The sequence below is a fragment of the Carassius auratus genome, chromosome 32 (genome assembly GCF_003368295.1).
Source record: "Carassius auratus strain Wakin chromosome 32, ASM336829v1, whole genome shotgun sequence".
Classification (NCBI taxonomy): domain Eukaryota; kingdom Metazoa; phylum Chordata; class Actinopteri; order Cypriniformes; family Cyprinidae; genus Carassius; species Carassius auratus.
This window is the reverse complement of record NC_039274.1, coordinates 28,557,126-28,629,214: the sequence shown is the minus strand read 5'-3', so window position 1 is coordinate 28,629,214 and position 72,089 is coordinate 28,557,126. Positions and strand designations below refer to the sequence as shown.

Below are 72,089 nucleotides of genomic sequence, written 5' to 3'. Positions count from 1 at the left end.
GGACCCTTCAGGTAAAAAAACTGTCCAGTGTTTACATCATTTTAATGTGATGTGTGTCATTTTTATATGTTGAAATACTTTTACCTATCTCTGAGACAAGTAGAGTATATGTTAACAGAAATACAAAGACATAGCAATATACATTGCAATAGTCGTGTTTTTATAAATTATATATATATATATATATATATATATATATATATATATATATATATATATATATATATATATATATATATATATATATATATATATATATATATATATATTAGGGCCATGACTCGATTAAAAAAATTTATCTAATTAATTAGAGGCTTTGTAATTAATTAATCGAAATTAATCGCATTTTAATCGCATTTTAATCGCATATAAATGTAATGTTATATATATATATATATATATATAACATACATTTATTTTATTTCAGCTGTTTGTCAAAGCAGCATTTCTCATTTTCATTTAGTTTAATTTGATGTACTAAAATAACTATAACTAAAACTGAATTAAATTAATAATAATAAATGTATGTATGTATGCATTACTAAAACTGACTAAAATTAAAATGGAAATTAGAAAATTAGAAATATTATATGATTATAATAATTAAATTTAATGTATTAATAAGTTAAAATAATAATACTTAAAATGAATAAAAACTATAACAGCACTTTAAATTATTATTTATTAAATTTTTTTGCATTGATGCCCAGACTGTACATTTATATTATGATATTTGACTGCAGGACAATTCAGCATTAAGAATCATATTTTAGCACAGTATAAGAATTATTTATTATTTATGTGAAAACACATAGCTGCCTTTCTTCATGTCTCATCTACTGCTCTGTAGTGGCCAGGAGAAGATTTACGACATCATCTCCGAAACCATTTCCAATGACTTCCCACTGTGGTTCAGTAAAGTGATGAGTTACGTCACCAGTCCTGTGGTGGTGCTGCCCGCTTTGCTTCTGCTCTTGTAAGTACTTCAGTCTACACTGGCCTTAATTACCACACAGAAAATAACTAGAAAAAGGCAGTCTTATCAGCAACAAATATAGATGTTGCCTTGACAAGATTAGTTTCTTCTTAATATGTTATTGGTGCTTATGCATAGCTTGGTGGTCTTTGTTGTCCACCAAGGCTGCATTTATTTGATCAAAAACAGAGTAAAAAGAGAAGTATTGTGAAATATTATTAAAATTTAAAATAGTTGTTTTCTACTGTGATATATTTTAAAAGATAATTTATCCCCGTGATACAAAGCTGATTTCACAGCATCATTACTCCAGTCTCCACTGTCACATAATCCTTTAGAAATCATTGACACACACACACCCACACACACACACACACACACACACACACACACGTTTGTTTTTGTGAAAAGTGTGTTCATCCCATAGGCGTAATGGTTTTTATACTGTAGAAACTGTATATTCTATGGCCCTACACCAACCCTACACCTAACCCTCACAGGAAACTTTGTGCATTTTTACTTTCTCAAAAAAACTCATTCTGTATGATTTATAAGCGTTTTGAAACATGGGGACATGGGTTATGTCCTCATAAGTCACCCTCTCCTTGTAATACCTGTGTCCTACCCATGTCATTATACAGAGTTGTGTCCTGATATGACACAAGAACACACACACACACACACACACACATATGTCCACCCCCTCCCTTCCCCCCTCACAACAATAAGTGGGATATATGTTATGTAAGGAGTTTTTGATAGTCTGCTTTAGGAAAAACACAGGTTAATTCAGCATAGCTTCATTGCTGTTGAGTTTGGAGGGTTTAGATTGAAAACTCTAGGAGTTACATCTACAATGTTTGGTCTATGGTATCCCTTCCCTTGTTTGTACAATATCAGCATGTTGGTTTCGTCAAGCGGACATAATTCAACCAGGCGAGCGGGACAAATGCCTTCAGTTACTCAACCTTGTGCTGTTTGTCACTGTCTCTTTCAGCATGCTGATCTACTACCTCCAATCCATCGCTAGATCACTCAAAGTCACCAACAGCCAGCTGAGAATGCAGCTGCAGACCGTGAGTTACTTTGGATTGAATATCATCATGATGTATTTCAGTTCATTTAACAGATCCGTGATTTACAACGCGGAACCCGAGCGAAACAGGATAAGGTCTTTGGATTTCACATAATCTCATTTCTCCGGCAGTTTATTTTATAACGCCAATTAAATCTCCTGTTGCAGGAACGCACGGACGACAAGAAGAAAGTATTTCAGTTGGCCGCAGGTATTTTGTATATTAACTATCTTCATTACAAATACAAGAGAATGTTTCGGACACATTTCAGTTCCTGACAAAGTTATGTACTCTCAATATATAACGTCATAAGCCAATATCAGCTTGTCACCAGTTGGCTGGACGTTTGGGTGTGATTTACAGCGCGTCTGCAGGGACCTGAGGGTGGTGATAAAAAGTCAGAACAAGAGAGCGACATTACTAGTATGGAGTCGTCCGCCCGCTCTGCCTCCCCTCCACGCCGCAACGGCAGCATCACCAACTTCGAAGCTCCCGTCCGCCCGGGCAACAGCATCCGGACCATAACGCAGTCGGCTTCACGTCCTGACATCCCTAGAGCTGCTGGAGCGACGCAGAGCCCCACTGTCCCTGTGCGGCAGAAACACAAATCTGAGCCCATGGCCAGTAGGTCTGTGCTGCTCTCTGGGTTTATTTTTCCCTGCTGCTTAGCTTCCATACATCTGCAGTTCATTAAGCTTCACTGCCCTCCATTTTTGTCCATGTAGTTCTTTCAGAATGCACAGCAGTCCTTCAGTTCCTCAAAGACAAGTACGACGAGTGGAGTACATACCCATCAGGTTTGGCATCTTTGTGAAGCTTTATTATGAATAAACATAATTCTGCAACTTGTTTCTACCTATGACAGTAATCTTTTAAAGCATTGCTCCAGAATTCAATTCAATTTAAAAACAATGTGGCATAATATACTGTAGATTAATGCATAAAATAATGTCTGTCTTCATTTATTCATTATTTATTTATTTTAAAGTGCAAATCATGATTACAGCAGTGTTGTTAAGTATAATTGAAAATATTTTAAAAAATCCTAATTTTCATAAAGCTGAAATTAAATCTAAATATTAGATGATGAAAAACGTAAACTTTAATTCATTTAGTTGCCACATAACATTTTTGTTTAAGCTGAAGTGTTAAAATTAATACAACTAAATATAAATATTAAAACAAAACACAAAAATGACAAAAGCACTTATTAAAACTAAAATTGTAGATAAAAACTGCAAATGCTGTGGACAAATAAATGTATTGGAGAAATAATAATATAGCGCCTTTAAAAGTAGCATCTCAAAGCGCTTTACATAAAAAATATGAAATTAAAAGATTCACATGATAGTGCAGGCAGTAAAAAACTAACCAAACAATACAATACAAATCCAATATAATAACAAAGAAAGTAATCACAAATCACATAAAGGCTACCCTAAAAGAGTACGTTTTAAGGGACGATTTAAAAACACTAAGGGATTCTGCAGTAATCCATATCAGTAATTCATAACCAGATGTTCATACACTTAGAAAATTAGTCCTAGCTCAAAAAGTATGATTTAGACAGCTTTACTGACCAAACAATAAACTGTATTAAAGTTTTCCTGAATAATTAATGTTAAGTGCTTTAACAGGATACAAAATTTATATTTCTGGTCTTAAACCCTTCAGAACATTGGCTCGCTTGACTTAAATTGTTTATGGGCATTACTGTAAATGTGCTTTTTCACTTAATTTGTTTTTAAAGACAAGAGAGAGACAAGTCAAAAACTTGTACTTTTCTTTATTTCACTTTATACTTGGAATTGTGAGATCATGGATAAGGACTTCAGTACTTGCACTTTGAGAGTAAAATTTCTTTTGGCATCACCTTTCATTCCATAAAATGCAATTCACTTCATACTCCTTAAAGGGACAGTTCGCCAAAACTGGAAACATTCCAAACCTATATTATTCTCTGTTTTATGTGGGTAGATTGCTTTATGTTGCTTTAAGTCCTTGACAGTAAAAATCACCATCCAGTTTTTAAAATCTCCTTTTTGTTTCACAAAGAAAGAAAAATACAGGTTTGGAATGACATAGTAAATAGAAAAAGTGCAGTTTTATGCGAACTATTCCTTTAACATAAATTACAAGCTGCATCATAAAGGTAAATGTCTGTTTCTAGAGTTTATAAAAGATAGGGTGAATAAGTACAAGCATACATACCTATATGTTGCATTCTGTGATATCCAGGCATTCTGGGTACTTGGGCAGCACCAGCAGTTCCTGCCGCTCCAAGTCCTACCACAACATGGCCTACAACCCGTGTACACGTTATGCTGAAAACATCCACTCCGATCCACAGTTTCGGAAGACCCTTCGGCCCATGCACACTGAGCCCGCCGTAATCACAGCTCAGAGCTACGTGGGCCACCGGGCACATTCGACACGTTACATCATTGTCAATGAACACGAAGCTCGCAAGAAGCTCATGCGCTCAAATACACGCATACCGAGACATTACCGTCTCGCAGACGAACCAACGGAGATCGTAGAGCTCTATCCACGTAACGTGAAATGTTACATTCCTCGTCCTCTTCACCGAAGCCACCAGCCACACCTCAACGAGGAAGAGGAGGAGGAAGATCCAAAGAGCAGCACGAAGAGGGCATCGTTCAGACAGTCGAAACGTCCACGACCACTGTCGGATCTCCATCAGACCGCGCGATTCTACATTGGCGATACAACAAACAGTCAGTTGTCTATGGAGCAGGGTTTATACTGCGATGAAGAAGAGGATGATCATGAAGAAGATTGGGTGAACGACCCTCAGACAAACATTCGAGGTCCAGAATCGGCTCACAGGTGCGGTGAACCATACGTCAAGCCCAAGACCAAGCATAAAGTGGAGCCGTCTCTGACCGAGTCAGATTCAGCATCGCTGGCGTCCAGTAGTGACCAACAAAACAGCAGCACAGACCAGTACATCCAGGTCATTCACAACAAAAAGAAGTACCTGAAGTCCAGCGCCAAGCTGACCAAAACAAAATCCAAGAGCAGTGTTAAACTCAATGTTCCTGGAACTAATGATCTTGTCTGCTCCAACGTTTAACCTATTTAGAGATTATGGCTCTGCTCGAAAACACCGTCAAGCTTTCTGTGTAGGAAGCATTTTAGGTGTACACTAACACCAAGTCTGTTTCATGAGGCAGGATGCAACATTATCCTGCCTTCTAAAGGCTGGAATACATTAGACGACTTTTAAAATTGGAATACATTTCTGATGACTTTTAAGTTGTTCCTAGTCGTTGCTAGGAGACATGTGACAAATGAAAACAATATGTGTTCTAAAATCGGCTCAAAATAACAAATACGTTTGATATCCGCCAGCTGGAGAAAATCAGTCAGCGACATCACCACTTCGCAATTTACTGTGAACTCTGACTGCTTACAATCTACTGAATGACTCTGATTTTGGCAACTATGGTCCACTTGTCTAGACTGTGAATCAGGGCTAAACTGTGGTCAAAAGTATTCAAACCTTAAAAGGCCTTCTTCTGGCCAAATTGTAAAGCAGCCTTACAGGTGATGGTCATATAATTAGAATATCATAAAAAAGTTGATTTATTTCACTAATTCCATTCAAAAAGTGAAACTTGTATATGTATTCATTAAACACACACTGATATATTTCAAATGTTTATTTCTTTTAATTTTGATGTTTATAACTGACATCTAAGGAAAATCCCAAATTCAGTATCTCAGAAAATGTGAATATTGTGAAAAGGTTAAATATTGAAGACACCTGGTGTTACACTCTAATCAGTAAATTAACTCAAAACACCTGCAAAGCCTTTAAATGGTCTCTCAGTCTAGTTCTGTATGGTACACAATCATGGGGAAGACTGCTGAATTGAAAGTTGTCCAAAAGATGACAATTGACACCTTTGCAAAAGGAGGGCAAGACACAAAAGGTCATTGCAAAAGAGGCTAGCTGTTCACAGAGCTCTGTGTCCAAACACATTAATAGAGAGGCGAAGGGAAAGAAAGTATGTGGCAGAAAAAAGTGTACAAGCAATAGGGATAACCGCACCTTGGAGAGGATTGTGAAACAAAACCCATTAAAAAATGTGGGGGAGATACACAAAGAGTGGACTGCAGCTGGAGTCAGTGCTTCAAGAACCACTACACGAAGACGTATGGAAGACATGGGTTTCAGCGGTTGGATTCCTTGCGTCAAGCCACTCTTGAACAATAGACAGCTTAAGAAGTGTCTCGCTTCAAAAAGGACTGGACTGCTGCCGAGTAGTTCAAAGTTATGTGCTCTGATGAAAGTAAATTTCCTTTGGATATCAGGGTCCCAGAGTCTGGAGGAAGAGAGGAGAGGCACACAATCCACGTTGCTTGAGGTACAGTGTAAAGTTTCCACAGTCAGTGATGGTTTGCGTTGCCATGTTATCTGCTGGTGTTTGTCCACTGTGTTTTCTGGGGTCCAAGGTCAACAAAGCCATGTACCAGGAAGTTTTAGAGCACTTCATGCTTCCTGCTGCGGACCAACTTTATGTAGATGCAGATTTCATTTTCCAACAGGACTTGGCACCCTCACACAGTGCCAAAGCTTCCGTTACCTGGTTTAAGGACCATAGTATCCCTTTTCTTAACTGGCCAACAAACTCGCCTGACCTTAACCCCATTGAAAATCTATGGGGTACTGTGAAGAGGAAGATGCGATATGCTAGACCCAAGAATGCAGAAGAGCTGAAGGCCACTATCAGAGAAGCCTGGGCTCTCATAACACCTGAGCAGTGCCACATACTTATCGACTCCATGCCACGCCGCATTGCTGCTGTAATTCAGGCAAAAGGAGCCCCAACTAAGTATTGAGTTCTGTACATGCTCATACTGTTCATTTTTTATACTTTTTAGTTGGCCAAGATTTCTAAAAATCCTTTCTTTGTATTGGTCTTAAGTTTAATTCTGATTTTCTGAGATACTGAATTTGGGATTTTCCTTAGTTGTCAGTTATAATCATCAAAATTAAAATAAATAAACATTTGAAATATATCAGTCTGTGTGTAATGAATGAATATAATATACAAGTTTCACTTTTTGAATGGAATTAATGAAATAAATAAACTTTTTGATGATATTGTAATTATATAACCAGCACCTGTATGTGCATCCAGAATGCACCATGAGTAATTCAGCATTCCAAACAACTTGAATTCTCCCATAGACATGCATACATACTGTAGATGCCTCGTTAGTGGCTATGTCTATGGGCCACTATACTGTATGTAACTCACCTCCATATTGTTGGGGTCATAGCCGGACCATGAAAACTTGAGAGTAAGTTGGCTGTGCATCTGCAACCGCTGTTATACGCATATGAATATCTATACCTGCAATAGACTTAAGCAGACATTTTTTTAACCAACAGAATACAAGAAGATGAAGCCATTAGCTAACACAACATAAAAAAAAAAAAAAACTTGATTAAAACTTGTTAAAAGCACAAACCAACATATTCTCACCTGTAAAAGTTTATCCTATTTCTTAAGGAATTAAAATTTTGGTGGTTTGTAACAACCAGAGGCTGCGCAATGTTGTGACATCTTAGAAAACTCGTTGATTTCTACTGGAAGTGATGAAACATTGACCATTCTAAGACTGCGGACACATCGACGTGCCGTAGCAGTCGAATGTGGCATCTACCTATACATGTCTATGAGATTCCCCGACTTCTACTTAAAAATAACCAATTGAATGGTGCTCGAGGTTAGATATCCAACTCATTCAGAGCAGGTCAATCAATCCCTGATTCAAGAAGAATCAAAGTTGATGGCAACTAAAGTTGATTTTCCATTGGTTATTTTAAGTGGAGGTGAGGCAAGTTGTTTGGAACACATCATGATTATAAAATGTTTACGTTACAATTGGGGAACTTCAGTATTTCGTCCTCCAGCTACATCTGAAACGCAGCATAAATCCATCCAAGATGGTGGATAAAGTTTAGAGAAATGTTTATTGCAAATATAGTGCATTTCATTCAATAATGAGAAATATATTAATTAAAATAAATCTTAGCATATAGCATAGCAACATGCAAATGACAGACACTGAGTGTCAGTAGCTGTCTATGAGATGTGTTCTAAATCCATTATTTATGAGGTTCCACTATATTTCAGCTGCTTATGTAGGCAGTAGACAGCAAAGCAATTTATTCAGTGTAATACAGTTTTATCATATAAAAGTTGCAGTTCTGCCTTGTAAAGCACAAAGAAATGACTAGTCTATATGAGTGTTCTTTGCATGTCTAAATGTGATATAAATATATATAAATTATAATGTTTGGACATTTGTTCTGTTGTGTAATGCAAGGCTGCAAAAATCTTCAAGATTAGGTGTGTATTAAAATAAAATACATTTAAATAAAAAATTTGAGAATCAACCAGTGCAAAACACGTCAAGCAGACTGGGTGTAAAAGGCTGGCACTATGGACCATGAGGCAAACATATAGGCTAGGGTGACGTGCCCTTATGCCCAGACGTGTCCCTGACAGGATTTAGCAAATAGGGAAGATTGGTTCTAGCTGTAGAAAGCATCCACTCTTGAATCGCTCCTGCTGTACTTCTATGCCAAACACTGTTTGGTCTCCACAGCTCAACCCTCCAGGAATTGAGTTTGATGTAGGGTGTCCCATTCATCATTTTAGCACACACTCTTTACAACTGATTTGTGATCAAAAAGCTTGTGAATCCATTCATTATAACAAACAAAGCATAGACATGATGTAAATAAGAGATTCATTGTGTGACATAAATATGACTAAATGAGTTTAGTCGATGTCAGCACTGAGAACTGTGAGTTGTTCTTTACTCAAACGCTCACTCTGAATAGAGGATTTATGCACTTCATGTGGTAACTTACAATCACGGTAAACGCTCCGAACAACTAATTCTATATTGCTACTTCTTTATTGTTTTCTATTCAGAGAAAAAATATATATATATAATAATAATGCATAATTTTTACTGTGGCTCTTTTGGGGGAATGCATTAACCAAAAATGGGTGAAAAAGTTTCTTTGGTCAAAAAAGTTTCCTGACCTTAAGGGTGCCATATGCAAAAATTGAGGTAAAAATATCCATAACATGACCTACACGCATCAAAAGAATGAGAAGAAATAAGGGTGATGATGTCATTAAAAAAATGTCAAGTTATAGTGCTGCAGAGATATCAACCTTAATTAGCATTAGCATTACTAGCCCCGGCCCGACAGGTGTCGTAATACCAGTTTCGGCCATGGGAGGCGGTATGCGGGCAACATAACCACCAGCCAACCTGCAATACACGAATAACTCGCACGGTTTGTGGGCGTGTACTTAAACCTGATGTCAATCATGTGGAAAGTACAGCACAGTATTTGATTTCAGTTCAGGGAAGAGAGAGAAATTATGGGTCAAGCCCTTGGCAAGAGACCACCACCCACTACAGGGAAACAACCGCGCTCGGAATCACTAATCAAATCCGATAAGAAAAGGAGCCAAACCAGAGTAAACATCGGCACTGCTTTCAATCGCTGGAGACAACTGATGGACTTGAACCTGCAACATTTCTTTTCGATTGGTAAGTTAGATGCTGTTAGTATTTCGCTAGAAGTTTGTTTTATATGTTTGTGTATTTGTTTTTGGGAAGTTATAACATAGAAATGTATCGAAGGCTGTTCGATGAACGTGCTAATGTTAGCGATGGCTAACTGTAGCTGCGTTTGATAATTAGCTAGCTATAACTTAACGTTACCCATTTTATTATATCATAACTAACCTGCTCTGTTTAGTCTGTTGGTCTCCGTGTCCTGTTTGCTTCGTGGTTTTTCTGTGCGTGAAAAAATTGATGTGTGCCGTGAAAGCGTGTGAAAAGAGTCAATAGCGTGTGTCTCTCGGTGAATGCTTGAGAGTTGGCACATTATTTCCCAAGCAGAATAAAGGACAGGTTGATTATTGCTGTTTAGCGTTTGCATTAATCTATGATGTGTCCCTGTTTGCGTACAAGGACATAAAAAATTAATTAAAAGTGATACGTGGACCAAGGTGTCTGAGATGAAGTTCATTTTAATTAAAGGATCATAATATTTCATCCACAACAATATTTAATGAGGTTAACTTATAACTCCTTGTGGTTAGTCTGCACGAGATCAACAAGCTTGTTTGCTTTGCGGCCGCTTTAAATACAAAATAAGCATTCGATCTATGTTACAGTGTCTGAGCGCTCACAAATCTTTCTGCAGCGTCGTGAGCAGAGCGGAAAGAGCGATTTTTGACGCTCTCGACGCCGGCGGAGTGAACGCACAGTTAGGCTTCGGCTATGGCTGCAGTGTTGTTGTGAAAGTAGGGGCGGAGCATAGAGACTATGCCATTTCTCCTTTGTTACTCTAGAGTAGACCAATTCACTTTATTGAGGCATATTGCCCCCATCTGGTATGGAATGTGGAGTATGACTTGATTTTATTTTTTTCAAACATTACAGATGGCACCTTTAATGTACTGTAAAAGGATCGACCCAGAAAACTCTAATTCCCATAATGCAACATTATTCCGAGGACAGACTGAGGAAGTTTCCTTTTACCCATTCATTTTTTTAAATGAAAATTATTTTAGTGCTGTGAAATGGAATAATCTCATCCAAAATAGTCACACCTTCAGCTGCTATGGGTATAATATCACCTCGAGATTTTGTTGATGTCATTTCCATCAAACGCTATGAGGATGGCACAGTTTCATCAAATGGTAGACACAGCCTTTCTCCTTTAACTGGATCTGAATCCGACATTGTTCTGAGTAGGATTATTATAAATAAACATCAGACCTGATATCTATCTTAATAATGCTGTTATTGATAATTTGTAGCCACCAATGTAAGCCATCCAAACTGTCCTCCTCAACCTGGCTATGTCAGAGGCTTCAACCATCCGTGTGGCTGTTCTTGTGTTCCTGTTCCTGGGTGAGTTTCTCACGTCTTTGGTTGATGTAATTGAACCATCAGACAGCAGATGGTGGCAAAAAACTACATTGGAATTTTTCATCAATAGCATACAATTTCTACCCACTAGTATGGTGGAGTTTTACAGCAACCTGACCAAAGCCGTAAAATCACTCAAAATGTGAATATTTTAATAATCGGATGCACTTAATTGCATTTAATCAAGCTTTAGCAGAGAGTGAATTTACTTTTAGATTTATTCCTGATTCTTCCAATACACTTTGGACTACACATGTCCAGACACACTTGCACAAAGCCAGTTTTATATGTACAGAGTACTGGTATGTTTTGTTTGCCATATAATTTCAGAAAATCTGAAAACTTGATTCAAACGATGAAATATTTCACAAACAGTTATGCATTTGGCACATGCTTTTTATTTTTTATTTTTTACAGGATTTCCACTCATATATGTCTTAATTCACTCCTACACAAATTAATGTCTTAAACAGGTGCAGAAAGTTAATTAAGTTATGGCATTAACTGTTGCATGCGTTGCATGCACTGCAAAAATGTATCATTTCCTCCGTATTTTTGTCTTGATATTGTGGCTGATCAAATATCTGAACATGCTTCATCAAGATACATCAAATGCAAACTGAATATACGAAGTATGAAACCAAACTTAACTGGACAAAATGAAGTGAATTTATGCTAAAATCCAAAGTAACACTCCTAAGAGAAAGGAAAAATTTAAATCGCATCATATGACCCCTTTAAAACATTTGTTAGATGTTTGCATTGAAAAACAAGACAAAATAACCGAAGAAGAAATAAATAAAATAACCTCTATTTTTTTTTATTTTTTATTTTTTATTTTTTTTTTTTGCAGTGTGATCAGAAGTTACAATAAAGGTTATTTCCAGTTTTGTTGGAAGTTTCAAACTGTCACAACCTAGACATTTACATTTAGAGAGCATATTTAGGTTTTGTGATCATTTCACTCTATTCCATAAATTTGTGACATTGTCTTAAAATGTCTTAAATGTACATAGAAACCTGCAGAAACTGCATCTGCTTCAGGAGCGTGTGTTTTATTTCTGGCCTAAATAGGCAGTTCACTAGTAACAGAGTCTTATTTTATTAAGCTGTTTTTAGAATTTCAGTAACATATTTGAGGAAAGTTGTCTTAGATCGGAGATTCAATTTTATTTGAATAATTGAGCTCTTGATAGATGCCCAAGCTTGACTTATATCATATCAAGTCTGGTGGTTAAATATGCTGAAACTTTCCATAAGTATTTCTGTATTTTAATAGTGATATTTTAGCACATACATGGCTGTGGCACATTTAGTGTTTACTGACAGACACATTTCTTCAGACGCACTTGAAGAATCGCATTTGCTGCTGTTCTCGGTTAACATAACTGAGTTTATGTACTGTATTTTTGAGACTGACAATAAAAAAAGGCCAGAACAATTATGACAGAATTATGATAAAATAAGAACCCACAGGCTCATGGTTTAGCTGGTTAGCATGACTCTGTTGGCCCCTGCTGGTGATTATGTAGTCAGTATAAAGCATTTTTCTCCACTAATAGCCAATTAAAACTATATGAAGTTTAATTAACAAGGTTTGGGAGGAGCACGTTAGATACTTAGCCTAATTAGCACAGGTGGAGCACAGTTAAGATAATCAACCCCAGGGTTTAAATACAGCTGACTTACCTGTCTCCATTGATGGTTTATCAGCATCCCCCCTCCACCCCATCGCCTCCACTTAGAGTACATTTTACACTTTTATATACGGGGTACTTTAGGTTCGGGCCATTCCCGAGCTCGGAGCCCTTCGCCGGACAGCACGCCAAATATGCATTATAATACTTCATCTAATTATATGTAAGTGTGAACTCGTGCACCTTGTGTTTGTGTATACAAGTGTCCACAGGGTTCTGTGCAAGCCAGAACAGCAACTACTATAAAGATGATTGGGAATCCTGATGGAACAGGGAGATGAGTGGAATCCTGTGTGGAATTTGAATAATTAAGAATGATTGAAATTCCTCTTTTTTTTTCTTCTGTATTTAAACTGAGGTAGAGAACCGGATGGAGCGTTTGAATTTGAATTTATATAAGTTTTATTAAACAATTATGTAAAGAAGTCCTTATATTACATACTTTTACATAATTACATAATCATTTCATGGATCATGGTGGAAGCTATAGTAGCGTAGGGATAGTTTACCCAAAAATGTAATATTTCTGTCATTATTTACTCACCCTTTAGTTGTTCATCCATTAGTGTTACTCTAATGGATTCCTCTGTTTCACTATGTTGAATCTCAATTCCACTATTAGTCATTTCATTCGAAATTCTATTCCAGTTTTGCAACCTGTGGGGTTTGGCCAATTCCATTTAAATGTGCACATATAAATGAAAAGGGAGTTCTTCTTAAATTCACATTTTCTTTTTTAAACATTCCAAAAATATGGAACTAAGACATTTTTCTACTATAAGTGCATAGAAATGAATGTTATCACACATGGACAAAGGCACTGTTTACTGCTTTGTATATCACTGATATGACTGACCTCGGAGAGAACCTAGTGTGCTTCTTTTTGATCTCTTTAATTACTGTCTGTGTCTAGCTGCACGATTTTCCTGACATGTGTCTTAACCAGTAGGTACTTTGTATTTTTTTTATGCCTGTATGACGTCAGTGAAATTACTGTGAACGCATGCTCATGGCCTGGAGATGTGTTCTGTGCTTTTGAAATTCATTTTTATATAATGTAAATTAGCAGTATGCTCTAGTGCATTTCAGGATTATTTTGGGAATCAAGATTTTGTGCTTGACTTTAGTATTATTGTGCAAAGTTCTCTATGTCTTTAATCGTGCACTCAGATTTACATTCCAAAAGCAGTGTATTCAGTTAGTCAATTCTGTCAAGCAGAATGGACTGTCGAGTTTTTGATTATTTCAGATTACAAAAAAAAATAAAAAATCTTGAAGTCGACAAGAAATGTCATTCGCAAGCCATTTTACTTCTGTAAACTGTATTTAGAATAAACCATTTGGTGGTACTTGATTTTATCCTCCTGGAATTTATTGGATGGTGAAAAGTGGGCTGTACAAGCCAGAATGGAGGCAGATGATTGGATGGGAGAAGTCAAACAGTATGAGGGATTTGTAACAGGAGACAAAAAGAAAAGTCATATACTGTAAGAGGTGGAGTAAGTCAGTATGTTTTCATAATACATCCTTTTTCAAATCATGCAGTGATGGACCTGGAAATATGTATTGAAATCAGGTCATTTCTCATTTCATGTTGACTTCAAATATGTTTTTTATCTGTTTTTGCTCAATGCAGTTTATTGTATGTCCACCTGCCTTTGACTGTGGGACATCTGTGCACTGTTTGTTAATACCCAAAAGAAGCAAAAACGGAAGAAACTGCACTTTGAAAAACCCATTGTATGATTCTCTTTTTAGATTCTGTTTTCAGATATTAAAAATGACCATATTTATAATTTGTGTCATCCTTTATTTGGACATTACAAGCCTTAAGAAATCACATGTAAAACATTTGTGCTGACACAATTTCAGTATATTAAGGCTGTTTGTAAGGGGGAAAACGACCAGAATATTAGAGGCACAGTACTTGTTCTCAACTGTAAAAATTGGATTCTGTTGATAATAGATTTTTTTTTTCTTCTAAATAACAAATTAAAATATTTATTATTTTTAAGCCTTTGAAAAACTAGAGAACTATATTGTTAGGGGGAGCGTTTGGCAAAAAAAAAAAAAAAAAAAAAACAGGGGAAATATTCTATTTCTAATCTCTTGAAAACTTTGTGCCACAAATTAATTGCGACATGATCGTTACATTCTGCTTTGGTGAAATAGTGTAGAAATATATCTGACATTATTTACAGGCTTGTGCAAATCATTGCATAAAAACAGGCAGACTTGACTTTTTTTGTTATTTTAATTTTTTTATGAATCCCTGATTGTGACAGTAAAACAGTAGAATACCAGCTCAGTGATGCGCTATAAAACTCTGCTCAGAAAAACAAGCTTTCCTGATTATGTAGTACTACATCATACGGTGATGCACATGAGAGATGAAAGTCATACTGTCAAAATGCATTAATGGCAAAATAGAGCAATCAAGGCAACTGATCCCAGAAGGGTTACAACAGTCATGGAAAACCTGGAAATATCAAGGAATGGGATTCCCAGGCTTGCAAAACTCAGGAAAGTGGTGGGGAAAACCATGTTAATGTTTAGTGAAAACATTTTTCTTGCTCAACTCCAAAACTCTTAATTGGATAGAATTTTTTTTTTATTATTTAATTTTTTTTTTTTTTTTTTTGTTTTGTTTTGTTTTGTAGTCTCTGTAAGAAAAGTTAAATAAAACTGGATTGGTTGAAAAACGTTTGGTCAAATCATATGGGAACCCAGCTTTTAAGAAATTTTGCAATATCTTGTAATGTCTATTATTTTTAGCAAGTGGACGCTGTCCTCTAGGCCTTAAATTAAGTTAATATAATAATTTAAAGTTGATTCAAATTTGGAATAAGTCCAGTATTTTCTTCTGGGTGCTTCTGAGTGGAGTTTAGCTCTATTCACATTTTTTTCTCTTAATGATGAGTGTAAATGGCCCATCATCAAGGCCTTTGATGAGTGTCCAGGCCTCAAAGCGCGTGAGACCCTGCAGAGACGAGTCCTGTATCTGCAGTACCTCATCACCAGACGTCAGCCCCTTTTGCTCAGCATCACTCCCTGCCAGAGAAAATACAGTATAAACTTAGATGATTCATGTTACAAACTGATTTGTAGACCCACATGAAATCTGATCCCACATAACTTCACAAAAAGATGTTTGCAGAATGGGAAAACCACCAATTCAGTTCTTCACATTCCCTACACCATGTTTGTTGGTTTATCAAATATTTTGATTATTTTGATTTTGCTTTCAGCTAACTGAAAATAATTAGATTTTGAAAAACACTTTTTGTCCAGAATTTTACAATCTGAAAATGTTTCACATTTTTTCCAAAGAAACAAGCAACCTTGAAATAAACATGACATTTTCAAGCAGAAAGACTGAAATAGTATTTCCTTGTCAAGTGTATTATATAGTTCCTTCTTAGAAGAATTTTTTTTTACAGTGCAGTAACCTAAACACAAATTTAGCATTGCATCACTTGCTCAACAATGGATCATCTGCAGTGAATGGGTGCCGTCAGAATGAGAGTCAAAACAGCTGATAAAAACATTTTGCTTCACAGGATATTAACTGGAGGACTGTTGTGGCATGGGTTACTTGTGAATTATTGTGATGTATTTATCAGCTGTTCGGACCCTCATTCTGACGGCACCCATTCACTGCAGAGGATCCAACAGTGTACGAGTGATAGAATGCTACATTTTTCCAAATCTGTTCTGATGAAGACACAAGCTCATCTACGCCTTGGATGGCCTGAGGGTGAGTACATTAAGCAAGTTTAAATTTTGGGGGGAGTTTTTCCTGTAAGGTTCAGTCATAGTCTCACCTGTAAATATTCTGTTGACGGTTAGTGGTCTGTCTCCATTAATGGAGCCTTTTCCTCCCTCAAGACTAAATCCAACTCCCCCTGCGTTCTTCTCCAGCTCGATTGTTACAACTTCACCTCCATCGTCCCCTAAGAGTCATTTGTGGAATCAAAAACCGTACAGAATTAATTTACGCATATTTTGCATATTTATATTTGTGCACTGTTTGGATAAGATTCATTTTCTAAAGGACATTTGAGTAACAATTCTTAAAATGCTGCATCCAGATACATCATAAAACCCAAAGAAAATAGTAAAAGACTAAATCCATAATGGCAGCACTAGACATTTGGCTTTCATTATAAATTATTGTGTAAAAATAAAATTCCATCAAAGTTATCTACAACTGTTCATTTTCTCTGCATTTTCTATCAAAGTTGTGTACGAACAACTAATGTGTTGGATATGGATAGAATTAGTACGTTTGTGAAACATGAATCCTCAGTGAAAACTAGTCCAGTTTTTTTATTTGACTCTAGTCATAAAGTTTTTTTATTACACAACATGTAGCTCTTGTAACATTCCTGTATTGTTTTTGTGCCCTATCAAACGTTGCCATTAAACATTAAAGCCATCTCTGTGGTGACGTCAGTGATGCTGGCTCACCTGTGACGCTGCTCTCTGCCCCGCTGCTGCAGCTTGACTCAATGTTAGTGCCTTCCTTCCCTTCTGCATCTTTGTTCTTGGACACCACTATCACCGCTTGCTTCATGTTGCGGGCCTGCCTGAGAATTGCCGTGGCATCGTTGTGTGTGATGTTTTTTAGTGTTTGGCCGTTAATGGACAGCACCTCATCTCCTTTTTCAATGGTGCCCTCCTGAGCAGCCAGACCACTGGGGAACACCCTGTGAACCTGAAGGAAGACGTTTGGGTACATATACAGTAAATAAAATGAACTATTGTTTTGTTAGCATTAACTGTATACATTTTGCATTTACAGATACAGTGGAACCACTGCGCATTTGTAACTGTATCCTAAATTATTCTAAAAGTTTAGGGTCAGTATGATTATTGGAAAGAAGCCTTTATGCTCACCAAGGCTGCATTTATTTGGTCAAAAATACTATATTTAATTACTATTTAAAATAACTGTATTCCATTTGAATAGATTTTAAAATGTAATTTATTCTTGAGATGCAAAGCTGAATTTTCAGCACCATTACTCATTACAAAAAAACTCTTATTATTATCAATGTTGAAAACTGTTGTGCTGTTCATTTCAATCTTTTGTAACATTAATGTATTTAATGCATTCTTGCTGAATAAAAGTATTATTTAAAAAAAGTGAATTTTTTCCTTGTACAAGATTGTAAGAAAACACGGTCAATTTTTTTTTTTTTTTTTCATACAAAAAAAGTGCATGATGATATTCACTGTCAAGCTCAAAAAAAATGCCCTCAGAAGTAGTGTACTGTGACATACGATTTTGGCTAAGAAACAGACCAAAATCATCCCTTCTGGTAAAGATTTCACATTTCATGTGCAAAAATAAACGTGAAAGCATAGGGATCGATTTTTGTCAGTGACATCAAATCTTTCTTAATTGAGTGCACACATGAATGAGATTTCCAGAGGTTTTAAAGCTTGGATATTCTACCCAAGATCTTAATTTGTGTTTCAGGGAAGCAAGAAAGTAATACCGATCTGCTTGTGAGCAAATGATGACAAAATGAAAGAGGCTGTGTCTCCTGTTGACAGGTGAAGTAGATGAGCTGTGGTGTGGGGTTTATGGAGATAAAGAGACGTCACTCACTGTAGTTGCTTTGTTCTCCAGATCAATACCGCCAGCAATGCTGAAACCCAAGCCAGCTCCTTCTTCTTTATGGAGAATCACAACGTGGATGTCTTCCAGTTGCTAGTGGACATTAAGAAATCCAAATCAGCCTTATTCTGTGGTTCAAAAACACTTTTGCAGAACTGCATTTAGCATAGCAGTTATTCTTGAACATGCTTTGTAAAGAACAGCTGCCTCAAGGATTTGGCGGGCTGAATCCTGTTCCCACTCTATTACATCATGCAGTTTGAGAGAAATATAGAGAAATTGGCCTTCCCTGGTGTTAAATAGCACATAAGCATCTCATTAATAATTATTATGTCAAAATCACATGAGCATCTGGCACTGTCTTAAAAGATGACACTTGTCTAAACATAATTCATTTGAATGTAAATATAACTTTGTAACCAAAGTGTCCTCAAGTGCAAAGCCTGATTTTAAGGCACACTTATTGAATTTGTCCTGGGACCTCAGCCAAAAAGGCCAGAAATGCATCCCAAATTGTGATTTTTGGAAGAAATTGTTTCACTGAGTATGTTATGGATCAAATCCATGCTTTAGTATGAATATGAAATGTTGGAATGGTTATAACCTATAAAGTCGGCCTCAATGAGTCACACGTGGCCTTATGGGATAGTAAAGTCTCCACTCCAGAATCCCAGCAGAAGTAGCAGGTAATCTGGTATTTATATTTGCATATGGTTTTATAATATTGCTTATTCAAACAAATTCGACATAAACTGTTTTTATTTTTATTTAATTTTTTATCATACTCTATATTATTTATAAGAACTTCCAAAGTGATTTGATTATTAAAAAAACTTTTATTTAGTTTATTTATTTATAAATACAACAACAACAAAATATATATATATATTAAGATCTTGAAAGCCTTAGTCTAGTGGTTAGAGTTAAAACTATCCTGTGACATGACTTGCTAAACTCCATCTGAAATGACTGAGAGACTGCATAGAAAAATCAATTGTCTCACCACAGTACCATATAAAAAAACTATAGAAAAATCGGTAGCACTTTATTTTACAGTCCTGTTCCTCGTGTACATACTATGTACTTATTATAGTAATTACAATAACTATGTAATAACTAGGTCCTAACCCTGAACCTACCCCCAAACCTAACCCTACCCCATGTAGATACGTTGTGTTACCAGAACTTTCTTAGATAAATATACTGTAAGTTCACTATAAGTACATGTTAGTACACGTACTGTAAAATAAAGTGCAACCGAAAAATCTAAAACGATTCTTTGATTCACTAAATCCATAATGCAACCCTGCTAACTACACAAATATAGCTAACCAAATATAGTTAACCACTATTGACACTTCCTCTTTTTCTGCATTTTGCTTCTACAGCATAAAGCACCTTATGTCTAAAGACCTGTAAACAATGTATATTGCCTAATTAACCTGAAGCAATATAGACAGCTTTGTTTAACTGAAGAGTTGATTGGTCAAGGAAATGGTCATACATGCAAAACAGTGCAGCAAAATGCACCCAAGAAGGAGATTACAACACTGCTGTGCCAGGAAGTCCCATTCTTGACCAAGAGATGCATGTTTTATTATATATTTTCAACTCAGTAAGCAAAAGAGCTTCAAAATGTAGCAGCACACAAAAAAAAGCTCACTGACCTTTAAGAGGACTTCATTTTTGCTGTTTTGTTATAAAGAACCGATGATGTTTTGTTATAAAGAACCGATGATTCCTCTGTCACACCTCTCATACATATTCAGGTTTGCAGAGCAGGATATGGAAGTAAGCAATGCTAGATAATAGCTAACAGCATGTACTTTGTTGTATCAAACCAGAGCATAACCCACCCTTAGGGTTTCTTCATCCAGATCCTTGACTTCCTGGATCATCTGCTGTATCTCCTGTGGTGGAAGGGCTGAGATCATGGACTGGGCACAGACATCAGAGGCTGAAGTGAGCGGTCGTTCAGGTTTATATTCTTCATTCTCGCACTCCTCCCCTCTCTCGATGGTACGCTCTCTCAATTTTGCCAAGCTGGAGACCAAATATAATAAGTTAGCTTGATTGAAAGTGCTACAGTACCACTGCTCCTGGAGGATGACCATCATGCAGAGTTCAGCTCCAGTCTTAATCAAACACACCTGAACCAGCTAACCAAGGTGTTCAGAATTATTTGAAAATATGTCTTTGGAGCAGGGTTGTGGCCCTGTAGGAAGGTGTCCCTGCCCTGACCATTGGTTCCCAACCACGTTTCTGCCCCTTCAACGCTGCACATTTTGAACATCTCCTTTGTCTGACACACCCATTTCAGGTCTTGGAGTCTCGACTAATGAGACGGTGATCTGAATCGGGTGTTACAGAGTTCATTAAGGAGACATGCAAAACGTAGGGGGTGAGTAGGGTATGGCGCCAGGAACCACTGCCTCCGCAGCCCCCTCGACTACCTTTTGGGACACTGCCAAGGCAAGGTTGGTTTCTAGAGCAGGGGTGTCCAATCCTGCCCCTGGATATCTGATGTCCTGCAGAATGCAACTCAAATTTGTTCCTACACACCTGCATGAAAGTTTCTAGTAAAGGATCTAAATACCTTGATTAGCTTTGTCAGGTGTGTTTATTTAAGGATGAAGCGAATCTCTGCAGGACAGCAGGCCTCCAGGAGCAGGATTGGACAACTTGGGATTGGGACACACTATACCGTTTTTAAAACTGGTTGACAGCACAGACTTAAAGACAGTTTCAACCAAAGTTTAACATTATAATTCTCAGAATGTGCATACTGCGCCTAGCCATGAAATTGTGTCAAGCCTCGAACCGGGCCAGCCCCCTTCCCCCTGCCCAAATCGAGCTTAAAATCTTCAGTTGTGTGGCCAGCCTTAGACTTTTTCGAACTACAAGCTAATTTTATGTTCCACTTGCACATATTGTGGCCAGTTGACTAACATATCACCACATTTATCTGTAGATAACTTTAGCTCGAATATGCATGACAGGAAATAGTTTTTTTTTTCTAATGGTGATACAAACTAGTATGAGAACTTAGAAGATATTAGCATGAAATGGTCTGTTCTTTGTGACTAACTCAAAAGAGCTGCATTTCCACTTCTTGTTTCATTTAAAACAGATTCCAGAATGATTCAAACCTCTGCAATGCCTTTATAATGCAGTCTGTTCTCAACATGAAAGAAGTTGACATTGTTGGCTTCAGTCCCTGCAAGTGATCTTATCCCCTACCTTCAGCCAACACAACACTGCACAGAGTGTAATTATACCCCAAATGCTTTCATCTTCCAAGCGCATTTGTCCTACAACGTTTTCAGTGATAATATGCTTGGATAAGTTGCATACCTTACAGAGAAACCCTTTTCGCTGTTCTCTAGTGGTGTTGAATGTGGGGGGTTTTCACCAGGAGAGTCTTCCTCTAGTAGGTCGTCAATAGAGGATTCTAGTGGGGCGCTCCAGGGGTTCCCAAACCGAATGCAAGGAGACTGTGGCAGGGATTGCATGGACCGCATCAAAGCATTGGACACTTGGTTGCTGAAGGACAAGATGATCCCTAGGCTCTCCCCGTCAAGGCCGCTTGAGTTGGGGGCTTCCGAAGAGGGACTGAGGGGTAGACTCCGGGTCCTCAAGCTCGCTGCATGAGTTCCTGCACCTTCGTTTTTTTCTGCAGGACCCTCCTTTGAGCTGCTCGATCTCCTCGGGACGTGGCTTGACAGGGACAAATCGTCTTGAGAAGTTAAGGGTTCTTGCTCAGTCTCCGTAGCAGGTGGAACCTCTTTTGTAGAGTCAAGAGCAGGTTCCTCAGCAGTTATCGGCTTACAGGGCTCTGAATTCTGAGAAGCTGATTGTTTTTCTTCCTCTGCAGGATGGGGCTCTGAAATGATATCTGAACCGATGGAAGCTGGTTGCTGCATTTCTTCTTTTGGAGGTTGGGTGGTGGCTGAAATTGTTGGTGTAGACTGGCAGTCATCAGTATTGTGTAAGTTGCATGTGGTAACTTTAGTTCTCCCTGCACTGCTGTAGTCTGCAGATGAGGTTTTAGCAGTCTTCTCCACTGGAGGAAGTGATGCAGTTGGGGCCAGTCGCCTGCTTGGCCTTTCAGATCCATCTGGACTAGAGAAAGTCTCAAATGAGTTGATCCTTTGCCTGATTGACGAATTGGCTCCCGATGAAGCGGCCCTCAGACTTATCCCAAAAGTCCTGGCAGTATCTTGACTCCTGAAATCCGGATGCTTCAAAGCTTCTGTTATCGGTTTCCCAGACTTAATGTTCTTAATGCTCTGACGTGCCCATGCAGACTTTGGAGCCACCGGGGGGCCTTTTTTGACATTGGGAGATTGCTCAGGTTTGGAGTCTGAGGTGGTGTTAGTGGTTTCAGAGGCAGTGCCGTTAACCTCACTATCTCCATTAAGGTCACTCATGGTTTTGTAGCAGTATTGCTGGTTCTCTGGACTGTCGGTCAGCTTTACCCAGGGGTCAAGTGGCTGATCTGTACTGACCTCCAAATGAGCCTGACGTATCAGGCCGACCCGCTTACTTGGACTACACACTTTAGATGTGGATTCTGGACCTGTAACATAACAGTGTTCACGTCCTTTTAATTTTCTTTTAAATGAGCTTTCGAATAGAGAAGTGCAAAGTGAGAACTAACTCGCATGCTGCCTCACATCCAATATTTGTCACAATTGTTTTATTTTCATTCAAATATAGAACAACTGTAATATGAATGTTTAAATGAAAAAATAAAAAACCTTTTTAAAAAAAACTTGCTATACAGGAACTTTCTGACATCAGATGGACTATGAAATGTAAAGTCTCAGCATTCATGTTTTGAACTTACTCAGAATAATATAAAATAAATATCTAAATCGAAGTTATGCAACATACATGACATGTTTTTATTTTTGTTATTCAACAAATCAGTAGTAGGTGTATTTCAGGTTAACATACCTCTGTGCTGTCTGTCCCCTCTCTGTGTTGAGACTCTGTTACGCTCAGAGATACAGGCAGATGGTTGAGTTCCGACTTCTGCGCATTCAACCACTTCCTGTCACAAAAACAGGAAATCGTTGGCTGTGTTTGAGTCTTACAAAGAATTCGAAAAGGTGTAGAAATGCATCCGGCATCATTTCGTCATGCATCACAGTTGCGTACAGAAACCCAGGCATATTCACACGCTATAGCCATGCCTCATGCCAAACACCCGAGCATTTTAATACCTGAATCACACATATGACAAAAAGATGCACTATTGTGCAAATAAATGTTTCAAACAATTCAAACAATTGTCAGTGAACACTGATATGAACATGTCCAGAAAGAGGGAGCATGAATTTCTACGTACATTTTTAAACAGAAGCCTTGAGATCTTTCTCAAAGCCCTGTATAGACTGCAGAAAAACTAGATGCATGTGGAGGGACAATAAAACAATGGATGAGATGAGGATAAGATTTTAAATAATGATAAGCACTGTAAAATTGATGTCTATTTAGGCATAAATGTATATATTTCTTAAGTAAATATATATTAGTATGAAGAAAATAAATTTGTGAATATATATACAAGTGCATGTTTTAGATCAGTACCCATTTTTCAAGTTTTTCATAACTGAGTAGTTTATGTCAATATGATCCTATGGTGTGACAAATTATGGTGTGAAAATATTCGCTGTAGTCTGAGCACCTAAATACCTCTTGTTTCATCTGATTGACCCCCTGTTATGGCACACTTTTTTTGTAGAATAAATTAAACCAAATGAATCAAATAATGCATTTCTACAATGACATTGACTACTGAACATTTTTATTTTTGTATATTTCTATATTTAAAAGTAGATAATGCCAATGTATTTAAACTGTAGCTTTCGTATTGTTAATTTTGACACATTTCTGTTTTACACAGATCTTAATGAGGACAGTCACCCTGTTGAACAATTTCCTCATTTTATCAGAAATGACTTCATATAAAACACAACAATGGACACACACTGTTATGTTTATATATAATTTTCTATTTGCTTTCCAGTCAGATCGATTAAAAAAATCCAGTCAAACAACATGAGGAAAAAAAATGAAATGCCATTTTTTTTCTTTGACAAATATTACAGCTTGGACATTTATTGTGCAAGATGTTCTCATGCATTACCCATAAAAAAATTGCCAATAAGGCAAGGGTTGCAGTTAAGCCAATCATGTCTTGAATTACTCGGCTACCATTTATGGGCAATGCATCAGTTACAGTGAAAACGTCCTACTTGTATAGTCTTTTCGACAGAGAGCAAAAATTAAGTAGTATGATATGCAATGCAATGTGTAGATTTAAACCTGTATATAATTAATTTACCGGGCATAACCTTACTGACATATGTATTGCTCTGCAAAACTACACAAGGAAGAGAAAACAAAGAAATAAACATTGTAACTGAGCCAAAATATTCTTTGTTTATATAAAAATGTTGCATTTCATAAATGTGACTTGCCCTACCTGGCAGTTGCTTTGCGACAGCAGCAGATCTCCCTCTTTCACTGGTGAACCTCGGCTAGAGCTGCTTGAATCAGTCAGCACTTCCTGACTGCTGACTTCCTGTCGTCTGCAGTACCTCCATGGCTGGTTTGTTGCTCCTTGCATAGAGCTCCTCACCACACCTGCATGCACATCTAATGTTTTTTGTCCAGTGAAATTCATTGGACATTTACTGGGGATGTTATAGTCGTCATCGGTGAATGAGGCTGGAGACAGTGTGTAATTAAGTGAAGTTTCACTGTTGGTTGTTAAAGAGACGTCCATGCTCTGGACTCTGGAGACGTGCTCCGGCTCCAGGAAGGATTGAGTGGTGAGGCTGGCCGGTATACAGCGCTGGCTGTAGCCTCCCTCACTGCACGATCGGATCATGGGTTTATGTGCTCGTCTACAGGTCTGCTGACTCGTGCTCCGGTCCTGACAGCGGATGCACTTCTGTCTGCTGTGAGAACAGCCATCGGATCTCTTCAGACCTGAGATCAGATAAAGACACGTCTAAACCAACTACTGAATTCCTTCACAGTAGAAATAATCATGGACAAGTTCATTTTGTAACCAAGACACTAAGCATACATGACACATCTGAGTCTTTAATTCATGTCCAGGGTTCCAGCACTTTTTGGCCTATGAATCTCCATGAGTTCATAATTAATAGGTAATTATTCATAATTAAAGGTTTCCATTTAGTGCCAATCCTTTTAATTGGATTTAAATTATTATCATTATTATGCAAACAAATTGATACTTAGATCTTGACTGCGCAGTTTAATTGTACTCTACACAAATACTTACAAAATACAATATCTAACAGAGTAGTATAATATTTTGATATATATTTTTATGATTAATATGATTAATTATTATATATATATATATTATATATATATATATATAATTATTATTATTATTAATAACTTATTTCCTTTGAGGTCTGGTAATCTAAAAATCAGATAATTTCCATCCATTTCCAAGTTTTCCATGACTGTAGGAACCCTGTTATAAATGACTGTATGAAGTCCTGTTATAAATGATGATGTCTCAGGTGGGCATTTTTATTGTTTGCAATATTGTCATCTAATTTTTAGTCCAAGTCATGAGTCTCAAGTTCCCACTTCTATGTTTACACTATAACTAAAACAGTGTTCAACTTGGCCTGTTTTGCACATGTATGTAAGCAGCATTATTTTCCAGTAAATCTAACTAAATCCAAACACAACCTCCTAATGCTAAGATGCATTACTTTTTGTGGTCCTCATAATATTAATTAGATTTAATGAAAATGTTGATCCACTTCTGGTAGCATTAATAAAAGAAGTACGCAGTGACCCCGGAATCACTTGACTTGCTGCATACAGTAGATCTACAGTTACAGTTGCAATTACGCTGCAACATTACTTAAAACCTGCAGATGCAGGATGTGTGAAACAGGCCTTGGAAATGAGTGTCACAAGTTGATTTCAGAGCAAACTAAAGATCAATAACTCACTGCTGTTACATCCGTCCATACTCCACTGACTCCTGTCTCTCCTCAGTCTCCTGTGCTCCACAGCCTGAGCGATGGCCTCTTTCAGCTGCTGCTCAGAAACCTTCAAACGCATGCAATTTTATGTCTTAGCACTCTCTGACAACTTAGAGCAATGAAGACAAAAGTTGACTGATCACAGCCACAGTGAAGTGTTAATTGTTTTAGCACAGCTTTTGTTAGTGTGACTTAGTAAATCTGGCCTGTGAGAATCTCTACATGTCTGAAAGGAAAGCAGACCTACTTTTGGGTCAGGGTGTCGACTGATGATGATCTGAACCGGTCCTGGGCTGCACTGACTCAGAACCGTGTACACATCGTTCAGCGTCATGTTGCAAACCACCGTGTCATTGATCTCCATGATCTCATCGCCACATCTGACAAACATTCACATAAACAACTTACTACCACCCCAGCAACTGCACACATTATTACAACATTTCACAACGCTGCAGTTTGGTTCCTTTTAAATAACCAACTCATGAAAATCAAAGACTGTTGCCATGAATAACACAGTGTGCAGTTTATATAGGCCTTTTCAGCTTAAAGCATCTTAATATTAAAGTAAAACATTGTGGAAGCTTGCCTACCTGGAAGTAGCCTCACAACATCAATTTAACTAGTTTTTGCTTTGATAAAACCAGAGCATTGTTGAAAAGAGCTTATCCAACACTCTTTTGCCACAACTTAATTTCATTAAGTCCAATCAATTTATATTGTAAACTTTAAGTTAACTCAATAATTTTGTGTTGAGACTACATATATATCGTTTTTGTTGACCTAACTAACTGGGCAGTGGATCTGTAATTCCCAGCATGCTTTGCTAAATTGAGATTATTAAGATAAGTCAAACTTTCTGAATGGAGAAAATAGTTTGAAAGGGTGCATAGAAATCTAGAAAGCTAGAGGCAGGTGAGTGTTTATCAATGTTGGAGCAAAACTCTTCAGGACTGTGAATCTCTCCTGGGCCGACGTTGGCCATCCTTGCTGTAGATTAAGGCCATTTAAATTAAGAAACTGTACCAAAGCCAACACTAGCATCTCATATGATCTTTGTCTGTTTTATTGATGTGTCATACCTTAGTCGTCCATCCATGTGGGCCACTGATCCTGGTGACAGCGTGTGAATGTAGATTCCCGGGCAGCTGCCAGCTGAAGGTACACAGCACAGGCCAATTCCTAAACCTACACCAAACTCTGGGAAAAAGCAGAAAATGGAAAAAGACACGTTTAGAAATACATTTTTACATTTTCTTCTCAGATGTTTGTAGGCATCATAATCTTATTATAATAACATATGATTTTAGCAGGGCTGTAACCAGCAAGTAATTAGAAATGGCCAAACTGTCCCCTCCAATATGTAATATTTAACCAAAAAAGTCATATTTTCAGCACTCGTCAGCGGCGAAATGACCGAGCTTCCAGCGCAGCGGAGCTTCAGTAAAAGAGTGCGGGGTAAGATTTTCTAAATATTCCTAGACATTTGACCTTTTTTTATAATAAAAATGTCAAATTACCCTGTAATATCCAGTGATGCAACCTACTGTACTCAACTCATATGAATGATTTTCTTTCTACGGTGAAACACCAAACAAGCAACTCAATTCTAGTCATTTCTACTATGCAAATATAGGCACTAAAGCCTTCAAGCTTCAAAAAGCATGATAAATCATCATTACAATATCATAAAACAAGTCCACCTTTGCATTGTATAATACTCTTCTTCTGTCACACAGTAGCTTTGCATGAGAATTGCACTGAATTTGAATCTTATTAAATTTTATAGCCTTGCACAGTTTGGAAGGCTGATTGACTAAATATTTCACGGCCATTGTACTACTGTGTATGTGATGAACAGAACGTTGATCACTGAGATTTGGATGCTCACCCTTCTGCAGCGTGATCTCCATCATGATTCTGTCCTGGGCTTTCGCGGGGTTATTTAGGCAGTCATAGTCTCCCAGATCAGCACTGACTCGACTGATACCAGTGCCGGAGCTCAGAGATCTGGATCGGCATAACTGAGACACCTGGCCATGGCTGCCCGGCACGGCACCCATCCGCAGACTGGTCCTCACCACCAGCGTTAACAAACCCTTCTTCACTTGCTTCAGAAAGACAAACACAGTTTATTACTGGTAAAACCTGATGGATTAATGATAGATCGACATATTGTCTAAGTTTCAGGTTAAAAATGGGTCGCTATGATTGTTTTTATTAGAATTACACTGTATTGTAACTGTTTTGTAAATTTTGTTTTTCATATTTTTTGCACATTAAAATTTTTTATATAAATATTATATAGAATATATAAAAATATATATATATATTTATATAGAATATAAAAAATTATAATATATATATATATATATATATATATATATATATGAAGCTGAAATAAAATATAAATATTAAATGGAAAAAATAAATAAATATACACATAAATGTAAAAATTTATTTGAGGTTAAATATGTTTTTTTCCACTAATAGTTAACCAATTAGAGTTTTTACTGTGGCAATTTACTGTGTAATTTTTATTTTTAAGTTATATCAGCCATCAGCTCTTAAAACATCCCATTAGTCTACCAATATACATATGTTTCTTATAGTTCAACTTTAAAATATGAAGCCATCCAGGTGAGTTTACTAACTTTAAACTTGTGTAAGGCATCTTCATGGGTCACGCCGTGCAGAGATTCACCATTCAATTCCAGTATCTCATCTCCTGTAAATCAGAAACTGTAATATAGTTTTTTTTGTATCCTTTTCTGGGTAATGCTGCTGTGAGTGTTGATGGGGAAAGCTTCATTTTGAACTAAGTGTCTGGATAGATCTGGATAGATATTAAATATATATATTTAATTTAATGAGTCCACCTTCCTGTAGTCTTCCATCAGCAGCCGCTGCACCTCCAGGAAAGATGGTCTTCACGTAAATCCCCATTGGGCCACACATGCTGTCTCTTCCTCCTACTATACTGAATCCCAGACCCTGGAATACCGGGAACAACCATTCATATATTAAAAATTCAATGCAACATATTCTTTGCTGCATATATGTGTGTGAATACCTTTCCATGGCCCTTCATGAGGACGATGTTGGAGATGATGAAGGCCTGTACGCCACTGCCGGAAGGGACCAAATGTGCTGCACTTAGAGAGCGAGATGGTCTAACCACAGCCTGCAGAGACCAGAAAGAGCACAAATAATGTGGTAAGCAGGTCAAGGGCCTATATTCAGGGCCAAAAAGGATGATATGAGATGTTTTCATTTCATGAAATTCTGCTACACAAAGCAGAAGTAGTCATAGTGTATTTGAGTTAGATGTGCCATTCCCATGACATTCATTAAAAATAGACACTTTACTGATGTGGAGAGGGAAAGCACTTTGTAGAGAGCACTTCTAGAGAACGAGAGATGCTTTGAGCACTTACTGCAACAGCCATTTATTTGATTACTAGTATAATGATGACCTTATAAAATAAAATGCAACAGCTGAAAGATCAGGCATTCACCACTCACTGCCGTTCTCTCATCTAGAACTGTTCAGTCCTGAGCTAAACAGCTGCACTACTAATTTATTTCAGAGGAAACACCCACTATTTATTCACTAACCTTCCGCAATCCAGTATAACCAGGCACTTTGGTATAATTAAACTCATTTTCATTCTTTTTCGCAGTGAAGTCCTCCACAACCTTACACTCACAATCGGCCTGCAAGATGAGGGACTGTGCTAGACACATAGTGATCAGCACGGTGAACTTGTTTGTGTCACTTGATTTATACTGTGCAATAAAAATGTTGAGATTTTTTTTTACATCTGGTATATCGGACACAATTGAAAAAAGAATTTAGAATTGAGCATTTGATTTTATAATTAACCACTTATAATCATTTAAAAATTAAAAAAATAACATAAAACATAATAATAACATAAAACGCAAATACTTTTAATTTTATACTTAAAGCAATATATATATATAGTGTGTGTGTGTGTGTGTGTGTGTGTGTGTGTGTGTGTGTGTGTGTGTGTGTGTGTGTGTGTGTGTGTGTGTGTGTGTGTGGTGTATAACTTAATTATGGAATAAATTTAAATGTATAACATATAAAGTAATTTTGACCATACAAGTATTGTTACTGTAAATAAAGCCTAAACACATATATATATATATGGAAAAGCTAATTTTGAATATTAATAAATACTGTAATAGTAGCTTTAAATAACACATGACCATATGTTATAGTGTTAGACCATGACAATTTCTGAATGACCAATTTTTGCAGCTTAGTTTAAATAAATAATGTCGGCAGACATGAGAGAATACTTTGTATTAATATGACCTGTTTTTTATTATAAAAGAGCAACTAACATTAAAATAAGTTCAAATTAAAAAAACAAATATGGAAGACAATGGCTACCATAAACTGTTTGGTTGCCAACATTCTTCAAAATATCTTCTTTTGTGATCAGCAGGAGAAAGAAACCAAATCGCTTTTATATCACTTTCCTGTTTGAATTCACACACTCTTTTCCTATTAGTCTATACTGTAAAGCAGCTTTGACACAATCTGTATTGTTAAAAGCGCTATTCAAATAAAGGTGACTTGACTTGGCTTTATATATCCATTTAATGCAACCAAAAGAGTCCAGATTCTGTGAGCGTCTCTCCATCTCTCACCTGTGGAATGCTATGAGGGATTTCCAGCTGCTGAGAGAGAGACTTCCTGTTTCCGTAAAAGCCTGCGCTGGCGTGAGCGGGACACGGGAACAGCTCTGGTGTCTTCATAATGATGGTATCCAAGTCTCCGATCCAGTACGGGTGAACACCTGAAACCATGTGGATATTTGAAGTTACATAAGACGTGCTCTCGATGTTGGACAATCTGAAAAACAGTCCGAGTCCGAGCAAAAAAAACATGTGTTCACATCTTCTCTGCGATGAGTTTATGACGTTATGTAATGAAGAGGATGCTATTCTTCAGTGCATTGGGAATAGCACAATTAAATGAAACTACTGTTTAAAAATCAACACTGAGAGATTCACTGGGATAGTGCTATGACTCTTGCATTGAGTTGAAGGTGTCTTGAGTTGGCTTGTGTTCATGCAGGTTTGTCTCACTGGTGGAGTTGGAGCGAGATCTTTTGCATGACGTCTCTTGGCAGCTCTGATCCTCGTTGTCGATGTTCTTGCTGTCATCGTCTGAGACCTTAATAACTGGCATCTGCAAACACACACATGGTATTAGTATGCTAGGAGAAACAGTATATAACTGTAATGTAATAACACTTTATAATATTAATCTTTTTACTGTGCCTTAGTTAATAAATGCATCATTAATGAGCATAAGAGATTAATAAAAAAAAAACTTTTGGACCATTAAAAAATATATATCTTTCTGACCCTAAACTTTCAAACTGTAAATATCTCAAAACATTATTTTTTTTCAATAAGAAAACATAAGAAACTGGCATCCATAACATATTCATTTTACTCATACCACACACCCCTCTTTCTAAAGATAGAAACATCTGACCCTTATTAAGCTAAAGCTCACAAAGATCACTGAACCTGAGGATTTTCCAGCTGAAGGGAAAAACAGGGTTTGCTCCGCACCTTCAAGTTATTGTTGTTTCCCATTGCCTCCTTTTCTCCAAAAGCGTAGCCAAGCTGGTCTGATTCAGTGACATTAGCGGACAGAGCTCTGCTTTCACATGGAGAGAAACCCTGCAGTGCAAACAACAGATAAACATGCCATGATTCTCCTCAAAGTCTGAATGGACAATGCCAAAACCCCTGTACCATTCTGTGTCTCTTTTTCCGTCCTGAATTAAATTAGTTTCTGCTGCATCTGGGATCTGCTCAGTGTCTTGGATGGATTCTGTGTTGGTTAAAGTCTGTTTAATCACATTTGACTTGTGCATTTCAGATCTGTTTGAAGAGAGGTCCAACCAAGTCTGCTTAGATGGTTCTGTGATGTTTGCTAAGGTAAGCATCACTATTGTTTTTTTTTTATATATATACTTTGGGTCAGTGATTTGATGAAACCATAACTTGTCTCACACCATTTGCACTTTGGAAAATAAGTACATTTTTAATTGTTTAAGTGATCAGACATACAATTTTCATCTGGTAAATGATAAAGGCTAAATAATAACATATTTTACATTAAAAAAGGACCCAAGCCATATCTAGCAAATTTATGGTGGGCTCTTTTGACTGATGCCAGTAAGTAAAAAAACTGACCAAAATGTATTTAAATTTATGTTTTAAACATTGAAGTTCAATTAAATGTATATTTAAAAAAAAAATATATATATAGTTTTATACCATCATATACCAAAATATATTTCAGGGGCACGAAAATACATTTATAATCAGTAAATACAAAATACATTTCTAATTACAGTAGCCTTAATTTAGGCTAAATGAAACATAAATCAATCAAAGATTCACAGTATATTCACAGTATATTTATGTGTGTGTGTGTGTGTTGCATGTGGGAGAGAGAGAGAAACCAAAATAATAAATAAATACATAAATTTTTGGGGAGCATTGTGTTATTTACAACAGATTAAGTATTTCTTTAATTGTGAGATATGTATTTTCTTAAACTAAAATACTGTACAGAGGGAAAATAAATGCTTTTAAAAATATACATAAAAGTGGCCAAAAATATGTATTACTAGAAAATATATTTGCATATATTTTAAAACATATGTTAACAAATGTTTTGGCTATTTTTTTGAATATTTTGAGTGTAAAAAAAATGACATTTTGTTCAGTTAATGTAAACTCATGAAAGTCGTTGACATTCATTATTTTTCTTTTTGTCTTGTTTGAGTGAACATAACTTATATAATTCCTTAACTCCATAGCAAAATGGTTAATTTTACTGAAAAGAATCAAGCAGTTATTAAAACTGTTTCAGCCATTTATAAGAGTCCCTATACTTTTTTCCAAAGCAGTCAATTTCATGATATTTTTCCAGTTCACTGATTAGTTTAAGTCTTTCTGTAATATGGCTACTTGAAACCAATCTCAACTAAACAGCACAGTCATTTTGACTTTTCAAACAAGAACAATAGATGGTTTGCTCAGAGAAATAGTCCTTCTGATTTTGTAAAGCAATGTGTGCCTGCTTACAGAGGCATAGCTGAGTTTGTAGGAGTGTAGGAGTTATTTGGGTTCTCGGCCGGTCGTCTGACATTTTCAGAATGCTTAGAATAGACGTTCATCTATTCCCAACCCACAGAACTGGCCTCAGATCAGATCAGAGGAATGTTTTTAATAGACACACAGCTGATAAAGTCTTACTTCAGTCTTCAGCACAGGCCTTTTCTCTGGATCAGCCTCCAGTTTTGTTTGATTGTTTATAATCTGTCCGTTAAACGGGGCAAGTCTGTCTCCAAAGTAGATATACGTGTCCCTAGAGACAGAAAACATCAGAATATGTGCATTAAGGCACTTACGTTTATGCTGTTATATGCAGAGAGCTGTGTGTATGTGTGGTGCATGTTTACACACTTGCATTTTTCATGGGAACATGTGAATAGGACATGAGTTCAACAATAAGGATGGCATGGGTCTTTTTTATCATTATTATTCATATTTTACTACCATTAATAATAGGAAGAAGAAGAAGAAGACTGTGCATTATTATTATTACTATTATTATTATTATTATTATTAATATTATTATTATTATTATTATTATTATATTACTATTATTATTATTTATTTAAATTGTATTACTTTAAATTAAAATGTATTTGTAACAATATTATAATTATGTTTGTTTCATGTAAATAACTTTATTTTGAGTTCCACCATACAATTTATTTATTATAATTATTTAATAAGAAACATTTTAATTTGTTTCAATTAATTACAGTTTATAAAAATTACTGTTTTAATCATTTTTATGTATTGGACATAATTTTATTTAGAGTTCCTCAATACACTTCATTTATTCTTTTTATTATTTTATTATTGAACTATTTTTTATCACTTTTAAATATACAATTTTTTAATAAATAATATTTAACTTTTAATAATAATAAGTTATCTTTGCATATTTGTCTTGTGAGAAAATATCAGAGTCAGAGTGTAAACATTTCTGTAGGATTTATTTTTAATTTAAATCAAAGATGAAAAAAACACTGAAATAGTAATCATTGTAAAATGCACTACAATTATCTTTGCAATTAACTGTTTTTACAGTGTATTAACTATATAAATGCTTCAGTGAAATGACCCAGCAGAAAGATCCTTATTGTTGAACCCTGTGTTTGGAAAACATATAAACCAGTCAGAATGAGCTGATTATTACCTGTGTAAATCTCGTCCAACAGTAGCACCACTGTTGCCGGACTGAAGTTTGTTATCACCCACTTGTAGAGCCTCTTCCCGTGTGGCGACACACATTCTCCAGAAACTGCTTTCCTGTTTCAGAGGAGCCATCAGATCAGGCAGACAAGGCACTACTATTCCTCCATATAAAAAGAGCTGTTAACAACCAGAAATATCTACGGTTGTACAGCTGAGGTAAATATGACCATAACAGCTGTGCTTTATTAGACCATGAACCACATCTGTGACCCTTTACAGGCCCTACTATAAAGAGCTGCAATGTTTCACCAAATTAACTAGATGAGTAATAAAGATTGGCACTGGCTCGTTTTACCGGGGTAACTTCATATATACAGGGCTTAGGAAACAAAAATCATCATGATCAAAACTGCCAAGTGCTTATAAAATATTCACTCCCACTTTTGCTGGAAATATCATAATAACATACTCATACTATTTCTGCAGCATGCAGTATGTTTGCTCTGCACATTATGCAAATGTTGTGTATGCATGCAATATTCACGCAATCATTTGTGAAACACTGTATCCCATAATGCAATATGGTTGATTTGACCTTTCATTTTCAGTCTGATGAATAAATCATTTGGCTGCGATCTTGATGTTATTTTACCTTAGTACCAAGGATACCTTACCTTATATAAAATTATATATATATATATATATATATATATATATATATATATATATATATATATATATATATATATATATATATATATATATATATATATATATATATATATATATATGTATATATATTACTTGACTCTGTATAATGCATATTAAAGCAGTGTTTATAATGCTTTGTTTACTGCGGTAACCAAGGAAACGCTGTAACGCTGCTGGCAGAGAGCGAATCTGCTTCCCAATCAACCCATCTGCTGTTTTTGTTTTGTGCAGATGTTTCATGTAGCATAATTTCACAAAATTTAAGTCAGACCATTCTGCTTCAGATTTCAGAATAATGCAATCTAATTTAGATTAAAAACTGCTCATGCAGCATGAATGCAGAATCTTTGATTGGATCATGATTAAAATCCAGTGGTTGCCTCTAATTGAATGGAAAGAGCACAGGGTAAGCCTTAGTTTATTTAAATGAAGAGATTTAATTGGATTGTATTATTGGAATGTAATATTTATTTATTTAATTTGGCATACGTTATATAAGTTTCACAAAGAAATGTTCAATATTTTGTCCAAGCATTAATAAAATGACATATTTTAATTTAGAATGTGTCTTGAATCTCATTTTGCAAAATAGAATAAAAAAGGGACAATATCATATCGTGAAATTAGTAGGATGAATTGTATCGCACCATGAGTTGAATGAATCTTTACATGCCTAGTTATAATGAACGGAAATAAAAAAACCTTTTTGAGCAGTGAGTGGATTGTAATTACTGCCTCTGATTGGCCACTGCGTTTAAGAAATCAACAGATATGTCTGTTATTGGCTACACTGTTCATCTAAATTGCTCTAGGTTGAACTTGTATTGGCGATCTTTTCTAATATAGAACTTGGTTTATTTCAGTTATAACATGGGTTGTTACTGTTTTGGTGTTGGTGTCCGTTCTTGTCTAAATTGGTTGATCTTGGCCAGATTAAGTTATGCCACATGTCAATCATCTGGCTATATCATTCCTTTCAGAACATAGCTTATCTCTTATTCATAAAGTCCCAGCAGTGCCATTACAGAGTAAATGTTGTGACAGTGTTGTGCAAAGGTCACGTGGTATTTTATCAGTATGTTATAAGACTTCACATGAATGTCCTGTGTGAGCTGTATAAGTGCTGCGTTCTGTGACCCTCTGTATCACAACAAGCTCTCTTTTGTGCAGGAGTAATGAGCTGGGCAGGACCACAGAATCTCCCAACACACCAGCCATGTGAAAATGATTCATTTCAGCAGGAGACATCCCTGTGATCCAGGCAGGCAAGCCAGATTTAACACTGCATGGAAAACTTTTGAGAAATACTCTGGCATGAGCAGATATCATCACCATGATACAATTTCTAAAAGTTTTATAGGTCTCAGTCTCGTATTACACATTGTATGATTATTGCACTGAATTTTTGTCCATGGTCATTTGTAATGTAATGCAATGTGATACAACAACTTATTTTGTATTATTGTGCCATCATCTATTTAATAATTTATGTTTTCTTTCCTTTTGCCCTTTTCTTTGGTTTTCATTGTACTACATAATAAACAAACTTGCCTTACAAATATATAAACACTACAGTGACTGGCAAACACATATGTTTTCTTCTATGCAATCCAATGCAATGCCCTGAGCTGTAAATAGGTTCCACTACTTTTAATTAATTCATGAATTAGGCCTAAACTGTTTGTCTGCTAAATGCATAAATGTAAGTGTCAAAACATATATAGCAACCCAAATTATTCACAATTGAAAAAAGAGTCATAGAAACCTAAATACAGGTCCTTCTACATCTGACATAAGTTCATTCTATCTGTGCAGCTCACTTGTGTGATGTCATCCCAGGCAACCAATAGGAAAACTCATCAGTAACACATACCTTGATGGAGAAGGACCTCCTCATAGTTCTTTTGGGGCCCTCTTGAGGTGCCTGGACACTGACGCTCCTCGTAATGTACTTTTCCGAACTTCCCACTGGCCCTTCCAGTGGGTCCCAGTGGTGTTTCTCCTCCAACCCTGCGTCCCAGGGCTCACGGTACCTCTCTTCTGGACTGGACGCGTCCTCATTGTTGCTGGAGCTGCAGATGATGAGCGACCGTGACAGGATGGCCAGTTTCTTGGAGCGCAGTCCCGGTTTGCCCCTCTCCATCCTCTTGGTTCTCCTCCTGTGATGCTGCTGCTGGTGGTGGGAGTTTCTCAGAGGCAGGATGGCCACAGAGGGAGGTTCTCTCCCAGGATGCATCACTGCTAATGGAGCGGGCCGCTCTGCAGAAGAGAGAAATTAGAAAATTCAGTTAGGAGTCCATTCTTCCATCCTCCTGTGCCCTAAGTGTTCTCAGAAATCACAGAGGCTACAGATGAAGATAAAAGACCACTTCTTGGCTGATCCATGACGGGGGAAAAAGAGAAGGTATTGCCCAATGACTGTGAGTTTTTTTTTTTTTTTTGGTAATTATTATTATTATTGTGTGCATTCAAAATCAGGGAAATATATACAGCTGAAGTGGACTGCACAGACATGAAGGGATAGTTGACTGTAAATAGAATAAAATAAAAATAGCAAAAATAAAATTAGAATGGAATACAATAGAAATACAGTTGTAAATAAAGATTACTGAAGTGCATTTTAAAAGAAAATACTATTTTAGTCTTTACTTAAATATTTCATTTTATTCAATGACAGAGTTTTCAATAAGAACAAAAAAGCACCATACGTCACTTAGGACTTGGATCTGACTTGAGGGTTGGTAAATAAAGACAGAAATCTTATTTTTGGTTGAACTGCCCCTTTAAGACATTTTGATTTTGGCTCTTCATTTAAATGTAAGATCATCAATTGTATCTTTCTAAATAGAAAATGCAATCAAATCATACAAATCTCTCAAATGCAAACAGAAATGTAATCATTATTATGAGCACAATATTCATGGTTTTGTTGTTTTCTTTCCTTACAGGCATGACAGGATCCATCATGCATTATAAATGAGTGGCTGCACATACATTACCAGTCATGTGAGATGAGCTCATATTCATGCTGACATGGGGGAATATACTGTGACTGCTGGCGTCTAAACTGTGATGTACTTTGGTGAGAATGAAGTCATAGTCACCTCGTGGTGATAGTGAGCATTACTGCACCAAAAGGAGAAGATTTCATGACCTCTCAGATATTCATGCATTATGAAGTCCTTTTGTGCTATTGTCTGCAAGAAGCTCTGGGGGTCTGAGACTCAACAGATTGATTCTGTCGGCACGCTCAGTCAGTAAACTTCCTGCATTGGAGTCAGCAGTTATTTCCTGATATTGCTCCTATGTACTGCACAGATGACACTCAAGCTTTAAATGTGAGGGGCGGTAGATACAGACAGATCAGGTAAATAATATCTGACATAATTACTTTATCATGGTAGTTTATTGATCATGGCAGGATTCATAAAATTCACTCGCTTTATCGTTTCGTTTTACTCGTTTCGGCTTCAGTCCTTCAGTAAAAGGTGGGGGTGGGGGGTGCTCTCGTGTGGGTTAGGTTTGATATCTTTGGGTGAACTATCCCTCAACTATGTTCTGAGGCCAATATATAGTCATAACACATTCTCTCCATCATCTGTCAAACATTTATTTGACATTGGATCCACATCACTTTTACATCAATCACTTATATGGAAAGACATGACACTCGGTATCATTCAGACCGCTCATATGAGAATTAAAACATTTCCCCTGTCTGAAGTCTAGAAATATTATGACCTCGACAAACGAGACTTTATGAGAGCAGCTCCCACTTCTGGCCTCCTGGGGTGGTGGGGGTCTTGCTTGCTACACTAACCATAGTTTAACCATGGGACACACATCACTTCTTCTTCTTCACTTCACTTTAAACACTACATTACCCAGCAGTTCTTTTGTTTTCTCTGGCACTGGTTGCCACATAAAGTCCCAAGTTCAAATACTGACAAATGACTCTAGTGTCCACGAAGTGTTCTAAGGTTCTGGTGCTGCTGAAGTTTGACAGGGTAATTAGTCTACCGAGAGAGCTTTGTCTGGGCTCGTTAGCAGCTTGGATCCTGTTGCAATGAACAGTGAGGCTCTTTTCCAACACCTAGCGAGCTGCTTAGTTACATAGACGGCATTTAAAGTAATCATAGACGTGCTGCTGATGTGAAAGATGTTCAGAAATGTAGGCGAAATGATTATTCACAAGTCATTCTTTGTCATGTCAACAAGAAACGCACGTCAAGACACTACTGCTGCATGCATGTGCTATTGGAAAATTCCCATTTCCCACTTATGAAGTCATGGTTATGAGCTTGTCGCATTCAAGGGCTTTGTTGTCGGAAAGAATAAAATGATTCATCGCGCCAGACAGTCTATTTACACGCTATTTAACACCTGAAGGCAGCATAAAAGCGTGTTAACCATGGAATTTGTAATTTTAAAGTTTGGATTTATCTATTAAAAGAGATGTGAATGTGACCGTTCAGTTCACAGAGCAAGGAGATTTTTAGCGATTGAAACCTCGAGTTTCACTTTGTTTCTCACATCAAGCTATCACATATTTTTGAATGGTGCATGTTGTTTGGTATTCTGTTATTGCGCTTTTTGTTATTTTTGGAATAAATTATTTTGACTACTTGTAATAAAACAGTATGGCAAAATACATTCAAGATGACAAATGAAGTGAGAGAAATGCTTTAAATCATAAATATACTTAGAATTAATTCTTCAAACAGAGCCTGTGTGTTTGTGGGGTCTTGCACAAGCTAATTCTGTTTTTTCTTAATGGCTGTCTGCATGTATCACTGAGATGAATGGGTTATTCATGAGGAAAAATGCCTTGTGCTTGCCTTCTTTAGGCCAGAGCAAAAGTAGCAAATCTGCCAACACTTCTTGCAATCACTGAGATCAGCTCTCTGGCTGATAGTCTACATTTGCATGTATTCATTTAGCACAAGCTTTTATCCAAAGCGACTAACAGATGAGGAATAAAAACAAGAATCTTCACTTTTTCTATCTTTTTTTTTTTTTTTTTTTTAACATTTTAAAACTAGTAAATTGTCAATTGTTTAATGTGATCCTTTAAATAAAAAAAAAAATGAAAGAAAATGCAAAAAAAAAATTGCACATTGCAATATTGGTAAATTAATGTGATCTGAGCTATGCAATTTAATTTACCTCCAAGAATAACTATGTTTGTAGTGTGTAAGTTAACTAGTACATAATGTTATACTAAAAAAAGTAAACTGACCTAAAATGGTAAGTTTTAAAGGCTTGTTCATTCTATTTTTGTCATTTGCAACAATATTTTCCAACTGTGCAGAATATAATTTGCAGTAATTTCAGTGGCACAGTATGAAATCGTTTCCCATTTGAAATGTGTTGACCTAAACATTGATGTAATGGCACAGAGCCGTCATACTGTTTAGTTTAAGTTTGAAGGACTTTTGAAAGAAAAAAAGACTAAAAATAACACTGTTTCATGGAAATGATGACGTGAAATGATGATTTGACAGAAGTAGCATTTAGATAAATAAATAGCCATTAAAACCTTTAAGAAAATGTGTTTGTTTGTTAGTTCCTGTCCTCCCTGTTGATCAGATGGCCTTTTGTCAAAAACAATACAACTGAATTATGCATGAAACATAATAGTGGTTGCCAGGGTGCCCTTGGTGGTTGCTAGGGTAATTATTGATATTTGCAAACTAACTGAATAGCTAGTTTAACTCTAGATTGTTTTGTTTTCACGTTCCCCTTGTTTATTACCCCTCTCTCTTAAACACCTCAGCCATTGTTTATGACCGTATAAACAATTCCTGTTTTAATCGAAAGCATTTGTCAGATCCCAGCAAGCAGAGTGTTTTAAAATCAAACCATTTCCATATTATGCAATGACCAAAAGCCGTCCCAGCAAACCCCGCATTCAATTATTCTGAGACACAACTTTCAACTTTTTTATAATGGTAATAAATTATATGTTACGCTCAGTATGAATCAGCGCATATTATGCTTCCACTGATGCATTGGGCAGACTGCATGGTTTAGCTGGGACCATGTTGATGGATCTGTCTCCATCCGATCTAATTATGACAAACATTAGCGTCTGGAGTTCAGGACAGTATCAAAGGAAACATGCACAAGCTCTGGGATACGTGTGCGGCGATTGCATGCAAAGCTATTACATCTGCATTTGCTTGGTTGATGCCGTTTAACCTGATATGGTGAACTTATGTGTGTTTGTGTCTTAAACATCTGTTTCTGAGCTCTGAGTCAGGTGTGGCTAAACGTCGCATGTAAGTTTCCACCGAAGAGGAATGAAAGACTCACCAAAGCTGAGCATTATTGGCTTCTTGAAGTGAAATGATCCATGTGTTGCGAGTCTCGTCCTAGCAGAAGTTTGGTAGAGTATTCCAGAAGGAAGAAGCTGGTCAGTTCACCATGATAGAAGTCCACTGCTGAACAAGTTCCCCCTCTATGCTCAGAAATGTCTCTCTCTTGCTCGCCCTCTCTCACTCAGAGTAGTGCCAGAGGCTGTCAGTGAGTTAAGAGGAGCGTTTGTAACTGCCGCCTACTCTCCCTTTCCAGTGGCCAGATGAACACAAGTGGCGTCTCATAGAGCCAGCCATCAAATCACAGCCCTCTTCCTGTCTGACAGTTTAAAGAGAGAGGAAGAACGAGACTTTCTCCATCTGTAAGTGACCTTATAGTCAACATGCAATACTTTCCTTCACTGGCCACCAGAGATGACAGAGAAGAGGTTTTCTGTGACTCAGTCAATGCACTCTTAGATAATAGATTATTGAAGTTGCATATTGGTTTTAAATGGAGTTATATTTGAATCATGAAGTTAAGATGCATTTCTGTTAACATTTGCCGATGTTGTTTTTAAACCCACATGACTTTGGTTTTTCCTTAAAGATAACAAATAGAGATGTTTGTTCTCTAAAGGTTGTTCATGCTGCTTTCTTCCAAATAGAAATACATGCATAAGGAGCTAAAAACATTTTTTTAAATCTCACCCACCCCAAACTTTTCAGTGTGTCTGTGTGTGTGTGCTCGCTCTTGTTCTTGTGACATATCAGGACACAACTCTGTATAATGACATGGGTATGACACAGGTATTACAAGGAGAGGGTGACTTATGAGGACATAACCCATGTCACATTTTTCAAAACGCTTATAAACCATGCAGAATGAGTTTTTTTTGAGAAAGTAAAAATGCACAAAGTTTCCTGTGAGGGTTAGGTGTAGGGTTGGTGTGAGGCCATAGACTATACAGTTTGTACAGTATAAAATCCATTACGCCTATGGGGGGGGGGGTGTGTGTGTGTGTGTGTTTAGTAGATTTTAGTATGGCATCAAAGATAAAAAGCAGAATAAAAGATGCAAAACTCTACACATGATTTCACTGCGTCTGTAAGAAGAGTGGGGCTATATGATGGCAGACTGCAGTAATGCTATAAATACTAGCACTGCTGCAGTAACTATAAGAGCTTCACCCAGAGGAATATCTGATTGCCATGAGGTTGCTCTTTAATAGCTCGGGAAACTTAATGGAGTTCTCTGTCATGTTTCATTTAAGTATCAGGTTTGTCTCATAGGATTTCTTAAAATTCCCTTGGAGACTTTAAAAATAAATACATATGAATCATTTGTTGACATACAGTGGGAGTAAAGAGTTGTAAGATTAACATAGATGACAGCTCAGTTCATTTGGAAGATTCTGATGCAAATTATTTGAGTTCATATTGAAATGTCTAACTTTATTGCAGATTTTAGTGTCCTTGTGAATTTGAGCTCAGCTCTTCTGAAACTCTAGACGAGATATTCTTTAAATTAGCAGAGATTGTTTTATTCAGAAAACCCTGAAAAGTGGAAATGTAAAAGTCATTTTAGTTTTTCTCATTTAATGTTTTCAGCTTTTTTTTATTATCATTTTAGTTTTTTATAATCATACTTAAAAAACAAAAACAAATGGAATGTTCAGTGATTCAAAATCAGACAGTGAACTGACAGCAATGACATCATTAATGTTTGTGATTGGTCCTCTTTCTTATATCTATTTGCATACTGAATTGCCATTGGTTTATTATTTTTGCATATTTTAACTATTCACACACCTTTTCATCTCGCACCTGTTCTGATTCTTGTGTGCAGCTGACAGAAAATAAACAAAACCTGCAAGCTAAATGCACCTAACACTTCAACACAATTTCTATCTTGCAAGCAATGCCCTTCAGGAATTGCAAATCAAATCTTATCATTTTCATGCATGTGCCTTCAGGTTAGTCAGTATGAGTATGAGTTTGTACCCTGCATTGGTATCACTTTAGTCTTTGAGTGTGCAGGTCTGGAGAGTTTGTAGTTTGTTGTTTAAGTAAGTGGATGCAGCTTTGCTGTGCATGCTGGGTTGGTGTTAAATGAACTGCAGGGGTAATTTACTGTAACTAACCCCAGTCCTATAGTTTCTCAGTTTACGCACACACACATAAATACTCACTCTCACATTTACCCACACATGGCTAGCCTGAATCAGTCTGTGTGCAGAGCAGCACACTTCTGATGGGATAAACATACACAGTCCAGGGAGGACTCCACAAACAGACTTACTTTTAAACCTGAACTCAAACATGTTGTGTTCCATTCCAGTAACTTATATATCATTATAATATTAATACATAAATGAAAAGAAAAAGGAAATTGTGACTATTTATCTCACAATTCTGACTTTGTTCTGAACTGTAAGATATAAACTCAGAACTGGAAGATATTACAACTGTAATTACTACAATAGTTTATATCTCCCAATTTTGATTTTGTTTTCTCAAATTGTCTCTGGGTTACAGGTCTGTTATGGTATTGAAATTAACATTCAAATAACAAAGTAACATAAATGTAATACCTTTTAAAAATGTAATAAAACACACTAAGCAATATGAACCCACATCCACTATTGTTCCATTTTGTATTTTTTTTTTTTTTTTTTTTTAATAATGATTGTTATGATTTTTACAAAACTCAATTTTTCCCATTTAGTCTATTTTATAATAATAATTTTGCATATTGCCTATGGGGTAATCTTGATATATTCATTGTTTATCTTTAATCTACTGCCGCTACTACTACTAATATTAATAATAATTATAAAAGTGATCATTAAAACAATGCAAATTCAAATCACCACAAATCTGTGTCCCATTTATTAATTTATATAGCACTTTATACAATATAAATGGTTCAAGCAGCTTAAAAATAACAGAATCAGTGGTGTAAACTTCTTCAGTTATGAGACTGAAGAATTAAAATTCTACTTGAAAGTAACTATAAAAATATTTAATTATCAGGCTCAAGTTTTGAGAGCATTTAAGAGTCTTTCAATCATTACAGTAGGCAAACTCATCATTTCATAAGCACATTGCTTGTTTGTGTCGCCCTCTCATGGTAGACAGCAGCATTATATATACATATAGAGAGAGAGAGAGAGAGAGAGAGAGAGAGAGAGAAAGAGAGAGAGAGAGAGAGAGCAGGTATCTCCAGTCTGTTACTGCCATCTGGTGACCATCAACTGAAATGCTCCACATTCTCTTTTACTTAAAAAGACACATAACACTGGCTATGTTCAGAATAGCATGCTATCATAATACTGTTTATGTATTATGTATATTGTTTAAGGTAGGCACATGTTCCATAAACATAAGATACCCAAATGTCCAAAGCAGGTCTATAATAATTAGTTTGCATTCATACATGTAAATAGCACAGAATTATTTCGAAGTACATGGTTTGAGATCTTTACTCAAGGGACCATGTAAGAGCCAAACACCTGAGCTGTAAATGTCATGGGACTAATCACTTGACTCTGCAATGCATTGTTTCACATATTTTAAAAATAGTATACAGGCAGTATACTGTGCTGTATTAAGCAATGTCCCAGCTTAAACAAAATGGTATTTCAGGAATGTTCACTGAATGTCCAATTGATTTAAATGCTCAAAAAAAAAAAAACCTGGAACACAATTGAGATATTTTGAGGAATGTTGGTCCCGTTGACCTCCACAGTATTTGAAACCATTTGGATACCAAGCTTTTGCAAAATGTGAAAGCTAACACCTAGCTTTCTCCAGGTCTTGACTGGCTAATTAGACATTTTATTATGTAATACAATGGCATTCAAACATATTTAAATGGGACTTAAGTGTTCAAATACTCTTTTGTGTAAACTGTACCCAGTGCCTGTAAAAAATGCTCTTTGAATTCTTCAAAACATCCCTACCTCAGTTTCACATTCTTATTCTCATACTGACCTTACTGTCATCCTGTGGTGCAAGAGAGACAGTAAACAGAGAACTGGGCTGCGTATATAGACGGTGATGGTCTTCAACTGTAAGACCGTGTGTGTGTGTGTGTGTGTGTGTGTGTGTGTGTCTGTGTGTGTCAGAGGAAACGTGCCCCACCTTAAAGTGGGGGAGGGAGAGAAAGAGAGAGACACAGAGCCAAGAGGAAGACATTTGTACTTTGGCTGCCCTGCTAAAGGAACACCCCTCTCTCTGCCCTCCCACACCAACACCACTTTCAGCATGTAGTATTTTTAAACAATAACTACACACACACACACACACACACACACACACGTACATGTGCATATGCTGATAAAGCCACTGTACTGCTGCCTCAGGTCTGTATCCAGCAAACAATGGTTCTGACCTACAATTAAATTAAATTAAATTAAATTAAATTAAATTAAATTAAATTAAATTAAATTAAATTAAATTAAATTAAATTAAATTAAATTAAAAATCGATTTAATGAAGATTCTATACAGGTACATTTGAAGAGTAAATGTACAGACCACATAAAATATAAAAAAAAAATAATCAACTCATTTGTATTAGATATTTATATATTATAGAAAATATATTTAAAATACAATAGATTTTATGATGAATGCTAAATATGTATGATTTCATTTTATTAAAATATTTATTTCATTATGCATACAAAATTCCTTATATACATACATATATACATTCAGGATATATATATATATATGTGTGTGTGTGTGTGTGCGTGTGTGTGGCAGGTCCTCTGAGATTTTAGCTAACAGATGTTAGTTTTCTCTCAAGAATCATTTCTTTCTTGTCTATTGCACAATTGAGCCCTGTGAGTAAACACATTATTTATGTTTGTTCAGCATGCTGCCTGTCAGAGAGGGATGAGATCATTCTCTGGGAATGTTCCCATAGGATGCTCATAGTGCTGCTTCATATTAGCAAATGGGAAGGTACAAAGATGAATTACAACACAAATGCAGCCAAGGCTATTTTTTTTTCCCTCTGTTCCTTAATCTGTTCAATGTTTCACGTTGAATTAGATAGAAGCTGCTGTGTGATGTTTGAATTTTATTTCTTTGAACCATTGATGCAGAAATCAAAATTCAAGGGAAAATGCATGAAACAACATTATGAACTATATTTTAAAATTTTCCAAAGAAACATCTGAAAAAAAAAAAAATACCACAGTGCAATCTTTTTGAAAAATAATCGCGCTCATCTTCTGAAGAAGTTGCATAATTTGAGCTTTCTCTATTTTTTTTTATATGAGTTGGTGCTCAATTGTTTTGAATTATCATTAGTGCTCAAATCAGCATATAAGAATGATTTCTGAAGGATCATGTGACACTGGAGACTGGGTAATGATGCTGAAAATACAGCTTTGATCACAGGAATAAATTACATTTCAAAACATATTCAAATAGAAAACACTTATTTTAAACAGTAATAATATTTCACAATATAACTGATTTGATGTATTGTTTATCAAATAAATACAGCTTTATTGAGAAATCTTTCAAAAACAAATTTTTATTTTATTTCAGTCTATGTTTATTTGGTTTTAGTTTTATCAACTGATTAAATCCTAGGTTCAAGATGCAGACGATCTCTTCTGCGTTTATAATGCTTTTGAGTATTTCCTCATCTCATCATCTGACAAAAGCAAACACACCTAATCAGACGTCCGCATTTGGCATCATGCAGCACGTCTGGCCCATAGCAGGGAAATAACTTTGTTCCCAGGCTTCATTAGACAATGAGGCCATACAGACAATGTCAGGAAAGGTTTCTCCACTGTCATCCTCCCAAGTGCAGAGGCCGTATTAAGACAATGAGGAACCGCCCCATCTAACCTTTGGTCCTGCAGGAGAGACAATAACAAGCCCTGGGCAGGGTCTGCCAGCTTTTGGAGAGAAAAAAGGTTTGGCTGTAATAAATGACTGAGAATAATTGTGTACAAACACAAAGCCGTAAGAGCGAGCTACTGCAAGACAAGAGATGAGGAAATATAATGCCGAGGAACAGAGCAGTTGGTATACAGATGTAGGTCCTGGTGTATGTGAGAGGGCAGTGTGAAAAAAAAAAAAAAAAAAAAACGTCTGGTCCAAGGTCAGCCAAAGGGGAAGGATGAGGAATTTCAGCTCCGTTTGATTTCCTGCCAAACTCTCTCTTTAGCTCTCGGGCTCGGAGGATTTCAGGGTGGTTTCTGCTGAATATTCGGCTAGGGCAGATGTACAGCTAACAGATGGCACAGGACAGTGTATCCTCTCCACACCACTCACATTAATATTACAGCACTCCCAATATACAGTTCATATTACAGTGTGGAAATCACCCTTTTAAAACTCCCTGATATTTCTAGTTAAAAAGAAGCATTTCCATTGACACTTAGAGCAGGAAATGAACTGATCATCAAAGTTCACAAGGTCCTGGAAATGTCAGGAAATATATATTTATACAATATTGTATATAGTTCATATTAGAAATTGATAAGAAGACGTTAATATTAATAATATGTTAGGCTTATTTTCACAGAATTTTCCCAAAGGTCATCGAATGGCCTTTTTTTAAAAATTTGCATAATATTATATGCAGTGTGCGTGTGTGTGTGCACGTGTGTGCGTGTGCGTGTGTGTATGTGCGTGTGTGCATACTTTGTGTGTGTCAAATAAAAAAAAAAACATTATATTTAAAATATATATATATTAATAAATAACTTCTATTTAATGAATCACACAATTATTCTGTTATTAATCAGGATTAATTGCTCCTACCATTACAGTTCGTAATCATACATATATTTTCATACTCATCTCCAAATGAATGCAGAAACAATATAAAAATAGTATATTTAAAATATTTATTCCACGTCATCTTTTTACTATAAATGAAGTCAAGTATCACCTAAACCAATATTGAAGCCTAAATATATAAATATATAAATATATAAATATAGTCTTTCAACAGTAATGCCATCATTTTAATAGACCTAAAATGTTACAGAATATTTTAAAATATACCATTATAAGAGAAATCAAAGCAATCTCCAGCTAAATCCATTATAATAAATCACCTAGCTGTTGCATATGTGTATATAATATAATTTTTTTGTCTGTCCGTATCAGCTCTGTCTGTTTGTATGAGTGCTGTTAGTTACATTTTCCCCACTTAGTTTATTTTGCACATTAATTAAAAAAATAAATTACTAATTTAAACATGGGGCATCAATATTTTTATTGAGGATCAATCCTCTCAATACATTGTCAGTATGGACAGTATTTACACTTTGTTACCTTCCTGAATGAATCAGCTTTGAACCCTGTCTTATATTGTATTGGAAACTGAACATAAATCACCGGTGAATGTATTCTCTGTTACTAAGCCACTATGTAAATATTTAGCTATATGACCTTTAAGCAGTTATTAGCAAAACATTTCTATATTTACCAACTGTGATGCAGATTCCTTAAAATGCTGAAAATGAAACAAGACCTGCCCTTCGCAAACGCGGGCACAATGACCAGGCTGTGTGTTTTATGTGAGCAGAGGGACATCTGATACCACTGGTATCAAATCACACAACACTGACATTTGGCCACGGTTTCCAAGAGACATCACTTCTGACCAAGAGCACAGCTGTTGTTTGACACGCTAAACCTAAACCAACCTATAACAGTAACAGAGTCTTTATCAAGAATGTAGTATGCATTTCGGCTCTCATCCTTAAGTCTTCAACCTCTAATCTACTAAAATTTGTATTTTGTAACCTCTATATCGGCAGATTTATGCCAATTTATGCCAAACAATTGGAAAAAGGTCAAATATTTAAGATTTTATTTGAACTGCATGAAAAATTTACACCCGTTTGACTACTTGTGTTCCTTACCTCTTTCATGTATGTATGACTGACAAATGTGCATTTAGTTTACAGTATGTTTATGTTCAAACTGTGTAATCCACATTAATGCAATTCATTCATTCAATTGATTTATTTTTGCATTGAGTGCATAGCGGATAGGACAGAGCAGGGAAACAAAATTATGTGCGTCAACAAGAAATCCCCCTCACACAGTGCTCTAGCCCCGAGGCGGCATGTGGTTAGATTTGATAAGGTTTTTCCTTATGAGCTCATTCTACTCTCACTACTGGCATCTCATTAGGTCTCAAATGAGTAACAAAGTGTTAATGACACATGAACAAATCCATGGCGCTCTAAAGCTTAGGCCAAAATCCACAGCAGCAAAACTTACCAGGTGTGAGAGTTTATATTAGTGAATTTAAATCGAAGTATTACATTTTGACTCTCATTGTGCATCATTTGTGGCCACAGGCACAAAACAATACCTCTACATTAGTTTTTTTAACAGATGCTTTTATCCAAAGTGTTATTACTTTTCTAAGCGATCGGGGAGTTTTGCCTGGACCAGCACCAATCACATCTAGTTCATGATGTATTTATCTACATTGACAATAATGACTGCTTCTGTGCATATAACATTTAAGCTTTCAGTAAAGCTTTCAGACTTTGGCTTTTCCACGTAAACATGTCAGTCAGTTTTCATTTCAGATGTTCCAAACGTTAACATTGTTCTCCCACATCACCCGTACGTCTGCCTGCTTTTGAGGGTGAGGTGTTTACACTGATAATGAATCTGAAACAGGACACTGGGGGAGACAGACCTTCACAGCACACGAGGAGAACCACTCACATAACAGGCCCAGGGAAGAGCTTGCACTACTCTCCTTTTTGCAGGAAATGGGCGAAACCTGGGCTGAAATTATTTCTCCGACATTTTGTGCTGTGAAGGAAGTGACAACTGATAGAAGAGGTCATTTGGTTTCCTGTTGTGCTGCAACAATTTTATTTTGTTGTTGTTTTTTAGCATGAACAGTATGACAGGAAGGGTCAGGGGGTTTGTAGTTACAACAAATTAGACTGCCAAATTAATATCACAAAAACGTGTGCCGGTCAAATTTAACCTAATATATATATATATATATATATATATATATATATATATATATATATATATATATATATATATATATATATATATATATATATGCATTTTATGCAAAATTCTCAGGACTGTAATTCAAAGCTAAATGTTATATAAATATATTATATTGTATTATATATATTTTTACGACATATATAGTATTTATATAATATCCTGCAAAAAAAATATTTTTCTTATATTTTATTTTGCCTATCTACTATTGATTTCTATCCATAATAAAATTTTGCATTATTTTCTTAACAATCATGCACATTTTCATCCAAAATTCCCATGATATGTATACACACACACACACACACACACACACACACACATATATATGTGATTTATAAAATAAAACTAAATCAAGAATTATAGTACATCAAGAATTGTATAACATGTACAATATTTATATAAATAATAAATATGATAAAAACGTATAAAATAGTAAAATACTTAGTGTCTTACAATATTTTAAACTTTAACCCAATTTAAAGGGAACTGCAGAAATATGCAAAATAATAAATAAATGTTAGATTACAAATTTAGTTACATTTTGGGCTATCTGTGCTTAATTGTGATAAAAAATTGTTTACAGTATTTAAAATATAATTCATACCATCATGTAAATATGCATGAAAAATGTGTTGTCTTTTGTTTTGTTTTTTTATAATATAACATGACACAGCACGTTCTTGATAGGTTTAGTGAGATTAACCTCAACGTAGATTGTGGCATTTACAGTTTGGCTTTCAAAAAAAGGAAAAGACACTTCAAGATTTTCCCATTAATAATACCTGAGATATAAAGCACTTTAACATTTAAATCTGCCCAAATGCTTGAAAGCACTAGTGTGTCTTGCATTAATGGACTTATCAATGCTTTTCTGTCCAGGAAATGTGTGGGATAAACTGCTACACATAAGATGTGCGGCAGCAGAGATAAACATTCCAGACTTCAAACACACGGATGAAGGTAGCAGGAGGCTTATCGAGGACTATAATTAACAAATGGAAAACACCAGGAACTAGTAGAAGATCTACGTAAAAAGAAAGCCCTTTAAAGGCGCCAGGATTATTAAGTTTAGCACATGCATTAAAAAAAAGAAACTCTTTGACAACATTTAATGCTTCAATAAATAAGAGTTTCTTTCACAAAAATGACTGAATCAACATATCAGATTTGCTCTTATTTCTAGTGCTCCTGATTAATAGATTTATTTGCTCTGAGCACATATATTGACGCTTTGCTCATCCAGTGAAAACTTTCAGCCTTTTTTTCGTAGATTTAAAATAATCAAGTATTTAAATCCTTTGACTGAGTCGTCGCACAATAACAGTCATGAGAAACACCGTTTTTAATTACTTGAAATAAATACTCCAGTACATGCATGATAAAAAATAAGGACGTGGGCAAAGGGAAAAAAAAACACAGCACATTAAAATATAATAGTAAGTCTTGTAAATAGTGTAAAACCTATGGCACACACTCACAGCAGCTTTTTACTCATGACAAATTCAAACATGGAATACGAACATCAACATACAATGCTGATGATTTCTACAAATCTCAAAGACATCCATTCAGCTAAACACTGAGGTAAAGACTTTCAGTTTCATTTTAAGGCTTCTGTTGTAAACGACCGCTTTTGGCCATATTATATTCTCAACCGACAGAGATTTTGCAAAAGCTGTCAGTTTTAGTAAAAGCTACTTTCCCCCCAATAACGTCCAGTATGAGAAAAATGATAAATGTGACCTTGAGTAAAGCCGACTGCCATGAAAAGTTAATTTAGATTTATAAACACTACATTTAAAATAAAGGTTCTTAATTGGGATTGATGATTCCATGAAGAACCTTTAACATCCAAATGCAGAAAAGGTTATTTCGTTTTTTTTTTTTTAAATGTTCTTTACACTAGGAATATAAAGATTCTTTTAAGAATCGTTCACTGCAAGGTTCTTTTTTGGAACCCAAAATGGTTTTCCAATGGAATCGTTGGGAAAACCCTTTATGGAACCTTTATTTTTAAGAGTCTATGTCGGGGCGAAACCTGATTAGATTCTTTGGTACTTCAAAATAATGTGCCGGGGAGTTTTAATTCACAGAATGAGAGTTAACTGGCGGTAAAGTTCTAGGAGAGGATCGTTCCCCTTAGTGCCTGAGACAGGAGTGTGCATCCGTCCGAGACGGCGCATGCAGAGTTCCGCAGCCGCTCCCGGTAGACGGGCATCTGGGAGCTGCTCTCGGGATGTTGGAAAATATCCCTGAGGCCCTGGGTAAGGAGCACGCAGGCCGAAACCACGCTCATGGAGCCACCCAGAACAGCTGTCTGCACCCCTTTTCCCTCGGGGGTGATAGTGGCAACTTTGCCGAGGAACTGCGGCTCGGTGGCGAAACCCACCAAGGCGTGCACGGCCTGCACGAGCGGCCCACTGAAGAGGACACAGCGGTTGCGGGTCAACTCACTGGGGCAGGTCTTGAGCTCGCGCATGCACGCCAACAAAGCCGTGGCGCTCGTGCTCATGCACTTGACGCTGGCTTTGAACTGTTCCTTGGCGAACTTGTCCTTGGATTTATCACTGGCCAGAGAAGAGGCGTCCGTGAGCATGGTGAGGTTCTTCAGGATGTTCTGCGAGACTTCCAGAAGGAGCTGTGGAGTCAGGTCGACCAGAGCCGTCAGGCGGAGAACGTTGCACGTTTGCTCCACTTCGTGTCTGCATCGGGTGACTTTGTAGCGGTCAACCAGACCGGGAACGGCAGCCTGCGAGCCCGGGATCTCCACGGCCGCCAGGTATGCGGCATGCGCCGAAAACTCAGTCAGCGAGACCACCAGGTTGCCCATCTCGACCAGTCGGTCCCCGACCTCCACATACTTCCCCATGTTGAGCTGGCTCTGGATTTTGTGAACGATAATCGACAGCTCCTTGGTTTGCGCGATCACCGTGTCGCGACATTTCTCGAACGTCTCTGCTACAGGCATGCCGTCGGTGTTCACCACCGGCCTTGTCTCGCTAGACAGCAGGAGCAGGTCCGCCACCAGCTGCATTTTGCTCTTGCATGCATCACAGATGAATGAAAGTCTTTTTCTTTGTTGCAAGCTGCCGCTAATGACGTTGGTAGAAACCTCACTATCTGATTTTCCCGAGCCACTACTAGCCATAGTAGTGTGGTCACGCTAATGTTCAAAATAAAGATCACAACATACGTTCTCTTGTGCGAACATGTGATTTATGTCATTTTCTTCAGTAAAAAAATTCCCACACCTTTTCAGGGAGAGTGAAACTGGCCAAAAAGTCAATAACGTCCTTCAGGAAAGTGTCCAATTGGGTTTGATTTCTCAAAATGATATGAAACTTCACTCAATGCATGAATAAGGGAAGTACTTTAGAAATATATTGGGATATATATTGTTTTTAAAAAAATACAACATGGGCAAACAGAGGCTGATGAGAGCTGTAATAAAAATATCCCTTCAAATGAAAAACTCAGAATTGCCCAATGTTTAAATAATCTGGTTTTAGGTGTGCATAATGAGAATTAAAAAAAATAAAACAGAATTCACAACTACCTCTGATAAGGTAGGCTACAGTCTGATCAGTTTCACAGGTTGTCAATGTTGCTCCAACAATGCAAAGAAACCAAAACTCTTCAAAAGGAAAGAAAAATAAAAAAGGCTACTGCAGTGCCATGTACAAGAAGATGCCCAGAGGAAGGCAAAGTGCAGGCTGACTTCCAGAATCGCTACTTTAGCTGTGGCGAAATCTGTCATTTCAGGTTTTCTTCGTGTCATGCACATTACATGCATTTAAATACATGTGCTGCCGCGATGTGCTGCTGCTGATATATTGACCGTCCTGCTGACCCGCCGACCGAAGCGGAGACGCGCGCGCGCCCCGCCGCCACTGCACCATCATCCCACGACTCCTCGGATATTCCTAAAAAGTTCCCGAACGACTTTCAGCCGTTTCTTTTTCGTACACAATCCAAGTTCTGCGGGCAAACTCAGTTCCTTATACATATCTATTGTCCATACGCCCTCTCCAGCAGGAAAGCAACGGTTGTCCAGTGGCAGATAGTTTCGCTTTTGCTTGCCATTCTTTTAACGCTCGGCTGAAGGTTTTAATGCCGTTTCCGCGACGACAACGAACTCCGTTCGCTAGTGAGAGTCTCGCGCGTCGGTTGTAGTCTCCCGCAACATCTTGCGTATCAGGAAGCGGCGGGAGGGTGTGGCTGAATAGCCTGTTAGCTTCCCTCAACCTCTGACACTTGTATACACTCCACAGGCATTATTCCCGGTCAGCGATACGAAATCCATCCTTTGAAGTCGACAGTTGCTCAAAACGATACGCTTATTTTTCTGAGGTAACGTAACGTTACGTTAGCCGCGCGTGAAGTCGCGTTCATTCCTCCGTTTCCCGAGGCCCCGATGAGACTCAACTACCGGTCTGAGGGCAAAAGTTACACCCAAAGAGGAATTCCAGAGAAGTTCCTTATGTTTCCGCTTTTTGGTTGTTTAGGTTTTTTCTTGTTTCCGGTGTTTTTCCTCAGTTTTGCGCTTCCCTGTAAATCCAACAGGTACTCTCGCGTGTGGCTATTTATTACTTTCACAATGTTCGCATTCAGTGCGGCATAGAGCGAACTATTTTTTTAGTTTAGCGGAAACGCCGGTTACATTATTGTTTATTTTTTATTATTATTATTTTTTAATTATTTTCAAACTGAAAATGTATTTGTTTTTATTTTCTTTAATTAATTTAATACACACACACATGCATGTACATACATTATATATATTATTTTTTAATTTGTCATACATTGTCATATAGGTTTAAACAATTCATTGTAACTGTAACTGTAACTCAATACCCTTAAAAAAATAAAATAAATAAATAAATCAGAGCATTAACATACTTGTCTATATACTTTCAATGTCCATCAATTCCCCAAAGGAGTCTTCATCTAGACTCTCCACAAAGTCATAGAACACTTTCTAAATGAACCAAAATTGTTTTTCAGTAAAAAAGGTAAGGTTTTCTGAGGCAAGGCATGAGGTCATCATGCCTTGCCTCAGAAAACCCCTTTATCCATTGAGTCATGCCAGAATTTCCTTTTTTTTTTTTTTTTTTTCAAGACATACAGTTACTCATTTAGCTTCCAGCAAACAGAGAATTGACAAAAATATTTCATGTTTGATGACTTTAAAATGCAGAGGATAATGTAATATGTACACAATTTGGGATCAAGAGGGATTACTTTACCAGTGATTTGACTTATAATATTCAATATTTAACCCAGAAACAATTAAGTTTAGTGCATTCCCGCATACAGTGAAATAAGTATATATATATATATACCGAAGTAACGCAAGTATACATATTTGTGACGAGGGGTTCATAACGCTAACGTAAATAGTAAAACAAAACAAAAAAAAATCACCCTACCGCGCATGTAAAAATGTCAGACTGGCTTTAAAACAGCTAATTCATCTTGGACAGGGAAACCGGATTCACCGCTACAAAAACTATGACGTAAATGCAGTAGTACTTTTCATTAGATAACTAGACTCTGGGAGTGCGAAGGAGCCAATCAGAATCAACAGGGCGGGGCTCATGCACTGAAAACCCTCCTCTCTGGGGATGGCAAGGGCTTTTAGCAACCTATAGGGTCATATATGATGACAAATCTAAGTGCATTGCATTATTAGGACTTACAAACATATTACGAAGACATTCATATAATACATGTTAGCTTATCTTTAACCCTTGACATTACATTCAACAGCAGTGTAATGCTCTACATCAGTTTTAACCAACAAATGTTCTAGATATTCAGTGCAGATCCCTGATGTACTTTGTTTGATCTGATTCCTCATTCAATTCCAACAGAATAAAGCTACTGTATTACACAAAGCATGTGTATGTAGTGTGTTAGATGTGAACTGGGGGCTGAGGCGGTGAATACTGCAGGGCACAGTGCCATTGGGTGGGGTGTCCTGAGAGGAAACAGTTCAGATTCTGTTGAATGAGCCTCACGCTTCACATGCAAACCATGAACAAGCACTAGCCTGTGCAGAGCTGAAATTATATTTGGTTACATCTAAGTTTGTATGTCAGTACAGTTATAATGCATGCATTTTCACAAATATTGAACATTTATTATGTGTACCTACATCAAACTTAAAATAAAAAAACAGCTACAAAAATGAATAAATAAACAGTACCACTATCAAGTTTTATTCAAACTTAGCTTTCTTTCTATGTAAAGTCTCAAGTCAACAAAATCATATTTATTTGTAGTAAATTAGAATTTCTGAATGTGAAATTTGAATATATATATTCAAATATATATTGCGTTAGCCCGAGTACGAAATAAACATGTAAAACCAAAACATGTGCTGTATGGAGGCCAAACACATAATATACAGAAAGTCATTGAGTGTGCATGGTAAATAATCATCACATTTGAAAAGCTTTAGTGGTTTTTGGTTCAGTTTTTGTATCTCTGAAATAGGTTAGTTTCAATGCATATCTTGGGCTCAGTATAACTGGTAGACGTGCAATACACTTACATAATAAAGTAACAACATGTACTTACATAATAACTCTATTTTTTAAAGCTGTTTTGAAAGATCTATAATTAATTAATAATTAGGGGGAAAATGCTGACATGCACAACACTTATGCTTGTCACTTAAGCCTAACGCTTATGCTTGACTGATTTTTCTGAATAAAATTAAAAGTGGGCTACTTGTGATATATATATCACAAATAAAAAAATCTGTTAAATCTGTATATGTATATATATATATATATATATATATATATATATATATATATATATATATGTATGTATGTATGTATGTATGTATGTATGTATGTATGTATGTATGTATGTATGTATGTATGTATGTATATATATATATATATATATATATATATATATATATATATATATATATATATATATACATATATATACAGATTTAACAGATTTTTTTTTGCATTATTTTGAATTCGATGAGTCATTTTTATATGATTAAACTTTGTTTTTATTTTCGTAATGTGATTATTTAATAATATGATTGTGCAACAAATAAACTCAAAAACCTCCGACAAGTAGAACACGTGATCACGTCGACACGCCCCCTTCCTTAAACCCGTGACCAGAGGAAAGATTTCAACCAATCAGCGAGCTCCAGGTTTAAAGATGGCGTCACCCGTCAGCTGCAGGACTGTATCAGTTTTGCTTTTTCTCATATTATTCATATCGGTTCACTGTACAGACACTAAACCGAGGAAGAAGAAAGACATAAGGGATTATAATGACGCGGATATGGCCAGACTGCTGGAGGAGTGGGAGGTATGAACGGACTGCAGTCACTGTAACACACCACGGGAACCGCTGAAAAACTAAAGTTACTACTACAACACCACTGCAAATGAATATGGGATCTCTTTCAGACGACTTTTCAGAATTAATTTTGTCATTTGCTTTGTTCTTTGACGCGTTTGGATGTTGAGGTGAACTCTACCCTTCATTTGTAGGAATATAGTGTCATAACTAGTATTTTGACGAAAACGGTTCTTACTGTGACAAGTGTATTTCAAACTGTCAGATTTTCTTACTTATTTGTAGTTCTTTATGTACACATGAAGATTTTCACAATGTCAGATGTACTATTCTTTGATTAAATTGTCTTATTTCCCATGTTTATTGCATGCACAGTATACAGATGAGCCAGATCGATGGATAGATAGATAGATAGATAGATAGATAGATAGATAGATAGATGGTCAGGTAGACAGACAGATAGATAGATAGATAGATAGATAGATAGATAGATAGATAGATAGATAGATAGACTGTTGGACAGACAGATAGATAAATAGATAGATAGATGGATGGATGGATGGATAGATGGAGTATTAAGATGAGTCTTAACTTTTATAAAGAATATCTCTTTGGATTTGAGACTTTAGTCTTTGCAACTTTACAGATCTGCTTTATGCACCAAGAGCTTGTAACGCTCCGAAGAGAAAGGAAAACTTTAAATTGCATCATATGACCCCTTTAAAAAGTATCAAATCATATAATGATGTGAAAGTTAAAGCTGACATATGTTCTGCATATGTTTGTATTCTGAAGCTACACTAAGTGATTAAAGTTTGAAAATATTTAATATTGCAAGCCTATAAAATATTTAAAGTTTTAAATTCTAAATATTAAATACTGTATTTAATGTAAGAAGTGTATTAATAAAATAAGCTTTGAAGTTTTAAAGTATGCATATAAAGTATTGAATGAAAACCAAGTTTGAAAATAAATAAAATCTATAGAAAATCATTTATTAATGTCACTCTAATATCTTTATTTTGTGTTAACATTTTCCCTTCTTGCATGAAATCCAACTGCAGGGCTGTGCAATGCATGCATTCAATGAGCTGAAAATGTTATATATCATTTATTTTGCCCAGTCCCAGATCTACCAGTAATTTAAGTTTTACCGGTAGATCTTTAAAAAATATATTTTCTTTCTTCAGTGATTGACATCTTTTGATTTATTACAGAAAGATGATGAAATTGAGGAGGGTGACTTACCTGAGCACAAACGGTCTCCTCCACCCATCGACTTCTCTAAAATAGATGCGTCTAAACCAGAGGATCTTCTGAAGATGTCCAAGAAAGGAAGGACCCTGATGGTGTTTGCCACCGTGTCAGGAAACCCCACAGAGAAGGAGACGGAAGAGATCACCAGCCTGTGGCAGGGAAGCCTCTTCAATGCCAACTTTGATGTTCAGAGGTAACATCCACATTCCTGTGCAGATGTTTCCGATAAGGATATTGATCGATTAAATGTAAAACAGCTGCTTGTTTAGCTCCAGCCAGTTCAGTGTTGATTCAGTTCTGTATAAAACTGACTTAACTGTTTGAACATAAAGTCTTGGAAAGGTTTGTTTAGAAATGATCTTGGATCTTCCTCGTCAGATTTGTGGTGGGATCCAACCGTGTCATCTTCATGTTGCGTGATGGGAGCTACGCCTGGGAGATTAAAGACTTCCTGATTGCTCAGGACCGCTGTGAGGATGTGACCGTGGAAGGACAGGTGTACCCCGGGAAAACCGCCAAGAAAGATGCCAAGGGGAACGAGCAAAATAAAACCAAGAAGAAAGAAGACAAGAAAGCAGCCAACAGAGGCAATAAAAGCAAGCAGGAGCTTTGATACATGAGCCTCAAAGGTGCAGTGTTTTAATGGGACTGAAGGAGTGTTTCTCTAACAGGTGTTACCAGGTACTTTGACACACAGGTTGATGATCTTTGTTTCAGTTCCTCAATTTGTTTTACTGTTACTCGCCTCATTTTTCACAGTCTGAATCAAAGAATAAACCACTTTTATAATAATCTTGTGCAGTCTCGTGCATTGCATTGATGATTGGATACAGTTGGTGTCACATTTTCAAATGCAGAAAAAGTGTAGCACTTAAAGGAATAGTTCACCCAAAAATTAAAGTTAGCTGAAAATACACTCACCCTCCAAGCCATCCAAGATGTATATTTTTGAGTTAGTTTGTCCATGGGAACCAATAAGGTGAAATTTTGCAAACAGCTGATAAAACCATAACAATAATCCACACCATCAATTAATGTTGAGTGAACATTATTTATTTTTCTTTTATGCAACAAGCTAGGACATGAGCAGTCTGAGCAGTAGGGAATATCAGGTTTATCTGAAGGTTTACTTAACAGCTTGTTGAAGGATGCTGGAATGCGTTTGGAGGATGTGGCAGAAATGAACTGATCTGGAATCAGTCGAGCGGCTTCTGGCAAAAGAAAATGAGTTTAGCAGTGGCGGAGTCATTGCCCCAGTTTGAAAGAGAGCAACATTAGGCGCTAATAGAGTAATCGATCATCCTTTCTCGTCTGAAGCCTCATATGTCATGATACCAGGGAAAACATAAGTACACCTCATGGAAAACTGAGCTTTTCAGCACTTTACTAAATGATAAATGTAATCTAATTGAAATAAAAAATGATTTTTTGTTTGCAATCATCCATTAAACATTCATCCATTCTTGCATGCACTTGTTTTTCATCTTCCTACGTTGACACATACTGTATATCTAATCCTTACAGAACTCTGATAATAATGGCAGAATAATGGAGAACCCTAATGCAAAATCCATTGCATAGATTGTACACTGAATGTTCCATATATACACCGGCGGCGCCAGGGGGGGTCTTGGGGGGTCTCAAGACCCTGCCAAAAATGCCTTGACCCCCCATTTGACCCCCCACCCTCTTCCTGATTAAAAAATAATAAAGATCCAAAAATGTTTCTCTTCAAACTATGCAGAACAATAATAAATAATAATTATTTCGACATTTATTCGTACACTGAACCGAGAACCGTTTCTGTCAGACGCTTCTGATTCGAGAACAGATGAGCTGATGATAACTGCGCATGTGTGATTCAGCGTGAAGCAGACTGACTCACAGAGCATCTGAACTGAACTGATTCTTTTGGTGATTGATTCGGAACTGATTCTGTGCTAATGTTATAAGCGCGGGTAAACCAAAGGCTTGAATGAAGGGCAATCATCGCCAATGACGCCATTACATCGAGCGCATAAGAACCGGTGAACCATTTTTTTTCCCAACTGGTTTATTTGATCGAATTGTCCGAAAGAACCGGTTCACTTGAGCACCTGCTCCTTTGCCCCTTAAGTGCCCTTTTGTCAAAGCAAAATTTCCTCGAATTTTTTTTTGTAATAACATAAACTTTTGTGAATGCCTGCCCACGCCAATCATAATATTAGTACAATTTATTAATAATAATTTAGCTGTAAATAAAATGACCAACATGACCTTTCACCTGACAACGACCTCACCCAACCGGGAAGATTCCAGCACGCTGCACGCGCATTTTTTAATTGCTAGAGGATATTTTCAACATCGTGGCAGCTGGTAAGTGGTGTTTCATTCTCAGCGAAGTTATTTTGATGTTTATTTACTTATTATTATTTTACAAGAACGATGTGTTGTGAGAACATGCAGATATGTTGTTTATATTGCTGTGTGTAGCCTGTAGTGTAAAAGTAACACTAGCGTGCTGCTGTTTGAGGGAGAAAAGTTTCACAGGCATCGAGGGGTCTGGTCTTTTTTATGTTATTTGACTAAACTTTTATTATATTACAGTACTTATTTATTTTTAACACGTAAAAATAATTATCACAACACTGGTGAGGCTTATTCAGATTTTCTCATTCTCTGAATTATCATTATAAAAATAAAAACAATTCAGAAATGAATTAAAATATAATTATATTTTAAATGTCATGCAAATATTTTTTCTGCAATAGCAACAGTGTTTACAACAGCAAGAACACTTTAGCCTGTAAACTCAATAATATCTATCTGGAAATAAATGTAAAAATATCAATGTCAATAAAAATGCATAATATACCTGACATGAATGTGCAGTGTGAAGGATATGAATAACAAATGTAGCCTGTCATTTGTTTGCATTGCAAAGGTGTTTAGCAGTAATATGCAGTTATTAGCCATGTCCACTGTATTTTTTGTTGGTTTTCATGAGACCCCCCCCCCCTGCCCCCCCAATCAAAATTGTCTGGAGCCGCCACTGCATATATATATATATATATATATATATATATATATATATATATATATATATATATATGTATATGTGTATATTTATCTATCAATCTAGATATACACGTGAGTGATGCTGGAACTTCAGATGTGGGAAACTGTATTGGTATGTGGATTCCACTCATACCAGATGTGGGTCGCCAATATGTTACTGTCTGGAGGGTATATACAAATATCTTTATTAGTCGTCATTGCATATTCACACTTCAAAATCCCCTCTGAAGTGCATCATTCAGTAGAGTCCTGCATTAGCCAATGCATGACTGTCCAGCGCATTAGTAGCATGAGAACAAATGCAAATATTCCCTAAAAACACTCAAGACGGAGGGTTAAACATGTACCAGGAAATCCTTAATATGGATAAAGGCATCCAGCTTTCCCTGTAGCCAAAGCAACCTCAGCCGTAACTAAGCCGTGTAGAAAGAAACGATTTGACCGATGAAACGTGAAGACTGTAAACACACGATTGAAACAATATATGGTTCATGTGCTTTTCCAAGTCATCTCCAGGTAATAAAAAAGCAAAGTAAAAATACATATACAGAAACACAGCATAACTACAAAAATTGAGGAAAAAAAGATTTATTTCTGTACAAAAGTCTTTATATATTTTTTTCTTATCTAAAGTAATACGGTTTTATTAATCATTCACATTTACATCACATCCATATACAACTTAATATCATGTATATTTGAATTGAAAATTGTAGTTTTTTTTACAGATAGGACAGAATTACATTACAACTTAAAAGTCCCTTAAAAGATGTCCCTTCTGGATTTGTGTAATAGTGCCTGTACAATAAATAAGTACAAAATATATCTCTGTTATCAATCAGTATTAGTTTTTTTGTTTTGTTTTTTTTTAGAAACACACAAAACATACAAAAACACTAACAAATTACAAGCTCCGAAAAAAGACCAGCTATTTCGGCAAAGGGACAATGTTGTACTTCTTGCCAAATGGAAGAAAAAGCTGATTAATCCCAGATTTGATCATTTTATGATAGACTCGCATTTACTTATGCTCAGATTCAAATCCATTCTTGATTGTTCGATTTAAAGGAACGGTTCACCAAGAAATGTAGAAGTTGTTATTTTTAAACATGTTCATGTACAACACATGACGTTTCTCACTTAAAAATGTTGGATTAATTCAGAAGATGTGAAATATGGATGCACTACATTTAAAGTGCTTTTGGAAGTTAAATTTGGAAAATTTAACTTTAATTTTAATTAAAATTTAAATGAGTGTTATTTTCATTTTTGGGTGACCTGTTCCTTTAAGGCTGGATTATAATTTTTTTGTTTGTTTGTTTGTTTTGCTGGTTCTCTCATTCAACACTTACAAAATTAAAATGAGAAAACCCTCACGACATTTACAATCTGAAATCTGTTTTTTTTTTTACATATTTAGAAAAAACATGTAACATGAAAGCAAACATCACAGAAATGGATAAAAACAAGGAATGTTGCGTTCGCTTTTTTTTTCCTTTTCTTTTTTTCGGCGAAACTCAAGTATAATCAACTGACGACACAATCCAAAAATCACAACGTCCACATTGTCACATACAATGTAATCTGCTGGGAGGGGTTTTTAGGTAACATAAACACATGCTGTGCTGTGATTGGTGCTTTAGGTTCAGTAGTTCTGTAGCTGGGCTCGTCCAGCAGTGCTGCTACAGCGAGATTGAGAAGTCCTGCGGTGTGTGTTGCTCGTCTTCATAGCTTCATCATCTTAATCACAGGGATGGGCAGCACTAGGTGGAGTTTGGCCCGCTCTTCATCAACACTCATCTTCAGCCAGTCCGGCCGGAAAGAGCCTTTGAAGCCCACAAAGGCAAGTTTATCTGGAAAAAAAGGCCACAAAATGAGTTTTAATTACCTCATTCATGACAAAAATCTTGGTTAAGGCTAGTTTGAGATTCTGCTATGTGCGTCAACATTTGCCAAACTGTAAAAAGTGTCAATTACTTAATTATTTAGTGTTTGATGTCGTGGTGCTTATTTAACAGCTTTCTGGAATAAGTGATTCTGATTGGATGATCATGACATTCTTTGGTTAAATATTTTTGTATTTTTAGGTTAAACTATGTCATCCTATGGCAACAGTTTTTACATAAACTACTGTTTAGACGTTTTAAGGTCGGTAAGATTTTCTTCTGGTCACCAAAGCTACATTTCTTCAATCAAATATACAGTAAAAACTGTAATATTGTGAAATATTTATAATAATTTAAAATAACTGTTTTCTATTTAAATATATATTAATATTGTGTTTATTCCTGTGATGGAAAACAGATTTTTTTCAGCAGCTATTACTCTAGTCTTCTGCCACAGGAAAAAAAAATAAATTAAATGAAATAAAAAAGGTTATTGCAAATTTTTATATCACAATTCTGACTTGCAATTCTGATTTTAATATCTTACAATTCTATTTTTTTTTTTCTCAAAATTGTGAGACATAAACTGTCAGAAGAGAAGTCACAATTACCTTCTTTATCCTATGGTGGTAACATAAATAATTGTGACATGTAAAATCTGAATTTTGAATAAAAAAAAATAAAATACTTACACACACACAGAGATAGAGTATGAGTGTTTTTGTGTGTGTGTGTGTATATATATATGTACAATTTTGTACTTTTTGCCAAATAGAAGAAAAGACAATTAATCCCAGATTTGATCATTTTATGATAGACTCACATTTACTTATGCTCAGATTCAAAACCATTCTTGATTATTCGATTTAAAGGAACGGTTCACCGAAAAATTTAGAAGTTGTTATTTTTAAACATGTTCATGTACAACACGACGTTTCTCACTTAAAAATATTGTATTAATTCAGAAGATGTGAAATATGGATGCACAGACTACATTTATAGTGCTTTTGGAAGTTAAATTTGGAAAAAAAATAATTGTTTGTTGTTGCATCAAACAACATGATACATAAATGGGTGACCTGTTCCTTTAAGGCTGGATTTTTTTATTATTATTTTTTTGCTGGTTCTCTCATTTAACACTAACAAAATTAAAATGAGAAAAACCTCACGACATTATATAGATATATATACATACATAACCTAAATGCAAGAAATAACTGCAAAACTGTGAGATGTGAATTAAGAACTCAGGATATCAGAAACCTGTGTTTATATTTTGCAATGCTAACTTTTTTCCTCAGAGTTTAAATCTTGTAATTCTGTTTATATCTCGCAATTCTCAGAATTCAATGCATCCTTGCTGAACAATATTATTAATTTCTTATTTTAAAATATTGTATGAAGCAGTAGTTCAGCTGTGCTAGTTTCATCTTCTCCCATATCATTCAAAACCTTTTATTCATAGAATAAAATAATCTAAAGTCAATCATTTCAGTCATCAAAATAACAGGAAAATATAATGGCAGATGATCAGGATCAAAAAATCTTTTGTGTGTGTGTGTGTGTGCATGTGCATGTGTGCTGAGTGTGTGCGTGCGTGTGTGTTCAACCCAGAAAACAGCTTCTCTTCACATAACTACGCTTTTTCTTTCATTGTCTGGGGTTTTCACTGTCTTTTTTTTTTTTTTTTTTGTGGTAATGTATCAAAGCATCCCAAATACCACTGGGATGAAACTCTATAGCTAAAAATAAGTGTGGATCCTTATCTGAGACACTAACAGATACACAACAGTTCAAAAGCTTGGGTTTAGTGAGATTTTTGTATGTTTTTGAAATAAAAAAATATTTTTTTTAAAAAATTTTAAATTACAGTTTCAAAGGGCTAATGTGTATTTGAATATAATTTAAAACTTAATCTGTTCATTGGTTGCAAAGCTGAATTTGCAGCACTCATTAAATTTGAAATTAAAATAGTTTTTAACATAATACATTACTGCCATTTCTGATCCATTTAATGGATCAAAAGCTTTATTAATTTGTTTCTGACCCCAAACCTTTTAGTGTGCTAGATCAAAATACATTACGTACTAGATAATAAGATCTACATTGCTTGGCTACAAGTGTTTCCTAGTATGCACATTTGTTTCAGACCTATAAATAATGTAAATTCCCTCATGTACTGATAATGTGAGATGTCTATCACAATGCTGAATTATTACGAGGGAATCTTATTACCTTTCAACTTCACCGTATGATCTGCTCCGAGGGTTTGGAGGATTTTGGTCCATGGCCCTCTGGTGACCAGTTTCCCTTTAGACGTGACCAAAACCACCGACCTACAAGTGCAAAAAATGAGTTTCAGTCAGACACAGCGGTTAAATATAGAAATATAAAGAAAAACCCTCTGACGTGGCTGCTACACCCCTCAAATTAGGCTTTACTTTGTTTTACTTTATCTACATAAAACAACTTGTGATATTGGAGTTTTGTTGACCATTTTTCAGTGACCACCCAAGCTAAATTTCAAGGCCACTGATGCATATGTAAACATACAATTGGTTTCCCCTGAATGATTGTGTGATTCTCTTCTGTTCAGTGCTTTTATGTGAGAATCCAAACATTTCTCAAGCGCCACCCGACTTAACTGTGCAGAACGGATAAAATATCTGCACACCAACTTCTCAGCACAGACAAATTTGGAAAGTGCCATGTGTCGCACAAAGCCTGTGGGATCCACTCGAATTCAACACATAATTCTCTACATCAAAGTGCTATGGGAAGTGAAACATCTCTGGTGGCTTCACGCTTAGCTGATAATGAGATGCTGTAAATCCAAAAAACGTTTCTTTAAAAACTGAAACAAAAAGATCATTGCTGACCTCTTGAAAACCTTGTTTTGGTTTGATTTACACAAGAAACAACAGCTTCAGTGACACAGTATATAACTATTTTTATTTTGTATGCGTGTAATCTGTTGATTCATGCATTATACATGAAAATATATGCAGCATAAATCTTTCTATCAATCTTGTAGCTCAAATGGAGAAGTGAGAAGATAAATATTATTTAAATTTAAAATAAGGCCAATTTAAAAATAAGGCCAATACTTTTTATTTTAAATATTTTACATCAGAAATGTGAATTCTGCCGGTATTCAGTCAGTCGCATGCATACAGATACAGATTCGGGCAAGAATCGCCTATGCGATTTTTTGTTGTTGTTGACATTTCTAATCGTAAACACAGCCATGTTGAAGCTTGCAGTAAATGTTTTGCATTATGGCAGTCCACTCTGCTTATTGTTTTTCGTGAATGTTGCACACCTGTTTGTCATCGTGCACGAAACTTCACGCCGATAAATCATCAGAAATATTGGTCTTTACCAATATATTGAATCTTTACATTCGTCCTGCCTGTTGTCCATGGATTTACCTAGATTTGGTGTTATTTGCCGTATAAAACGTATTTAGACATGCAAAATCGATTTTTACAATCGATTCAACGAACACTTGTCACTCAAATCAAACAGGATTTTTTCAAAGTGACAACCCAAGAACTCAAAGTAAACGGTCTCTCATTTGTAGGTTGCATTGACACCTAGTGGTGGATGCAAGCAAAACAGTATAACAGTACCTCATTTTTTTTTCTTCTCACCTAAAATTCATGCAATAAACATGTTTTAGACAAAGATTTCAGTTTTGTTTGTGGTCTATATAGCCTGCATCAAAATGAGGTTTGCAATGATGCGCCCGAAGGCACGGTTTGAAGACCCAGTCAGTGACGTCACGATATGCTAATTTGTTTAAATTCATACCTACATAATCACCATCACCAAAATGTACTTTTTTTTTTTTTTTTTTTTTTTTTTTTTTTTTTTACATTGAAACTTGAAAAAAAAAATATAGACCTACCTACCGACCCTTTTTTTTTATTATTATTATTATTATTTTTTTTTTACTGCAAATCAAAATATTTTTTAAGGATGGCCTAACTGTGTTATATTTGAATATATTTTATAAAATGTAATTTATTTCTGTGATCAAAGCTGTATTTTCAGCATCATTCCTCCAGTTTTCAGTGTCACATGATCCTTCAGAAATCACTCTAATATACTGATTTGCTTAGGGAACAATTGGCATTTGATTAATTGAATGCATCCCTGCTGAATAGAAACCCTAGTAATTAGAAAAGAATTTTCAAATAGTATAGCATTTCATTGCACATGCATTTGACTTTGTATGGCCATTAACTATTCATGCATATATTTTATATTATTCTTACTCGTCTTTGAGGTTTGTGATGTAGTTTTCTAGCTGAGCTGGTATTCCCATCAGTATGGAGTTCCTGAAGCCTTTGGACTCCAGGATTTTACCGCTGTGGCCTTCGATCACAGTCAGATGAATGCCGTCCTCCGTTTGGTAGATCTTCTTGCCATTCACCTACAGAAACAAAAGCTTTGTTTTATCTTGGTCTGTCTCTATCCCTATAATCACCTTTCCACAAATAATAATAAAAAAACAACAACAACACTATTCATTTAACAAATAAATAATTAACAAATTTAAAAATAATGTAATGGCCAGCTAAACCTAGACTAAACCAGCTAAACTTCAGCGAACCCCCATAGGCTTAGGCAAGCTAACCAGCTAATGAGAAGTGATGCTGCAGGTGTTAATAACACATTATTAAGAGTTTGTACCTCAGTATAGGAGAAGTCCTCTTTGATGTGGAAGAAGCGCGTGTTATAGGACTCTAGTTTGACTTCAAGGAAGTGCTCCGGCGTGTGAGGCTGGAAAGGAAACAGGAGATTACAATAATCTAACATTTAATAATATCTTCTTACTAGATGATTGCCCTTACAACCTGCATATACCATAATATCAGAACTCGAAGTGCCATTGTGGTTAAACTAATAGCAGTTGAACTTGTGAGAAAACTGACAGCTCCAATAGTTGAAATAACATCATATGAACACAGATGCAGATAATTGATAAGTGATAGACTAATATGCTTCCTCCACTTGACTGAATAAGCATTAGCACTCCTTTCATTTTCAGCCCTATTGACAATGGATAACACACAATTATTTTTCATTAATTATTTAATTATAATTTCTTGTGTAATTTTCTTGCCATTTGTTAGATCCATTGTTTTGTTTTGTTTTTTAAAAATGTAAAATATCTATCATTGCTATATCTAAATATATAAAAATATATTACATAATTATATATAATTAACATTGACATATTTTATAAATAATTTATAAATGTAAATTGCAAATGTATAATATATAAAATTGTATTGTATGGATTTTTTATAATAATAATAATAATAGTACCCATATTGGTTGACCACTATTTATTTTAACTCACAAACACACACACACACAAACTCACATACATTCATACACACACACACACACACACACACACACACACACACACACACACATATACATATATATATATATATATATATATATATATATATATATATATATATATATATATATATATATATATATATATATGTACAGTACAGACCAAAAGTTTGGAAACATTACTATTTTTTATGTTTTTGAAAGAAGTTTCTTCTGCACATCAAGCCTGCATTTATTTGATCAAAAATACAGAAAAACACTAATATTGTTACAACTTAAAATGATAGTTTTCTATTTGAAAATACTTAAACAGATAATTTATTCCTGTGATGCAAAGCTGTATTTTCAGCATCATTACTCCAGCCTTCAGTGTCACATGTAACATCAGTCGATCACATGATCATTTAGAAATCATTCTAACATTCTGATTTATTATGAGCAAATATATAAAAAAAAAATAAAAAAAAATCTAATAATATATTTTCTTTACGATCACTTTTTATCAATTTAACACATCCTTGCTGAATAAAAGTATTGATTACCTCAACCTCGACCTCAAATTACTGACTTGTAGTGTATATTGTTATTACAAAATATTTATATTTTATATTTATTTTACAATTATTTTATATATATATATATATATATATATATATATATATATATATATATATATATATATATATATATATATATAATTTTTTTTATTTTATATATTTTTTTTTTTACTTTTTATTCATCAAAGTATCGTAAAAAATATCACATGTTCTGAAAAAAAATTAAGCAGCAAAAATGTTTCCAACTTTGATAATGAATCATCATGTTAGAATCATTTCTAAAGGATCATGTGATAATGATCCTAAAAATTCAGCTTTGCATCACGGAAATAAATTATAACTTAAAGTATAATAAATGTAAAAACTATTATTTTAAATTGTAATAATATATCACAATATAACATTTTTTGATCAAATAAATGCAGGCTTGATGAGCAGAAGAAACTTCTTTCAAAAACATTAAAAATAGTAATGTTTCCAAACTTTTGGTCTGTACTGTATATATATGTGTGTGTGTGTGTATGTATACACATATATTTTTATATATATATATATATATATATATATATACATACAGCAATAGGACTAGCTGTTGAACAAACCCTAACCCTGCATATTCTCATGTATCCTGCACAATTTGATGGCCAGGAGACAATCAAACACCTGTAATGCTGACAGAAACATTTCTGTTTGTTTCGCAAAGGAACCCGCAGCATCACACTAGATTTCAAACACAGATGCTCTGTAGAGTCAAAAGTGTCTCCTCACCAGTTTGGAGCGAGGCAGTTTTTTGGGCATAGGCACATCTACGATGGGCATCTCTGTGTGTTTGGGGTAGGCTTCAGTCGTGCAGTCACTGGGGCCGCTGCCGGGGGGAATCAGCGCTTTGATCTTCACTCTTTCACAACCCTTCACCGAGCAGAACGCAAAGTCTTCCTTCTCATTGTGCGCTTTGATTTTAAGGAAGAGCAGCCTGCGGGGAAGACAGCAGACAGACATCAGAGAGAGAGATCAGCACACGGACGGGAGCAACAGCGGGAGTTTGGAAGCTGTGACACTTTTGAAACGACATCAAAACTTATAATTGACAAAACTGCAGCGTTTAGCATCCAGCCTCCTGGGTAATTTCACAGCAGTTTAATTATAGTTTATTAGCAAAAGACGACTGACATAGCTAAATTAAGAAAAGCTATTTTTTCATCCTCTATGAAACACAGATGGATATATATAACATCCATTTTATTTAATGCCGTAAACATATTTATTTAATTTGACTTTATAATGGATTCATTCTGCGCTGTGTTTTTTTTAAAAACTGATCATAGCTTTATTAGCTATCACAAATGCAGCCGTTTATCAGTAAAAGATGGAGAAAGACCTTCTTTATGGGTCATTAATAAAAAAAAAAAATGAAGCCAGATGGGACATTTGGCAACGCTATCATTTGAAGAAATCATTTGCACTCTTTTTTATGGTCAAATACAATTATCACCAGTTCAACAACAACAAAATAAAAATACAAAACTCACCCATGGGCAAAACAAGTGATAAATGATAAAAGTGAAGATTCAAAGTGATCAAAGTATCATAAATGTAAATGTAATATTATGTTCATAAACTGATTGTATTTGATAAATGAATTTGATCGTAAACATCAGGTTGTTTTTAATACACACACACACACACACATATATATATATATATATACACACACACACACACACACACACTTTTTTAAAAGACAAAAAAAAACACATAATTTAAAATAACAACTTTATATTTTAATATATTTTAAAATGTTATTTAT

At 35.9% G+C, this 72,089-nt stretch overlaps 4 protein-coding genes and 1 pseudogene across 5 annotated transcripts in view; 2 read left to right on the top strand and 3 right to left on the bottom strand.

Annotated features, from left to right (window-relative positions):
- Nucleotides 1–5,699, top strand: part of LOC113052015 (transmembrane channel-like protein 3) — a 22,309-nt gene extending 16,610 nt beyond the window's left edge. Inside the window, exons 17-22 of the mRNA XM_026216256.1 lie at nucleotides 1–11; nucleotides 851–976; nucleotides 1,974–2,052; nucleotides 2,220–2,262; nucleotides 2,416–2,680; nucleotides 4,291–5,699. The exon at nucleotides 1–11 is cut by the window's left edge and continues 100 nt beyond it. Coding sequence (XP_026072041.1) covers nucleotides 1–11; nucleotides 851–976; nucleotides 1,974–2,052; nucleotides 2,220–2,262; nucleotides 2,416–2,680; nucleotides 4,291–5,149 — 1,383 coding nt within the window. The 3' untranslated portion in view covers nucleotides 5,150–5,699. The remainder of the gene's footprint in view (nucleotides 12–850; nucleotides 977–1,973; nucleotides 2,053–2,219; nucleotides 2,263–2,415; nucleotides 2,681–4,290) is intronic.
- A 9,291-nt stretch (nucleotides 5,700–14,990) lies between these two features.
- On the bottom strand, nucleotides 14,991–41,988 carry LOC113052013 (pro-interleukin-16-like). The gene is made up of 23 exons (XM_026216255.1): nucleotides 41,790–41,988; nucleotides 37,348–37,733; nucleotides 34,765–34,877; nucleotides 33,750–33,861; nucleotides 32,049–32,159; nucleotides 31,554–31,656; nucleotides 31,113–31,261; nucleotides 29,503–29,613; nucleotides 29,309–29,423; nucleotides 29,084–29,157; nucleotides 28,321–28,540; nucleotides 27,512–27,629; nucleotides 26,677–26,809; nucleotides 26,397–26,496; nucleotides 24,875–25,383; nucleotides 23,735–23,791; nucleotides 23,341–23,437; nucleotides 21,736–22,960; nucleotides 20,238–20,424; nucleotides 18,373–18,474; nucleotides 17,226–17,472; nucleotides 16,580–16,708; nucleotides 14,991–15,806 (listed from the first exon to the last, which is right to left on the bottom strand). The coding sequence occupies exons 1-23, from the start codon at nucleotides 41,800–41,802 to the stop codon at nucleotides 15,646–15,648; spliced, it is 4,572 nt and encodes a 1,523-aa protein (XP_026072040.1). The 5' UTR covers nucleotides 41,803–41,988; the 3' UTR covers nucleotides 14,991–15,645.
- Nucleotides 41,989–52,689: 10,701 nt separating this feature from the next.
- LOC113052012 (talin rod domain-containing protein 1-like) lies at nucleotides 52,690–54,545 on the bottom strand (annotated as a pseudogene).
- A 3,427-nt stretch (nucleotides 54,546–57,972) lies between these two features.
- LOC113052011 (LRP chaperone MESD-like) lies at nucleotides 57,973–60,195 on the top strand. The gene is made up of 3 exons (XM_026216254.1): nucleotides 57,973–58,155; nucleotides 59,364–59,596; nucleotides 59,782–60,195. Exons 1-3 carry the CDS (start codon nucleotides 58,003–58,005, stop codon nucleotides 60,014–60,016), a joined length of 621 nt encoding a protein of 206 aa, XP_026072039.1. The 5' UTR covers nucleotides 57,973–58,002; the 3' UTR covers nucleotides 60,017–60,195.
- A 3,523-nt stretch (nucleotides 60,196–63,718) lies between these two features.
- The window catches only part of LOC113052010 (cell migration-inducing and hyaluronan-binding protein-like), a 112,228-nt gene continuing 103,857 nt past the window's right edge, over nucleotides 63,719–72,089 (bottom strand). For both annotated transcript variants that reach the window (XM_026216252.1, XM_026216253.1), the window contains 5 exons: nucleotides 71,051–71,255; nucleotides 69,045–69,134; nucleotides 68,627–68,784; nucleotides 66,582–66,682; nucleotides 63,719–64,313 (listed from right to left, as the gene is read on the bottom strand). In XM_026216252.1, coding sequence (XP_026072037.1) covers nucleotides 64,186–64,313; nucleotides 66,582–66,682; nucleotides 68,627–68,784; nucleotides 69,045–69,134; nucleotides 71,051–71,255 — 682 coding nt within the window. In that variant the 3' untranslated portion in view covers nucleotides 63,719–64,185. The remainder of the gene's footprint in view (nucleotides 64,314–66,581; nucleotides 66,683–68,626; nucleotides 68,785–69,044; nucleotides 69,135–71,050; nucleotides 71,256–72,089) is intronic.

Excerpts from the sequence above, each read along its gene's own strand:
- LOC113052013 (XM_026216255.1), bottom strand. Across the intron at positions 29,424-29,502 it reads TCATGAAGGGCCATGGAAAG|GGTCTGGGATTCAGTATAGT; the intron begins GTATTCACACAC and ends CCGGTATTCCAG. Across the intron at positions 26,810-27,511 it reads CACATGGATGGACGACTAAG|ATGTGGCGATGAGATCATGG; the intron begins GTATGACACATC and ends AATGTTTGTCAG.
- LOC113052011 (XM_026216254.1), top strand. The coding sequence starts at position 58,003 with ATGGCGTCACCCGTCAGCTGCAGGACTGTATCAGTTTTGCTTTTTCTC. Across the intron at positions 58,156-59,363 it reads GACTGCTGGAGGAGTGGGAG|AAAGATGATGAAATTGAGGA; the intron begins GTATGAACGGAC and ends GATTTATTACAG. Across the intron at positions 59,597-59,781 it reads GCCAACTTTGATGTTCAGAG|ATTTGTGGTGGGATCCAACC; the intron begins GTAACATCCACA and ends CTTCCTCGTCAG.